The sequence below is a fragment of the Pelophylax lessonae genome (assembly GCF_965119305.1).
Source record: "Pelophylax lessonae genome assembly, chromosome: 5".
Taxonomy (NCBI): Eukaryota; Metazoa; Chordata; class Amphibia; order Anura; family Ranidae; genus Pelophylax; species Pelophylax lessonae.
Window position 1 is genome coordinate 559,195,786 of NC_138772.1, and position 72,089 is coordinate 559,267,874.

At 46.5% G+C, this 72,089-nt stretch overlaps 1 protein-coding gene across 1 annotated transcript; it reads left to right on the forward strand.

Moving 5' to 3' along the window:
• The first annotated feature begins 6,357 nt into the window (after positions 1-6,357).
• LOC309556612 (uncharacterized protein) lies at positions 6,358-55,188 on the forward strand. The gene is made up of 7 exons (XM_082259048.1): positions 6,358-6,479; positions 8,271-12,296; positions 25,674-25,759; positions 45,028-45,078; positions 48,424-48,550; positions 52,242-52,328; positions 52,403-55,188. The coding sequence occupies exons 1-7, from the start codon at positions 6,365-6,367 to the stop codon at positions 55,108-55,110; spliced, it is 7,200 nt and encodes a 2,399-aa protein (XP_082115174.1). The 5' UTR covers positions 6,358-6,364; the 3' UTR covers positions 55,111-55,188.
• Positions 55,189-72,089: the final 16,901 nt, after the last annotated feature.

The following is a 72,089-nucleotide window of genomic DNA, read 5'->3' on the forward strand; positions in this document are numbered from 1 at the left end:
GTAATAGTTGCAAAGGGTGGGCCAACTCAATATTGAACCCTACGGACTAAGACTGGGATGGCATTAAAGTTCATGTGTGTGTAAAGGCAGGTGTCCCAATACTTTTGGTAATATAGTAATATACAGTCAGGTCCATAAGTATTGGGACATCGACACAATTCTAATCTTTTTGGCTCTATACACCACCACAGTGGATTTAAAATGAAACAAACAAGATGTGCTTTAACTGCAGACTTTCAGCTTTAATTTGAGGGTATTTACATCCAAATCAGGTGAACGGTGTAGGAATTACAACAGTTTGTATATGTGCCTCCCACTTTTTAAGGGACCAAAAGTAAAGGGACAATTGGCTGCTCAGCTGTTCCATGACCAGGTGTGTGTTATTCCCTCATTATCCCATTTACAAGGAGCAGATAAAAGGTCCACAGTTCATTTCAAGTCTGCTATTTGCATTTGGAATCTGTTGCTGTCAACTCTCAATATGAGATCCAAAGAGCTGTCACTATCAGTGAAGCAAGCCATCATTAGGCTGAAAAAACAAAACAAACCCATTAGAGAGATGGCAAAAACATTAGGTGTGGCCAAATTAACTGTTTGGAACATCCTTAAAAAGAAAGAACGCACCGGTGAGCTCAGCAACACCAAAAGACCTGGAAGACCACGGAAAACAACTGTGGTGAATGACCGAGGAATTCTTTCCCTGGTGAAGAAAACACCCTTCACAACAGTTGGCCAGATCAAGATCACTCTCCAGGAGGTAGGTGTATGTGTGCCAGATCAAGATCACTCTCCAGGAGGTAGGTGTATGTGTGTCAGATCAGGAACACTCTCCAGGAGGTAGGTGTATGTGTGTCAGATCAAGATCACTCTCCAGGAGGTAGGTGTATGTGTGTTAGATGAAGAACACTCTCCAGGAGGTAGGTGTTTGTGTGTCAAAGTCAACAATCAAGAGAAGACTTCACCAGAGTGAATACAGAGGGTTCACCACAAGATGTAAACCATTGGTGAGCCTCAAAAACAGGAAGGCCAGATTAGAGTTTGCCAAACAACATCTAAAAAAGCCTTCACAGTTCTGGAACATCCTATGGACGGATGAGACCAAGATCAACTTGTACCAGAGTGATGGGAAGAGAAGAGTATGGAGAAGGAAAGGAACTGCTCATGATCCAAAGCATACCACCTCATCAGTGAAGCATGGCGGTGGTAGTGTCATGGCGTGGGCATGTATGGCTGCCAATGGAACTGGTTCTCTTGTATTTATTGATGATGTGACAAAAGCAGCAGGATGAATTCTGAAGTGTTTCGGGAATATTATCTGCTCATATTCAGCCAAATGCTTCAGAACTCATTGGACGGCGCTTCACAGTGCAGATGGACAATGACCCGAAGCATACTGCGAAAGCAACCAAAGAGTTTTTTAAGGGAAAGAAGTGGAATGTTATGCAATGGCCAAGTCAATCACCTGACCTGAATCCGATTGAGCATGCATTTCACTTGCTGAAGACAAAACTGAAGGGAAAATGCCCCAAGAACAAGCAGGAACTGAAGACAGTTGCAGTAGAGGCCTGGCAGAGCATCACCAGGGATGAAACCCAGCGTCTGGTGATGTCTATGTGTTCCAGACTTCAGGCTGCAAAGGATTTGCAACCAAGTATTAAGAAGTGAAAGTTTGATTTATGATTGTTAATCTGTCCCATTACTTTTGGTCCCTTAAAAAGTGGGAGGCACATATACAAACTGTTGTAATTCCTACACCGTTCACCTGATTTGGATGTAAATACCCTCAAATTAAAGCTGAAAGTCTACAGGTAAAGCACATCTTGTTTGTTTCATTTCAAATCCATTGTGGTGGTGTATAGAGCCAAAAAGATTAGAATTGTGTCCATGTCCCAATATTTATGGACCTGACTGTATTTCAAGTATTTCTTTTAATTTTGATGATTATGGCTTACAGCGAGTGACATCCCAAAATTCATCATTTCAGAATATTAGAATATTACATAAGACCAATAAAAATAAGGATTTGTAATACAGACATGTTGTCTTAGTGAAAAATCTGTCCATGTACAGTATAGGATGCACTCAATACTTGGTCGGGGCTCCTTTTGCATGAATTACTGCATCAATGCGGCGTGGCATGGAGGCGATCAGCCTGTGGCACTGCTGAGGTGTTATGGAAGCCCAGGTTGCTTTGATAGCGGCCTTCAACTCCTCTGCATTGTTGGGTCTGGTGTCTCTCATCTTCCTCTTCACAATACCTCACAGATTCTCTATGGGGTTTAGGTCAGGTGAGTTTTCTGGCCAATCATGCACAGTGATCCCATGATCATGTGACCAGGTATTGGTAATTTTGGCAATGTGGGCGGTGCCAAGTCCTGCTGGAAAATGAAATCAGCATCTCCATAAAGCTGGTCAGCAGAGGAAAGTATGAAGTGCTCTAGAATTCTCTGCTAGAGGCCTGCGCTGACTTTGGACTTGATGAAACAGCTGGATGGGGTCATAGAAGGTCCTTATCCCATCAGCAGGACCGGTATCTGCTCCTTTGTGCAAGGAGGAACAGGATGAGCACTGCCAGAGCCCTACAAAATGACCTCCAGCAGGACACTGGTGTGAATATCTCTGACCAAAGAATCAGAAAAAGACTTCATCAGGGTGGTTTGAAGGCCCGACGCCCTCTAGTGGGCTCTGTGCTCACTGCCCGTGGAGCTCGATTGGCGTTTGCCATTGAACACCAGAATTGTCAGCTCCACCATTGGCACCCTGTGCTCTTCACAGATGAGAGCAGGTTCACCCTGAGCACATGTGACAGACGTGAAGGGGTCTGGAGAAGCTGCGGAGAATGTTAGGGCGCCTGTAACATCATTCAGCATGACCGGTTTGGTGGTTGGTCAGTGATGTAGACCAAAACAAAAATAGTGCAATGCACCGATCTCCTGCGCTCTGAGAAGGTGATCTCCTGACCAACTCAAGCCACACACATGTGGCTACCAGAGACCTTCGCTTGGCTTTTCCTGGATGCTTCAGCCTTGCAGCTCCTACAAGACCAGGGCAGTCTGGGACCACTGCGAACAAGAAACAAACACAAGGGCGCACCGGCCTAGTGCATTATCCTCCACAAAGGTTTTATCAAATAAAAAGATAAAAACACTCACAAATGAGTTCATGGTATGTGCATATCCAAATAATAATAATAATACTCTGTATATTAACCACTTGCCGACCGCCGCACGACTATTTACGTCGGCGGTCAGCCCCTCACAGGCAGAGTGACGCAGGGCTACGTCGTTAGCCTGTGAGGGTCTAGGGAGCGAGCGCGCGCCGCCGGAAGCGGGCTCCCGCTCGGTCACGGACCCCCCCGCGCATGTGACCGGCGGACCCAATGTCCGCTGGTCACTCACGATCGTCGGGTGGAGAGGGAGAAAGGCAGGCGGCTAATGCAAACAAGCCGCCTGTCATTCTCCCCTGTGTAGGAATGGTGATCATACGGTTCTACTATGTAGGACCATTGATCACTGTTCCTATACCTCAAGCCACAGCCAATCACAGTTAGAAGCACGCCCCTAGGGACACACATAACCCCTCCCTCTCAAAAAAAAGTTAACCCCTTCACTGCCAGTGTCATTTTACAGTAACAGTGCATATGTATAGCACTGATTACTGCAGTAATGTCACTGGTAACCCCAAAAGTGTAAAAAAATGTCAGTCAAGGGTCCGATCTGTCCGCCGCAATGTCGCAGTCCCGCAAAAAAAATCGCAGATCGCCGCCATTACTCGTTAAAAAAAACAACAAAAATGACAGAAATCTTTCCCTTTGTTAGTAAACGCAATAACTTTTGCGCAAACCAATCAAAATACGCTTTTTGCAATTTTTTTTTTAACCAAACATATGGTAAAAAAAAAAAAAATTGGCCCAAAATGTTAAAACATTTTGATTTTTACTTTTTTTTTTTTAGGAATTTCATATAAAAAAAATGTGAAAAATATTGTTATTTTTGCAAAATTGTTGCTCTTTTTTTGTTTATAGCGCAAAAAGTAAAAATTGCACAGGTGATCAAATACCACCAAAAGAAAGCTCTGTTTGTGGGAAAAAAAGGACGTCAAATTCGTTTGGGTACAGCGCCGCACGACCGCGTAATTGTCCATTAAAGTCACGCAGTGCCGAATCGCAAAATAGGCCCTGGTCAGGAAGGGGGTAAAATCTTCCGGGGCTTTAGTGGTTAAGCAGGGGCTCAGACATGATCTGTAGGCTCTGAGGAAGAGGCTAAGCCTTGAAACGTGTAGCCCATTTCAAGCTTTTGAGGACGGTGCATCTTCTGTTTCTGATGCTGAGGACAATTTATTATTTCGATGTGCTCATACCATCAACTCGTTTGAGTATTGTCATCTTTTTAATTAATGAAACCTTTTTGGAGGATAATGCGCTAGGCCGGTGCGCCCCTTGTGTTTGTTTTTTTGATTGCGTGGGTCAGTGATGGTCTGGGGAGGCAAATCCATGGAGGGACGCACAGACCTCTACAGGCTAGACAATGGGACCCTGACTGCCATTATGTATAGGGATGAAATCCTTGGACTCATTGTCAGACTCTATGCTGGTGCAGTGGGTCCTGGGTTCCTCCTGGTGCACAACAATGCCCGGCCTCATGTGGTGAGAGTATGCAGCCAGATCCTGGAGGATGAAGGAATTGATATCATTGAATGGCCCCTGACCTAAATCCAATAGAACACCTCTGGGACATTATGTTTCGGCCTAACCGACGCTGCCAGGTTGCACCTCAGTCTATTCAGGAGCAGTGGCGGCTGGTTCTCAAAACATTTTTTGGGGGGGGGGGGGCGCAAACAGAAAAATCGAATAGGCATTGCTTTGCGGCAAAAAACGTGGCAAAAAATTGCGTGACTTTTTATGTCACAAAAGTGTGAAAGGGGCCTTCAGTAATCAAAGTTACCACAGCGTGCCCCCTTCAATGCAGAGTGACCACAGCGTGCCCCCTTCAATGCAGAGTGACCACAGCGTGCCCCCTTTCAATGCAGAGTGACCACAGCGTGCCCCCTTCAATTGCAGAGTGACCACAGCGTGCCCCTTCAATGCGGAGTGACCACAGCGTGCCCCCTTTCAATGCAGAGTGACCACAGCATGCCCCCTTTCAATGCAGAGTGACCACAGCGTGCCCCCTTTCAATGCAGAGTGACCACAGCGTGCCCCCTTTCAATGCAAAGTGACCACAGCGTGCCCCCTTCAATGCAGAGTGACCACAGCATGCCCCCTTCAATGCAGAGTGACCACAGCGTGCCCCCTTCAATGCAGAGTGACCACAGCATGCCCCCATTCAATGCAGAGTTAGCACAGTGTGCAGAGAGACCAGTCAGTGCACTTACCTGATGCAGCAGCGGCTTCTCCTCAGTCCTCCGCGTCTCCCGAGTCCTCCTCCTCCTCCTTGGCCAATCGAAAAAGTTCGCCTTTCGGCCAATCAGGAGACGGGTCATTGTCACACAATGGGTGGGGTCAGGGCACAGTGCTCTGCGCCACGGGTCCACCCTTTTCTGAAGCCTATTAGAGCCTCTGGCTCTAATCACGTGCTTCAGAAGAAAATAAAAACCCCATTGAACTCCATGCGTCCGGCGCCCCGCGTGCAGAGTAGAGGCCCGGATGCATCGATGGGGGGGCGGTGCCCCTGCGCCCCCCAACGCACCGGCCGCCACTGTTCAGGAGCTTAGTGATGTCCTGGTCCAGATCTGGGAGGAAATACCCCAGGACACCATCCATCGTCTCATTAGGAGCATCCCCCGACGTTGTCAGGCATCCATACAAGCACGTGGGGGCCGTACACACTACTGAGGACCATTCTGAGGTCCTGCAATGACATTTCACCAAAATGGACTCGCCTGCTGCATCATTTTTTCACTTTGATTTTCGGGGTGTCTTTAAATTCAGCCCTCTGTAGGGTGATAATTTTAATTTCCATCAAACAATGTGACATCCTTTCCTTCCTAACCCATTACCCAGTCCATACCAGTATAGACCCCAACACATTACCCAGTCCATACCAGTATAGATCCTAACACATTACCCAGTCCATACCAGTATAGATCCTAACACATTACCAGTCCATACCAGTATAGATCCTAATATATTACCCAGTCCATACCAGTATTCAAAGTGTTCCTTTCATGTTTTTAGTGGTGTATATCACTCTGTGTGTAATTTATATAAAATATTGGAGTTTCACTTTTTGATTTGAATTACTGAAATAAATTAACTTTTTGATAATTTTCTAATTTTATGAGATGCTCCTATCGGTTCTGAGTTTCCAAAGTGCCATTTCTGCTCCTCATTTCTTGTTGCCCTTTTCTCCAGCTCCCGGTGTCGATGGAGGAGGTGTCGGTGTATTTCACGGAGGAGGAATGGAGTCTTCTCCAGGATTGGCAGAGAGATCTCTATAAGGAGGTGATGCAGGAGAACCTGGACTCTGTGCTCCTATTGGGTGAGTGCGAAAACCTAGAGCTCCTCCCATTATGTAGGCGAGGAATGTTACCAGTTCTCTTCAGAAATTATAAGGTGGTGATGGTGGGGGAGGGGGGGGGATAGGAAAAGAGATGTGCACCATGGAAACATTTCTTTCCTTTCTGATTCGTTCATTAAGTTAGAAGTTAAAATGAATCATTTTAAGAATTTGTTTCGTAAATTAATCATTATTTTCAAATTTATTCGAAATTCCAATTTCAACATTCAAATTTCAGAATATGGCTACATTCGTTCTAGATTTTATTTTTTTATTCTATTCATTACTATTCTATTATTTTATTTTCCATTTTATTATATTCTGTTCTTTCTTTTCTGTGCTTTTTATTTTCTATTCTTGTCTATTTTATTCCTTTATTTCTATTCTATTCTTTTATTTTCTATTCTGTTTTATTCAATACCTCTACTTTCTATTATATTCTATTCCTTTATTTTCTTTTTTCTATTCTATTTTAATCTATTATGTTCTTTTATTCTATTCTTTTATTTTCTATTCTATTCTGTTTTATTCTTTTCCTCTACTTTATATTAAATTCCTTTAATTTTATTTTATTTATTTTTTTCTTATCTATTCTATTCCTTTATTTTCTAGTCTATTGTATTCTAGTCTATTCTATTCTTTTTTTTCTGTTCTATTCAGTTTTATTTTATTCTATTCCTTTTTTTATTCTATTCTTTTATTTTCTATTCCATTCTGTTTTTGATTCTGACCTATTCTTTTCCTTTATTTTCTATTCTATTGAATTCTATTGTATTCTGTTCAATTCCATTTTATTCTTTTATTTTCTTCTCTGTTCTTTTCTATTCTATTATTTTGCATTCTATTTTTATTCCTTTCTTTTCTAATACAGTCAATTCAAAATTTTGCATTTTAATTTTTTATTAAGATTTCCAAATAATAATAAAACATTGTGTGGTAGACAAAGCCAAGTACAAAAATAGTGCTGTCAGCATAGGTAGGGTGTGGACAATTACAACCATAATGTATAGGAGGAATGAAGGGGTCCAACCACGGACCCATAAAAAGTCAATAAGCAGGTATGAGAAACTTTATCAATGTGGGTCTATTTTCTTTTATTTTCTATTCTATTCCTTTATTTTCTATTGTATTATATTCTCTTTTATTCTATTCTGTTTTATTCTTCTCCTCTACTTTATATTATTTTATATTTCTTAATTTTCTTTTTTTTCTGATCTATTCTATTCCTCTATTTTCCATTCTTTTCCTTTATTTGCTAGTCTATTGTATTCTGTTCTATTCTTTTGTTTTCTGTTCTATTCTGTTTTATTCTATTCTGTTTTATTCTATTCCTTTTTTTATTTTGATTCTGACCTAGTCTTTTCCTTTATTTTCTATTCTATTGAATTCTATTGTATTCTGTTCAATTCCATTTTATTATTTTATTTTCCACTTCATTGTATTATATTCTGTTTTATTCTATTCTATGAGGTAGCCTAACTAGGAACCATCATCTTATTTCACTTTTATTCCTTACTTTATTTATTGCAAACACTTTCCATTTCAAACTCGCATTCATTTTAGAATTCGGACAATTTGTTTCGTTATAATTTATTTTGGATTTGTTGAAGTACGATTCTATTGCGATTCGAAAATTTGCGTAATTCCAAATCTCCAAATAACGAAAATTGTGTCTGAATTTCGATTTATAATGAAATGGATCGCACATGTCTAGTTAGGAACCCATAAAATTGTAGAAAAGAATTCTTTTTAACAAGTTTTTTTTTTTTTCAGAAGAACTCTGGGAGCCCCATATTAAAACTGAAGATATTGGTGTGGATGCAGAAGGTTCAGCAGTGAAGGTGGAAGAACAGACCCAATGGGACATTGCCCATTCGAGGAACTGGTGTGATAGGTACAAGAACTTCCACGGTATGCTGGACAAAATACACCACAAATGTTCTGACTGCCGAGAGGTTGTAGGAAGCTGGTCTCTTCTCATTGACCACAAACGAAGTCACCAGAGAGGTAACCCCAACACAAACCATAAGCCGTTTGATCCAATGATCCAACAAATAAAACATGAACAGGGGAGGCGCTATAATCTCCGCTTCAGCAAGAGGTGGTCTTCTTCTAAACTACATCCACGTCCAAGAAGGGCTTTGTCTACCAATGAAGATCCGCTAACATACCCAGAAAGAGGGGACAGGACTCCAGGTGGCAAAGCCCTCGCAAAATATAAAGAATTGGAAAATTTGGTTGGCACAAAAACTTTTGGCCATTTAGGAAACATGGCGGGAAATGGAAAACAGCTGTTAAAATGTTTTAGCTGTCCAAAAATATTCACGGACGTTAACCTTTTCATTGAGCACAAAAAGTCACACAAAGAAAACAAGAGCTTCACCTGCCCCGACTGCGGGAAAGGTTTCGTCAGAAAGTCCGTCCTGAAACTCCACCGAAGGACTCATACCGGGGAACGTCCCTTTGCCTGTTCCGAGTGTGGCAAACGCTTTAGTCAGAGGTTCAACCTCGTGATTCATCAGCGCATTCACTCTGGGGAAAAACCATACAAATGTTCCTCCTGTGATCGGAGTTTCCGCTACAAGCCGGCTCTTATGAGGCACGAGAGCAAATGTGTGAAGACCAATCACAGAACACGTCCAGGAGGAAAGTCTAAGAACTCGCAACAACCTCCTCCAACTATTCTTCATCCAGAAGCGAAGACCTTGGCCGGGAGACCACAGTCATCTTCCACCTCATCAAATGTTAAACCCTTTCCAGTATCCCTGACCACTGGTAGTCAAGGTACGGACACTTGCATCTTGCAGAGTTCATCATCTAAACCACCAATATCTTCAACAAGCCCTGTCTGTTCTCAGTTGGTTCCTAGAGGAAAATCATCTTCCAGACATCTCACTGGTCTTCAGTCTGGAAACAAACAATCCTCATTATCAAGCAAACCCATCTGTGAACAATCTGGTACTAAGCCTCAGTCTATGGCATCTTCCCCATCAAGCAGTAAACCACCATCTTCATCCAGTACTTCTATCAGTCATAAATCGAGAGATAAATCTTTGGCATTTGCACCATCTTATATGTGTTATTCTTCTGCTAATAAACACCTGTCTTCTCACGAAACAGGTCCTTCTTCAAATGCAGTGGTCATTCACCCGCCTAGTATAAAGCCTAGCTCAACTACACCCTCTTCTACTTATCCTTTAATAAAGATGGAGACTCAACCCAACTTGTCCTCAGAGTCGAGTCCCCCTTCAGGAGGAAAACCTCATTTGATTTCATCTTCTACAAATAATTACCAGTTGAACTTGAAATCTCCTTCGGTCTTGAAATCTCCTTCGGTCTTGAAATCTCCTTCGGTCTTGAAATCTCCTTCGGTCTTGAAATCTCCTTCGGTCTTGTTTCCTGCCATGCATCAGGCAATAGGTGGCAAACGTTCCTCCATTTCATCGCTTTCATTTAGCCAAGGCTTTAAATCTCCCACGGCTTCACTGCCACCTAAATATCACCCAATGTATTCAAAATATCATTCAATGTCATCATCTTCTAATTACATCACCAGAGGAACAAAGCCTATTGTGGCTACACCATGTTCTATGTCTTGTCAATTAATTAATACCACTATGTTATCGTCATGCAAACCTCCTCGATCGGCTTCCTCTAGTCCTTCAACCTCAGACTATAAAACCTCTTTTGTGAAAAACTCTTCATCTTCATCCTCATCCTCTTTAGCCTACCACACATCCTTTGCTAAACATTCCTCGCCTGAGCATCATAGATCTCACATGAAATCCACAACTTCTTTTAGCTCGCCAATGCATTCCTATCAGGCCAACTCTCCCTCTTCTTCATGTACAGTTCTGCATCAGAAGTCCGTAACTGGATGTCCTCCCCCAGTTCATCCCATTATCCATCATTCATCCAGTACTAAGCCCCATGCTACATCATCCTCGACAAAGGTTCCTTCACCTCATTCCTTGGCAGTAGATAATAAACCTTCATTTAGGCCACCATTGGCCTTGCCTTCCACCAGCTGTAGTCTGTCTGGTAATAAGTCTCCCTCACAGTCATCATCCTTTGTCTGTGATAAATCATTTCCCCATTTTCCAGCCTCCTTGCCCAAGAATTCTTCCATGGTTCCAACACTACAACGATCAGCGATGAGCGGCAAGTCAATGGTCAACGCGGCAAAAGTAATGAAACGGCCAGAAATGAATGAAGGTGGTCAGACAATGCAATCCCTTGAGAATCTGTTTGAATGCAGCCAGTGTGAGAGGTTTTTCACAGACCTAGGCCAGTTTACGGAGCACCAGAAGACCCACTTGGGACCTAAGAACACGTGCCCGGAATGTAACAAGATTTTCCATAGGAGGTCCACGCTCCTTCTCCACAAAAGAACTCACACAGGTGAAAAACCGTACACTTGTACCGAATGCGGCAAGAGTTTCAGCCAGCGTTTTAATCTAGTTGTTCATCAACGTATTCACACAGGTGAGCGACCTTATACCTGCAATGAGTGCAACAAAGCTTTCCGCTACAGAACAGGTCTTCTCCGTCATGAGACACATGCCCTTTGTGCGAGAAAACGACCTGCTGAAAATCGTCCCATCATACCACCACCAGCCTCTAGAGTAAAGAAATCTATCTGCTTGATAGATACTTCTCAAAGCTTAACGATGTCTAATGTATTATCCTCTTCTGGTTTATCCAAGGATGAAACTAGGAAAGTACCACCTTTAGAAGATAGTCAAGATAAAATTCCACCAACCTCAACATCTACATCCAAATCACAAACCCTGACTTGTGAGAACACCCCAACAAAGACATCAATGCCCCCCAATGTTACCCAAGGTAACATTCCACCAACATCTACATCCAAATCACAGACCCTGACTTGTGAGAACACCCCAACAAAGACATCAATGCCCCCCAATGTTACCCAAGGTAACATTCCACCAACATCTACATCCAAATCACAGACCCTGACTTGTGAGAACACCCCAACAAAGACATCAATGCCCCCCAATGTTACCCAAGGTAACATTCCACCAACATCTACATCCAAATCACAGACCCTGACTTGTGAGAACACACCAACAAAGATATCAATGCCCCCCAATGTTACCCAAGATAACATTCCACCAACACCACCAACATCTACATCCAAATCACAGACCTTGACTTTTGAGAACACTCCAACAAAGACGTCAATGCCTCCCCCAGAAGCACCTATGAAAACAAAATTACTGGTGAATAAAAATGAAAATGAGGTTTCTCGAGTGCCCTCTCCCCTTCCTCCTCCTTCTACCTCTCATATTCCATGTTCACCCCACCCTTTGAACGTTGTGCTATCAGACTCACCACCTCAAGCACCCCCAGACCAGAATATTGACCAAAACGCCAACAAACCAAAAACCAACGACAGTGATGAAAACAGCTCAGGTTGTAACGAGGCACCCAAACCAGATGCGGAAAAAATGCAGTTCAAGTGTGAACACTGTAAGAGAAGCTTTGATAATGTGGATAAATTCATGGAGCACCAGATCACGCACAGCACGGCACGGCACGTGTGCGCCGAGTGTGGAAAAGCCTTCAGCAAGACGTCGCAGCTGGTCCTTCACCGGCGCACTCACACGGGCGAGAAACCTTATTGCTGCCCCAAATGCAGCAAGCAGTTCAGCCAGAAATTTAATCTCGTCGTTCACCAGAGGATTCACACCGGTGAAAAACCCTACAAATGTTCAGAGTGCAAGAAAGAGTTCCGCTACCGCACCAGCCTCCTCAAACACCAGAAATACAGCCTGTGCTCCTGACCGCCAAGCCCCACACTACAAATGCCATTATAAAGACTTGCAGGGGGGAAGAGATTTCTCTGTAGAGCTCAAATGTCCAGAGATCCTCCTCCAGGCACTCAGGGATAATGACCAAACTCAATGCTAATTGTTGTACTGTAAATGTTGAGGGTCACTCAACCCAAACATGAGATTGTAGCTGGGCTGATTCACCTGCTGCTTTCTTTTACCTCCAATGGTGAGATCTGCCCTCTGGTGTATTCTACAATGAGAAAAAGAGCATCCAAGAGGTGCTGGGACTTTGATACGAGTTTAACCAAGGTAGTGAGAGGGCAAGAAACAGGTGAAGAGCCCACTGGTTTAGGTTAGGCTGCTCACAACAGGCAAGGCTACCCTATGGTGGATGCTCCAGCAGGTTACCAGGAAAAGACGTGCATTTATGGAAGAAACACCAGACCAAAAAATAGGAGTCCAAATTAATTTATTGATGTTGTGTCAAAAGACATCCAACGCATTTCGAACCCCTTCAGGGTTCGTCTTTTAACACAACATTAATACTGTATTTTCTGGCGTATAAGACTACTTTTGAACCTCAAAAAAATCCCCCAAAAATGGGGGGTCGTCTTATACACCGAGTATAATATCTCCAAGGTAACCCAAGTATAGGTATTACCGGTAGATGTAATCTCTCAAGACGCTGGCTGTGTGGGAATTCTGTACCGGTATACCGTATGCACCGTAGCTTCGGCTACATACAGCGTACCGCGCTGAGCCAATCAGGGAGTTGGCGGAGTAACATCAGCCCGCCTCTCTGAGTCTGCCAATCCGAGCAGGCTTTGCATTCAATAATAGAATACATCGCTCACTGTGATTGGCTCAGCACGGTATACTGTATGTAGCCGAAGCTTCGGTACATACGGTATACCGGTACAGGATTCCCGCAAAGCCAGCGTCTTGAGATTACATCTACCGGTAATACTTAGGGTACCTTGGAGATATTATGAGAGATTACATGTATTACAGTACTTGGGGTACCTTGGAGATCTATGAGAAATCTGATGTTTTTCAATGGTGTTGCCTTGCTTCGGAAGGGGGGTAGTCTTATACGGCGAGTATAGCCCAAAACCTATGTTTTAACTTGAAAATTAGGGGGGGTCGTCATATAAGCCCAGTCGTCTTATATGCCGGAAAATACGGTAAATTAATTTGGACTCTTATTTTTTGGTCTGGTGCTCCTTCCATATATGCACATCTGGTGTATTCTAGGCCAGGGATCTTCACACTTTCTATACAAAGGACCAGTTTACTGTCCTTTAGACTTTTGGGGGGCCAGACTGTGGTAGAAAAGGTCCCAACATCAGTGGGGAAAAAACAATGCCCTATCGTGGGTGTCATTAGGAGGAGTTGTGGCCCATCATTGGTGTCATCCCCTTCATTGGAGTCAGTGTGTGCGCATGGGGGGGGGGGGTTATGCACCATTGTTGGTATCAGTGGATAAAATAGTGACCCAAGGGTAAGATAAAAGTAAACAAAAGGGCCACATCTAGTCCCCAGGCCACAGTTTGGAGACCATTGTTATAGGCTCTGCACCCTATGGTCAGTGGGTGTGCATGGGGGAGGAATTATGCCCATTGTTAGTATCAGTGGATGAAATAGTGCCCTAAGGGAAGCACGTAAGCAAGGGGCCACATCTAGCCCCTGGGCCCCAGTTTGGAGACCAATGTTATAGACTCTGCACCCTATGGTCAGTGTGTGTGCATGGGGGAGGAATTATGCCCCATTGTTAGTATCAGTGGATGAAATAGTGTCCCAAGGGAAGCAAGTAAGCAAGGGGCCACATCTAGCCCCTGGGGAGACCACAGTTCTAAGTTCTACACCCTATGGTCAGTGTGTGTTCATGGGGGGGGGGGGGGGATTGTGTCCCATTGTTGATAGTAGATGAAATAGTGCCCCAAGGGAAGCAAGTAAGTAAAGGGCCCCACAGGCCCCAGTTTGGAGACCACTGTTCTAGGCTCTGCACCCTATGGAGTCTCACCGCACACTGCTACATTATTCATAGAGTATTATATATGAAAAATATAACCTAAAGAGGGAGACCCTTTGAAGAGTTGCGGCAGGTGGGCGGAGCTGGGGATCCAGGTGCAGAGATCTCACCATTGGAGTATCAGTGATGTGAAAAGGTGGCGATTCAACCCTCGGGAGTGAAATGTCAGTGTTGGAGGTTGTGGCCCTTTAAAAGGTTTCATTTGTTTTTGCTGCTTAGTTGGTGAATGATTCCTCCTTTCAGCCCTGACAATAAAAGCTGCATTTATTAGACACCTCTGCCTCTTCACTTCATCATAGACACACTCCTGTGAAGGACATGCATGTTCTAGCAACCAATATGCTGCAAAAGAGAAGGATTGTAGGTGTGGCTTATTTAATGACCAAGTTAAGCCCGTCCCTTGCGTGACTTCCAAAACTATGCACCTCCATCAACTGCTGTAAGTTATCTGGGCATCTCTGGACGCTTTAACTGGTCCTCCTATATGGCACTAGTCCTCCTGTAGGGGGCCTGGGCCCCATCAGTTCAACGGGGGGGGGGGGGGGCTGGGCTGGTCTTTTGGTACAGGTACTTTCCCCTCACTGTAGCACAGCTGGCTTCTCCTCCTCTCCCTCCAGTCAACAGTCAGCTGCTGCAGGTGGAGCCACAGGGGGATCGGATTCAGGGAATGGGGCCCCCTCCTCTGCTCTGATCACTCCTTCTCCAGTCCAGGATCAGCTTCATCCACAGCTTTGATCCCTCTGTCCCCCTCTGCTTTTACGATGCTTCAGTTTGTGAATGAACAGGGAACCTCTGTATAGAGTGCATCCTGTTCATTACTTCTGTAGCAGCTGAGGCTGCAGACAAAGGATTGGGGATTTGTGTCCTCAATCACTTTCTCTGTCTCAAAAGCTGCCACGGGGGATCGTTTTTCAGGGAATAGGCCCCCCTCTACGGCTCAGATCACCCTCTCCCCAGTCCAGAATCCCCTTTATCTACAGCTTTGATCCCCTATCCCCCCTCCATGTTTACTATGCTTTAGTTTGTGAATGAACAGGGAGCCTCTGTATAGAGTGCATCCTGTTCATTACTTCTGTAGCAGCTGAGGCTGCAGAGAAAGGATTGGGGATTTGTGTCCTCAATCACTTTCTCTGTCTCAAAAGCTGCTACGGGGGATAGTTTTTCAGGGAATAGGCCCCCCTCCACCGCTCATATCACCCTCTCCCCAGTCCAGAATCCCCTTTATCTACAGCTTTGATCCCCCTATCCCCCCTCCATGTTTACTATGCTTTAGTTTGTGAATGAACAGGGAGCCTCTGTATAGAGTGCATTTTGTTAATTTTGTAGCAGCTGAGGCTGCAGAGAAGGGATTGGGGATTTGTGTCCTTAATCACTTACCCTGCCTGAAAAGTGAGAAATAATGGATCCGTTTGGACCTGTGATATTTAAATCCCCATCCCAGGCTCCTATATAATGTAAAACCATGTAAATGAGTTGTTGATCCGGGGGTTGGGGTCACATACCTGCACCCACATATCCACCTGGGCTGGGGGGGGGGGGCTATCAGGTAGGCTGTATGGGGCCCCATGATTTCTAACAGTCCTGCTCAATAAGTCCACCAAAACCTGGCACCCCCAGTTCCCTTTCTGTAGGTATCAATGTCTCCGTAAATCCAACTTTCTCCTTATATCTGTTGTATCCCAAGCTCCCATACCCTAACCTCCTAGCACTAGGAAGAAATAGGTGAAACTGTTACAACAAATTAATGCAGAGAGTATATTTCTAATTTCTCATTCTGGAAACCACCTGAACAGAATAAAGTCTAATCACAAACTCCATATGGAAGTCTTTCTCAACTTTTACTCCAGAGGGAACCCTAATGTTTTTCAGGTCTTGGGAAACACCTGAAATATTACATCTACAGTGCATGGCACATTACCATGATAACTAAATTGAAAAAAAGTTTTTAGCAGTTTGAGGTAGCTTCTTAGTTAAGAAAGGCCACTCTAAGGGCTTATTTAAACCCATGCACCAATTCCATGGCAATGCATCTGCCCAAAACTATAAAGACCATTGAAAATAAAGGTGCATAGGTTTGAATACAGCCTAAAGGTTCCCATATGAGGAAATAATAAATTGCTATGAGGTTCAGGCAAGAAACAATGTCTTCCTATAATCTCAAGAACTACAGCGAACAAGCCAAAATCTCACCACCCAATGTTCCTTCTCTACGTTATCTGTATCATGCTCACCTGTAAGGTCAGCTTTCCTACAACCTAACCTCCTAGAGCACTGCTATGGTTACAGCTGACCTTGCTTTGTGCAACCATCTTCTATGGGGCACAGTGGAGACACTTGTATGATTCTCTGATTTTAAGTGTCCCCCTCCCCTCAAACTACCTCACCCTCTGAAAAATTTGCAGCATGCTTAATGGGAATTATGTAAAAATATGCTATGGATTTGGGCAGACCAGGAGGACAATGTGACTTTTGTAAATATTAGATGCATTGGCAATGAATGGCAAGCCAGATTTGCCATAATAATATGTAGCACAAGGGGCCATGGTATTGTGTGAATCCAGCTCCAACAGTGACAGGGGCCATAGAAGATAAGTTATTGGTATCGTGTGGATCCAGCCCCAACAGTGACAGGGGTCATAGAAGATAAGTTATTGGTATCGTGTGGATCCAGCCCCAACAGTGACAGGGGTCATAGAAGATAAGGCCATGGTATTGTGTGGATCCAGCCCTGACAGTCTCCGGCGGCCATGGAAGATAAGGCCATAGTATGGTATGGATCCAGGCCTGACAATGAAAGGGGGGCCATACAAATGAAGGCCATGATATAGTATGGTTCAGATTTAGTCCAGACAGTGACTTCGGGCCATAGAAGATAAGGCCATGGTATGGCGTGGACCTAGCTCTGACAGTGACAGAGGTCATAGAAGATAAGGCCATGGTATTGTGTGGCTTCAACCATGAGAGTGACAAAAGAGCCATAGAAGATAAGGCCATGGTTTGGTTTAGATACAGCCCTGACAGTGACCGGGGGCCACAGAAGATAAGACCATGGTATGGCGTGGACCCAGCTCTGACAGTGACAGGGGGACATAGCAGCTAAAACCATGGTAGAATGTGGATCCAAACCTGACAGTGACAGGGGGCCATAAATGATAAGGCCTTGGTATGGTGTGGATACAGCCCTGACAGTGGCTGAGGTAATAGAAGATAAGGCTGTGGTATGGCGTGGATCAAGCCATGACAGTTACAGAGGGCCACAGAAGATAAGGTTATGGTATGGCATGGACCCGGTCCTGATAGCGACAGGACCATAGAAGATAAGACAATGGTATGGCATGGACCCAGCTCTGACAGTGACAGGGCCATGGAAGATAAGGCCATGGTATGGTGTGGACCGAGCCCTCAAAGTGACAGAGGGCAATAGAAGATAAGGCCATTTGATGGCGTGAAATCAGCCCTGACAATCTCCATAGGCCATAGGAGATATGACCATAGAATGATGTGGATTCAACCCTGACAATTTCTGGGGGCCATAGAAGATCGGGCCATGGTATGATGTGGATCCAGCCCTGAGAGTGACAGAGGACCATAGAAGATAAGGCCATGGTATGGTGTAGATCCAGCTCTGAGAGTGGAAGCAGTCATACAAGATAAGGCCATGGTATAGTGTTGATCAAACCCTGGCAGTGACCGGATGCCAGAGAAGATAAGGCCATAGTATGGTGTGATCCCAGCCCTGACAGTCTCTGAGGGCCATAGAAGATAAGGCCATGGTATGGTGTTGATCAAACCCTGGCAGTGACAGGATGCCATAGAAGATAAGGCCATGGTATGATGTGATCCCAGCCCTGACAGTCTCCAGGGGCCATAGAAGACAAGACCTGGGTATGGTATGAAATTAGCACTGACAGTCTCCAGGTGCAGTAGAAGATAAGACCATGGTATGGTGTGGATCCAACGCTGACAGTGCGAGAGGCCATAGAAGGTAAGGCCATGGCAGCGTGTAGATCCAGTCCGGACAGTGACAGGGACCATAGAGGATAAGGCCATGGGATGGCATGCATCTAGGCCCTGATACTGACAGGGGCCATAGAAAATAAGGCCATGGTATGGATTAGATCCAGCCCTGACAGTGACAGGGGGACAAAGAAGATAAGGGCATAGTATGGTGTGGATCCAGCGATGACAGTGCGAGAGGCCATAGAAGGTAAGGCCATGGCAGCGTGTAGATCCAGTCCGGACAGTGAAAGGGACCATAGAGGATAAGGCCATGGCATATTGTGGATGCAGCCCTGACGGTATCCAGGAGCCATTGTAGATAAGACTATGGTATGCTGTGGATCCAGCCTTGATAATGAAAGAGGGACATAGATGATAAGGCCATGATATGGTGTGGATCCAGCCCTGACAGTGACAGGGACTATAGATGATAAGGCCATGGTTTGGTGTGGATCCAGCCCCAACAGTGACAGGAGTCATAGAAGATAAGGCCATGGTATTGTGTGGATCCAGCCTTGACAGTCTCTGGGGGCCATGGAAGATAAGGCCATAGTATGGTGTGGATCCAGCCCTGACAGTGACAGGGGGGACAAAGTAGATAAGCCTATGGTATGCTGTGGATCCAGCCCTGACAGTGACAGAGGGACATAGAAGATAAGGCCATGGTATGCTGTGGATCCAGCCCTGATAATGAAAGAGGGACATAGAAGATAAGGCCATAGTATGGTGTGGATCCAGGCCTGACAATGAAGGGGGCCATAGAAATTAAGGCCATGATATAATATGGTTTAGGTTTAGACAGTGACCGGGGGCCATAGTGGATAAGGCCATGGTATGATGTGGATCCAGCCCTGACAGTGACAGGGGGCCATAAAAGATAAGGCCTTTTTATGATGTGGATCCAGCTTCTGACAGTGGCTGGGGCCATAGAAGATAAGGCTTTGGTATGGTGTGGATCAAGCCGTGACAGTGACAGAGGGCCACAGAAGATAAGGCCATGGTATGGCATTGACCTGGTCCTGATAGTGATAGGACCATAGAAGATAACACAATGGTATGGTGTGGACCCAGCCCTGATAGTGATAAAGGTTCATAGAAGATAAGACCATGGTATGGCATGGACCCAGCTCTGACAGTGACAGGGCCATGGAAGATAGGACATTGTATGGCGTGAACCCGGCTCTGACAGTGGCAGAGGGCCAAATAAGATAAGGCTGTGGTATGGTGTGGACTGAGCCCTGACAGTGACAGAGGGCCATAGGAGATAAGGCCATGGTATGGTGTAGACCCAGCACTGATAGTGACAAGGCAAAAGAAGATAAGGCCATTTGATGGCATGGATTCAGCCCTGAAAATCTCCATGGGCCACAGGAGATATGACCATGGAATGATGTGGATTCAACCCCGACAATATCTGGGGGCAATAGAAGATAAGGTCATGGTATGGTGTGGATCCAGCCCTGATAGTGACAGAGGGCCATAGAAGATAAGGCCATTGGATGGTGTAGATCCAGCTCTGAGAGTGGCAGTGGTCATACAAGATAAGGCCATGGTATAGTGTTGATCAAACCCTGGCAGTAACAGGATGCCATAGAAGATAAGGCCATGGTATGGTGTGGATCCAGCCCTGACAGTGACAGGGACCATAGATGATAAGGCCATGGTATGGTGTAGATCCAGCCCTGACAGTGACAGGGGGACAAAGTAGATAAGGCTATGGTATGCTGTGGATCCAGCCCTGACAGTGACAGAGGGACATAGAAGATAAGGCCATGGTATGCTGTGGATACAGCCCTGATAATGAAAGAGGGACATAGAAGATAAGGCCATGGTATTGTGTAGATCCAGCCCTGACAGTGACAGGGGGGACAAAGTAGATAAGGCTATGGTATGCTGTGGATCCAGCCCTGACAGTGACAGGGACCATAGATGATAAGGCCATGTTATAGTGTAGATCCAGCCCTGACAGTGACAGGGGGGACAAAGTAAATAAGGCTATGGTATGCTGTGGATCCAGCCCTGACAGTGACAGGGACCATAGAAAATAAGGCTATGGTATGATGTGGATCCAGCCCTGACAGTCTCCGGGCGCCATTGACGATAAAGCCATGGTATGATGTGGATCCAGCCCTGACAGTCACAGAGGGACATAGAAGATAAGGCCATGGTATGGCGAGGATCCAGCCCTAATAGTAACAGAGGGACATAGAAGATAAGGCATGCTGTGGATCAAGCGCTGACAGTGACAGAGGGACATGGAAGGTAAGGTCATGGTATGGTGTGGATCCAACCTTGAAAGTAACAGAAACCATGTGCAGCACTGCCCCCCAGGGGCTACTGAATATTAACTCTGCAGGCTTCCCTGGTTACCAACTGTGACGGTACTCACTGTCACTTGGAGTGAAAGACCGATATTTAATGGACACTGAGAATATGGTTTGGATTGCTTCAAATGGGTTCTGTGTTTACACTTATGATAATGTGTATTGTACTTCAATGTCAGAGACAGGCTCTCCCTATTGTCTGTGTATGAAGGTGTGATGTGTATTCTGTAGTCTGTCCCATTGTTAATGAACTCACATATTGTTTCTGTCCCTGTGGCTAGATAATTAGTTCAGGTTAATTCTATTTCTGTATACAATTTCATCTGCATATGATAATGTAATCAGGCAACCCCTGACCTGATGGGGTAATTTGATCAGGAGGGGGATGTCCATGCTATGTATAAACTGTGTGAGAATGTTCAATAGAAGAGAAGGTTCAAGAACTTATACAAGCTAAGTTGTCAGCTAGCTTTGTATGGGAGCGGCTGGAATATTTGATATTTCTGTTTAAGACTGGGAGGAAGCGGTATACTGACGGAAGCCCACAAGCACAGTGTGGGTCGCGGTTCCCTTACATTGGTGGCAAGCGTTGGGATGCTTCCTGCAGTCTGGGACATCCAAACCTCCACTGGGATCCAACGTCTGGATAGCAGAAGAAGAGAGGTACAGATATCAGCCGCCACAGAAGAGGAATTCGGAAGGAGGTTGTGAGAGATGCGGATACAGCACAGGGGACCAGTGTCAGAGAAGGTCCCTTTGTGTGGACTCAGCTCTGACAGTCTCCGGAGGCCAAAGAAGATTAGGCTATGGTATGGTGTGGACCCAGCTCTGACAGTCTCGGGGGCCATAGAAGATAACACCATGGTATGGTGGGGATCCAGCTCTGACAGTCTCTGGGAGCCATAGAAGATAAGGTCATGGTATGGCATGGATCCAGCTCTTACAGTCCCTGGGGACCACAGAAGATAAGACCATGGTATGGTGTGGATCCAGCTCTTACAGTCCCTGGGGAACAAAGAAGATAAGACCATGGTATGGTGTGGACCTAGCTCTGACAGTCTTCGGGGGCCATAGAAGATAAGACCATGGTGTGGTGTGGACCCAGCTCTTACAGTCTCCAGGGGCCATAGAAAATAAGGCCATGGTATGGTGTGGACCCAGCTCTGACAGTCTCCGGGGGCCATAGAAGATAAGACCATGGTATGGTGTGGAGCCAGGTCTGACAGTCTCTGGGGGCCATAGAAGATAAGACCATGGTATGATGTGGATCCAGCTCTGACAGTCTCCGGGAGCCAAAGAAAATTAGGTTATGGAAGATAAGGGCATAGTATGATGTGGAATCAGCCCTGACAGTGACAAGGACCATAGAAGTTAAGAAAATGTTATGGTGTGAACCTAGCTCTGACAGTCTCCAGGAGCCATAGAAGATAAGACCATGGTATGGTAAGGACCCAGCTCTCATAGTCTCTGGGGGCCATAGAAGGTAAGACCATGGTTTTAGGTGGACCCAGCTCTGACAGTCTCCGGGAGCCATAGAAGATAAGGCCATGGCATGGTTTGGATCCAGATCTTACAGTCCCTGGGGACCATAGAAGATAAGACCATGGTATGGTGTGGACCTAGCTCTGACAGCCTCCGGGGCCATACAAGATAAGACCATGGTATGGTGGGGACCCAGCTCTTACAGTCTTCGGGGGCCATAGAAGATAAGATCATGGTATGGTGTGGACCAGCTCTGACAGTCTCCAGGGGCCATAGAAGATAAGACCATGGTATGATGTGGATCCAGCTCTGACAGTCTCTGGGAGCCATAGAAGATAAGGCCATGGTATGGTGTGGATCCAGCTCTTACAATCCCTGGGGACCATAGAAGATAAGACCATGATATGGTGTGGATCCAGCTCTTACAGTCCCTGGGGACCATAGAAGATAAGGCCATGGTATGGTGTGGACCTAGCTCTGACAGTCTCCGGGGGCCATAGAAGATAAGACCATGGTATGGTGTGGACCCAGCTCTTACAGTCTCCGGGGGCCATAGAAGATAAGACCATGGTATGGTGTGGACCCAGCTCTTACAGTCTCCAGGGGCCATAGAAGATAAGGCCATGGTATGGTGTGGATCCAGCTCTGGCAGTCTTCAGAGGCCAAAGAAGATTAGGCTATGGTAGGGTGTGGACCCAGCTATGACAGTCTCCAGGGGCCATGGAAGATAAGGCCATAGTATGGTGTTGACCCAGCTCTGACAGTCTCTGGGGGCCATAGAAGATAAGATCATGGTTTTGTGTGGACTCAGCTCTGACAATCTCCGGAGGCCAAATAAGATTAGGCTATGGTATGGTGTGGATCCAGCTCTGACAGTCTCGGGGGCCATAGAAGATAACACCATGGTATGGTGGGGATCCAGCTCTGACAGTCTCTGGGAGCCATAGAAGATAAGGTCATGGTATGGCGTGGATCCAGCTCTTACAGTCCCTGGGGACCACAGAAGATAAGACCAGGGTATGGTGTGGATCCAGCTCTTACAGTCCCTGGGGAACAAAGAAGATAAGACCTTGGTATGGTGTGGACCTAGCTCTGACAGTCATCGGGGGCCATAGAAGATAAGACCATGGTGTGGTGTGGACCCAGCTCTTACAGTCTCCAGGGGCCATAGAAAATAAGGTCATGGTATGGTGTGGATCCAGCTCTTACAGTCCCTGGGGACCCTGAAAGATAAGACCATGGTATTTTGTGGACTCAGCTCTGACAGTCTCCGGAGGCCAAAGAAGATTAGGCTATGGTATGGTGTGGACCCAGCTCTGACAGTGTCCGGGGGCCATAGAAGATAAGACCATGGTTTTGTGTGGACCCAGCTCTGACAGTCTCCAGGAGCCATAGAAGATAAGACCATGGTATGGTTTGGATCCAGCTCTGACAGTTCCTAGGGGGCTATAGAAGATAAGACCATGGTATGATGTGGACCCAGCTCTGACAGTCTCTGGGGGCCAAAGAAGATAAGACCATGGTATGGTGTGGACCCAGCTCTTACAGTCTCCGGAGGCCAAAGAAAATTAGGCTATTCGAAGATAAGGGCATAGTATGATGTGGAATCAGCCCTGACAGTGACATAGAAGATAAGACTATGGTATGGTATGGATCCAGCTCTGACAGTTCCTAGGGGGCCATAGAAGATAAGACCATGGTTTTGTGTGGACCCAGCTCTGACAGTCTCCGGGGGCCATAGAAGATAAGGCCATGGTATGGTGTGGAACCAGCTCTCATAGTCTCTGGGGGCCATAGAAGATAAGGCCATGGTATGGTGTGGAACCAGCTCTCATAGTCTCTGGGGGCCATAGAAGATAAGACCATGGTATGGTGTGGACCCAGCTCTGACAGTCTCCGGGGGCCATAGAAGATAAGGCCATGGTATGGTGTGGAACCAGCTCTCATAGTCTCTGGGGGCCATAGAAGATAAGACCATGGTATGGTGTGGACCCAGCTCTTACAGTCTCCGCTGGCCAAAGAAGATTAGGCTATGGTATGGTGTGGATCCAGCTCTGACAGTCTCGGGGGCCATAGAAGATAACACCATGGTATGGTGGGGATCCAGCTCTGACAGTCTCTGGGAGCCATAGAAGATAAGGTCATGGTATGGCGTGGATCCAGCTCTTACAGTCCCTGGGGACCACAGAAGATAAGACCAGGGTATGGTGTGGATCCAGCTCTTACAGTCCCTGGGGAACAAGGAAGATAAGACCTTGGTATGGTGTGGACCTAGCTCTGACAGTCATCGGGGGCCATAGAAGATAAGACCATGGTGTGGTGTGGACCCAGCTCTTACAGTCTCCAGGGGCCATAGAAAATAAGGTCATGGTATGGTGTGGATCCAGCTCTTACAGTCCCTGGGGACCCTGAAAGATAAGACCATGGTATTTTGTGGACTCAGCTCTGACAGTCTCCGGAGGCCAAAGAAGATTAGGCTATGGTATGGTGTGGACCCAGCTCTGACAGTGTCCGGGGGCCATAGAAGATAAGACCATGGTTTTGTGTGGACCCAGCTCTGACAGTCTCCAGGAGCCATAGAAGATAAGACCATGGTATGGTTTGGATCCAGCTCTGACAGTTCCTAGGGGGCTATAGAAGATAAGACCATGGTATGATGTGGACCCAGCTCTGACAGTCTCTGGGGGCCAAAGAAGATAAGACCATGGTATGGTGTGGACCCAGCTCTCATAGTCTCTGGGGGCCATAGAAGATAAGACCATGGTATAGTATGGATCCAGCTCTGACAGTTCCTAGGGGGCTATAGAAGATAAGACCATGGTATGATGTGGACCCAGCTCTTACAGTCTCCGGAGGCCAAAGAAAATTAGGCTATTCGAAGATAAGGGCATAGTATGATGTGGAATCAGCCCTGACAGTGACATAGAAGATAAGACTATGGTATGGTATGGATCCAGCTCTGACAGTTCCTAGGGGGCCATAGAAGATAAGACCATGGTATGGTGTGGATCCAGCTCTTACAGTCCCTGGGGACCATAGAAGATAAGACCATGGTATGGTGTGGATCCAGCTCTGACAGTTCCTAGGGGGCCATAGAAGATAAGACCATGGTATGGTGGGGACCCAGCTCTTACAGTCTCCGGGGGCCATAGAAGATAAGGCCATGGTATGGTGTGGAACCAGCTCTCATAGTCTCTGGGGGCCGTAGAAGATAAGACCATGGTATGGTGTGGACCCAGCTCTTACAGTCTCCGGTGGCCAAAGAAAATTAGGTTATGGAAGATAAGGGCATAGTATGATGTGGAATCAGCCCTGACAGTGACAAGGACCATAGAAGTTATGACAATGGTATGGTGTGAACCTAGCTCTGACAGTCTCCTAAGCCATAGAAGATAAGACCGTGGTATGGTGAGGACCTAGCTCTCATAGCCTATGGGGGCCATAGAAGGTGAGACCATGGTATTGTGTGGATCCAGCTCTCATAGTCTGCGGGGGCCATAGAAGATAAGACCATGGTATTGTGTGAACCCAGCTCTTACAGTGTCCAGGGGCCATAGAAGAGAAGGACATGTTATGGTGTGGATCCAGCTCTTACAGTCTCTGGGGACCATAGAAGATAAGATTATGGTATGGTGTGGACCCAACTGTGACAGTCACACAATTCAGAAATGCCATTGGAAGGACACACAGAATACGGGAAACTCTTCACTCTGTTACATAAATAAATGCAAAGGTAACAACATCCGGCCAACAACCATTCCATGTAGAACACATGATTTTATGGCATTCATGCTTCAGCAATAAACTGAAACCTTTATGACCCAGAAAGGCATTTCCTCCCTCTTCTCCTATTCAGTCATATCTCAATTACTAACGTATACCAGGAGAAACCTGCACCAGAGCTTCTCAATCTTGTGCCTTAGGGTCACCATAGACTTTACAATCTGAGCATGCAATCTCTGTACAAACAGCTTCACATAAAAAAACAAACAAACTGTAATATGAGTAACCTACCTGAACTGTCCAATCATTTAAAATATATTTATTCAGGCAGGCCCTGGCACATGCTTGTTGGTAGAACTAAAGCAGATTGTACAACCAGATTGTACCATGAGTGATGAATTTCCGAATCACAATAGTAACGAGTTTCAATTAATCTGAAATAAATTATAACAAAACGAATTATCCGAATTAGAAAATGAATTTAAATTAAAAAAATGAATTGGGATTTGAAAATGAATTTGAAATTAGAAATGAAAACATATTACAATAAATACAGTAAGATATAAAAGTAAAATAAGATGATGATTTCTGCTTAGGCTGCTTTAGAATAGAATCAAATAACATAAATCAGAATATAATACAACAGAATAAAAAAGAATAGAATATAATTAATTAGAAAAGAATATAATAGAATAAAATTAATTATAATAGAATACAATAGAAAATAAAATAAAAGAATAGAATAGAATGGAAAAAAAAGAATAGAATAGAATAAAATAGAATTAATATAGCAGTCTACCAAAATTCCAAATTTCAAAGTTCGAATTAATTTGAAAATAACGAATATTTGAAAAAAATCTGAATATATGAAATTATTTCCGAAAATGGATCATTCTAACATAACAAATATGACGAAACAAAATGATTAACTTAACGAAAGAAACCAAAACCAAACACATTTTTCCTTTGTGCACATCTCTAGCAATGACATCATTGCTGTGCTGTACATAGACTGTGCAGAGAGTGGAGTTGTGGGAGGGGTCCAGCAGGCTCCACCCACTACAGGCTGCCTGCAGAAAACTACAACGGGAGGGGCGAAGACAAGACCAGTCCCCCTGCACAAGGGAAGAGAGCAGTAGTAAGCAGTCTTTACTACAGGAAGTCTCACACTGGATTACTGCACAGATCAGGAAGAAATACACAAGTCACACCAAGATCCAAGAAGAAGACACATGACTGATGGATTTAGACAATATGTGTTTAAATGGGGGAGGCATGGTCTCCATGGTGGAAGAAGAAAGAAAGTAGCTTTTTTTCTGACCGGTGCTCCATTTAGAAGTTTTATTCTTATTTTTATGGGTAAAAAGAGCAACAAACCAAAGGGTAGCACCATCACTGCAGACAACCAAGGCACCCATGTGGAACAGTTGATGTGGCACCATGCTGAACCCAAGCCACTGCGCTCTGATACTACTGGCATAGCTCTTCTGCGTTGTTCATCCGCAATGTCTTTCTCCAAGCTGACAAGACAATCACCCACAAAATCTAAACTGCTTTAAGCTCTCTCCAAGGTCAGAGATATCCTCCATTAAAGGGGAGGCCCTTATCCTCAAGAGGGTGGAAGATACTGAGGATTGTCTTGATGCTAACCCAAAGGCAACCTCAGATCATTAATACAAGGGCCATCACACATTGATCACATTGGTGGTGGTCTACAAGGCTGAGGAGCAGGAGGACCACACATGCATCACATGGATGGTGGGCTACAGGATTGAAGACCAGGAGGACCACAGTAGGTGAAAAAAATCTGAGGATCTGGGGCTTACCTGTGGCCACCCAGGATGTGGATATGCCAGATAAATTACAGGGTATATTCAAGGCCGGGCACTACCAGACTTCAACAAGCAATTTATGGCTTAAGTGTTATTAAAATGAATTGATTGGTCTTTTTATTTATCTCAAAATCTTAATGCTCCATTGGAAAGTTCTCTTTGTGTTTCATTACTATCTGCTATAATGTGGGTTCCACATGATTCAAGGTTATAATTACCTGCTAATATGGTTTCCTTAAACGTTTGCTTTTGTGGACACTGTTCTAGATATGACTTAGGACTCGAGTCTTGAGGAGAACCGCCATGACTCTGGTCATTCCCTCTTCCTTCCTGGGTTACCCCTTCCCAGTCTTTGTCCTATGTTGGAGTATTTAGTCTTTCCTTTTGTCTACATCTTTATTCTGTACTTATGTCTTTATTTCAACCCATCAATCATTGATTATTACAGTCGTATGGTGCAGGCAAAGAGCCATATCTCCCATAGGGTGCTGACTAGATCTAGGAAGGATGGGGATCTGGCCCCACCAGACTTCCAAGAGTAATGTATGGCCTCAGTGTTATTTAAATTCATTGATTGGTCTTTTAATGATCTCAAAACTCATGGGCTCCTTTGGGAAGTTTTTTTGTGCTCTATTACTCTCTGCTAGTACATGAGTACCACATCATACCATATTATTATCATCTGCTAGCTCCCCACTTATGTGGTCCACTCTCTAAGAGTCCATTCACACTAGTACGACTTGTCAGGCGACTTGGTCAGCCTGACAAGTCGTGCACCGTCGCAGTCCATTGTGTAGTACAGGAACGGTTCTAATAGGAGCGACACAAGTCGCTCCGACTTAGAAAAAGGGTCCTGTACTACTTCGGGGCAACCAGGAGCGACTTGCATAGACATTCATTCTGTAAAGCCCGTGCAAGTAGTGCCGAAGTCGCGCTGCACGTGACTTCACAGGTCGCCCCCGAAGTCGTGCCGCTTCAGTGTGAATGCGGTCTAAAACTTATTGCACAAGGGGTATCTTTGGCCTTACAAAGTCCTATCTCATTAGCATTAATAATTATTTTGCACCAGGTGCACTACCTCGTTCCCTGGAATGTGTTCATTGGTCGGATCTGTTCTAGATATTATGACTTGAGTCATTGCTGGAGCAGAGCGACGCCCCCAGCTGCCAGGGGAAAAACTCTTCCGGTGAGGGCGGGAGTTAGGCTAAGGGTAAGAAAAGACAGATTCTGGTGGCCAGGACACAATTATTATAAGGACAGAGAGGGCAATCTTTCACAAAGACTGTAAGCGCCGAACTGTATGTTGTTTGACGGGCGCACAGGTTTGTCACATCACGGATCAGGTGGACAGATTTTTGGGTGGGCCTGGGGAGGACATTAGAGGAAGATGGAGAGTCCTAAATATTTATTTCAGAGACTTAGGAGCTAAACTGAGGAGTAGGACCTCCAAGGTAGTATTCTCAGAAATATCACCGGTACCTCAAGCCCCGCCAGAGAGGCAGCGGGAGATTAGGGAAATTAACAAGTAGCTGAGGAGCTGGTGTAGAAAGGAGGGGTTTGGGTTCCTGGAGAACTGGGCCGGCTCTTTAACAGAGACGGACTGCACCAAAATGGGGAGGGTGCAGCTCTGCTGGGAGAGAAGATGGTCGAAAAGTTAGAGGGGCTTTTAAACTAGATGATGGCGGGGAGGGTCCAGATGTAGAGTTAGACAGCGTGGAACAAGTTTCAGTGGGTAATACTGGGGGCATTAGCTGTAGGGTGACTAGAATATCAAAAGTCAAGGTAAGTAAGTTGGCAAGTCCAAATTGCAGCCTTATAACAACTAACAAGGAAATAGTATGTGACCAGACACAATTACGAGGCTTGTATACCAATGTTAGAAGTCTGGCTAACAAGATGGGGGAACTGGAGCTGCTAATGTACAAGGAGGATTTTGATTTTGTGAAAATTTCAGAGACTTGGTTGACAGCTCCCATGATTGGCTGGCAACCATTCAGGGGTATTCCCTATATGGCAGTGATAGGGAGGGTAAAAAAAGGGGAAGGGTATGCCAGTATATCAAGAATGATGTGCAAGTGAACATGAGGGACGACATCTTTAATGGAGCTAGGGAGGAGGTGGAATCCTTATGGGTAGAGCTCCAAAGGGAGAAAACTAATGGAAAAGTAATACTGGGCGTATGCTATAGACCCCCTAACCAGGGGGAGGAATGGGAGGTGGACCTCCTATCACTGCTTAGAATGGCGGGAAGAATAAGAAATGTCAATATAATGGTGGATTTTAATTATCCAGATATAGACTGGGCAGAAGGAACTGCGCATTCGTCTTAGGCTCGCCATTTCCTAAATGTCTTGCAGGACAATTTCATGGGTCAGTTGGTGAACGCACCAACAAGAGATAATGCAGTACTAAACCTACTGATTACTAAAAATACAGACATGATCACCGATAAATATGGGGCAATTTAGGAAACAGCAACCACAGGTCAATTAGTTTCAGTATAAATCACAACAATACGAAACACAAGGGTAATACAAGGACACTGAATTTTAAAAGAGCCAATACCCCTAAACTACGCTCTATGCTAGATGACATTAAATGGGATAGAATCCTAGGAACAAAGAGGAAAAATAGGAGTTAAAAACATACTAAATAAAAGGTATTGGCCAGTGAATTCCAACGAGAAATACGTTTAAAAGAGCTAAATAAATCCTAGGTGGCTTAACATCAATGTAAAAATGCATATAAAAGCAAAATCAAAGGCCTTCAAAAAATATAAGGCTGATAGGTCATTGTCAGCATTCCAACATTACAAAGAATGCAATAAGAAATGTAAGAGTGCAATCAAGGTGGCTAAGATAGAACACGAAAGGCACATAGTGGAGGAGAGTAAAAAATAAAACAAGAAATTCTTTAAGTATATAAAAAAGTAAGAAAGTGAGGCCAGAGATGATGAGAATACAATGTATAGAGATGAGGAGGATACAATGTATAGAGATGAGGAGGATGCAATGTATAGAGAGGAGGAGGATGCAATGTATGGAGATGATGAAGATGCAATGTATAGAGATGATGAGGATACAATGTATGGAGATGAGGAGAATACAATGTATAGAGATGATGAAGCTACAATGTATGGAGATGAGGAAACAATGTATGGAAATGATGAGGATACAATGTATGGAGATGATGAGGATACAATGTATAGAGAGGAGGAGGATGCAATGTATGGAGATGATGAAGATACAATGTATAGAGATGATGAAGCTACAATGTATGGAGATGAGGAAACAATGTATGGAGATGATGAGGATACAATGTATGGAGATGAGGAAACAATGTATGGAGATGATGAGGATACAATGTATGGAGATGATGAGGATACAATGTATGGAAATGATGAGGATACAATGTATGGAGATGAGGAAACAATGTATGGAGATGATGAGGATACAATGTATGGAGATGATGAAGATACAATGTATGGAGATGATGAGGATACAATGTATGGAGATGATGAGGATACAATGTATGGAGATGAGGAAACAATGTATGGAGATGATGAGGATACAATGTATGGAGATGAGGAAACAATGTATGGAGATGATGAGGATACAATGTATGGAGATGATGAAGATACAATGTATGGAGATGATGAGGATACAATGTATGGAGATGAGGAGAATACAATGTATAGAGATGATGAAGCTACAATGTATGGAGATGAGGAAACAATGTATGGAGATGATGAGGATACAATGTATGGAGATGAGGAAACAATGTATGGAGATGATGAGGATACAATGTATGGAGATGATGAGGATACAATGTATAGAGAGGAGGAGGATGCAATGTATGGAGATGATGAAGATACAATGTATAGAGATGATGAAGCTACAATGTATGGAGATGAGGAAACAATGTATGGAGATGATGAGGATACAATGTATGGAGATGAGGAAACAATGTATGGAGATGATGAGGATACAATGTATGGAGATGATGAGGATACAATGTATGGAAATGATGAGGATACAATGTATGGAGATGAGGAAACAATGTATGGAGATGATGAGGATACAATGTATGGAGATGATGAAGATACAATGTATGGAGATGATGAGGATACAATGTATGGAGATGATGAGGATACAATGTATGGAGATGAGGAAACAATGTATGGAGATGATGAGGATACAATGTATGGAGATGAGGAAACAATGTATGGAGATGATGAGGATACAATGTATGGAGATGATGAAGATACAATGTATGGAGATGATGAGGATACAATGTATGGAGATGAGGAGAATACAATGTATAGAGATGATGAAGCTACAATGTATGGAGATGAGGAAACAATGTATGGAGATGATGAGGATACAATGTATGGAGATGAGGAAACAATGTATGGAGATGATGAGGATACAATGTATGGAGATGATGAGGATACAATGTATAGAGATGATGAGGATAAAATGTATGGAGATGATGAGGATACAATGTATGGAGATGAGGAAACAATGTATGGAGATGATGAGGATACAATGTATGGAGATGATGAGGATACAATGTATGGAAATGATGAGGATACAATGTATAGAGATGATGAGGATAAAATGTATGGAGATGATGAGGATAAAATGTATGGAGATGAGGAATATACGATGTATAGGGATGAGTAGGATACAATGTATAGGGTGTGACGGTATGCGAGGTGAGATAGTAGATAATCGCTATATTTCACCTCGCATACGTTCTGTGGTGAGAGACTGAACCGGAATCCGGCCCGGGTTTTTCCAGCCTCTGTGACAGGCTAGGTTCCGGTCCAGAGATTGTGAGTTACCTGAGTCCATGCTCAGGTGGACTTTAAATTAACAGGAAAAGAGCACAGAAATGCTCTGGCCTGCCTGAGACTCAGAAGGGGATCTGAGAGAGGAGCTCTGTGTGGACTTTCAAAAGAACAGGTTTGCTTTACTATGTGTTTTTGTGGGTGATGGAGACCAGCCCCACACTGTATAGTGAGGATAACCGTTGTTTAGTTTAGCGCCGGACGGCAAGGATTTATTTTATTGTTTTGTTGTTTTTGTATCTTTGCAAACCTCTGCTGAAATAAAGCTGGCAATCCACCAGACTTTAAAGAAACTACCTGCGTGCTGGCCTTAAGTTCCTGTGAAAGGTGATCCCTGTGAGCTAATCTCCCACACGTGGTGGACTCAGCGGGCATTTTCTAAAGATGGAGGAAATGCTAAAGGCCCTGCTACAGGCCAATGCAGCTCAGCGAGAAACAAACCGCCAAATCGCAGAGGCCGCTAGAGCACAACAGGAGGCTACTGCAGCACAACTGGCAGCACAACAGGAGGCTACTGCAGCACAACTGGCAGCACAACAGGAGGCTACTGCAGCACAACTGGCAGCACAACAGGCAGCCCAGCAGGAGATGAACCGCCAAATCGCAGAGGCCGCTAGAGCACAACAGGAGGTTGCTACAGCACAACAGGCAGCACAACAGGAGGTTGCTGCAGCACAACAGGCAGCCCAGCAGGAGATGAACCGGCAGTTTGCAGAGGCTCTGCTAGAGTTAAAGAAAGAAGTTGCATCTCCTGTGCCAGCTGAACCAAAATTGGTACATGCCTTGTACCACCTGCAAAAGATGACACCGGCTGATGATGTGGAAGCATACCTGGCGACTTTTGAGAGAGTCGCTGTCCGTGAAGGTTGGCCAAACGAACAGTGGGCGGGTCTGTTAGCCCCATTTCTGACAGGAGAATCGCAAAAAGCGTATTTTGACCTGGACCCAGATAAGGCCCAGGACTATGAGACTCTGAAAGTGGAGATACTCGCGCGCTTGGGTGTCACCATGGCAGTCCGGGCCCAGCGCGTGCATCAGTGGACCTATTCCAGCAGCAAGCCACCCCGTTCTCAAATGTTTGACCTGGTCCACCTCACCAAAAAGTGGTTGCAACCAGAGACCTTGACGGGCCCCCAGATCGTGGAGCGTGTGGTAATGGACCAGTACCTGCACGCGCTCCCTGCTGCTCTGAGGAAGTGGGTCGGACAGGGGGACCCCAAAACTGCAACCGAGTTGGTGGACCTAGTGGAGAGGTACAGTGCTACGGAGGACTTGGTGAACCCGTCTACGCCCCACTTCAGTGTGTCTAGGGGTGCAAGATCGCCCAGCGGTTCGGGTAAGACTGTTCCAGGGTTCAGGTGCATGGGGAAACTAGATAAGACTGTTGTTACCGCTAATGAGACTGTTGGTCCTAGGCCTGGAGACTGGCCAAAGAAGCCAGGAAGGTCTTTGGAACCACTAAGAGGACTGGGGATAGAGCACATACAGTGTTTCCGCTGCCATGCATTTGGGCATATTGCTGCAAACTGTCCTATAAATGATAAACCTATGCAATGCGATTTTGCTTATAGGAAAAGACGCATATCTTTGTTTGCACAGGTCGCATATACTGCATCATGTCAGAGTCGCATTGAAAAACAAATGTGTGTTATTGCAGTGGATGGAAAGCCGCTCACAGCCCTGCTAGACTCTGGAAGTGTAGTAACCCTAGTCAGAAGTGATTGTGTAAATCCCACAAAATTACTCCCCAGCACTATTGGGGTCATTTGCATCCATGGGGACACTCGGGACTACCAGACAGCAGTGGTTGAGGTTGATACCCCTTGGTGCAGTGTGCAGTGTGACCCATTCAGTGGGGGTGGTGCCTTCGCTACTTCATGAAGCTTTAGTGGGGAGCGATTTCCCCCATTTTTGGAGGTTGTGGGAGAACAAGGGGAGGCTGGTGGAGAGAGCTCCCCCTGCTCCGGAAGCACAGGAACTCTCACCAGACCCTTTTTGCCAAAGGGAAGGAAACCCTGTTGGGGGAATCGAGGGAGCTGGAGATCCTCTTCCTTTCCCTGTAATGGCTGGGGAGCCGGAGGACCTGGAAGCTAGCTCCCAGCCAGAGGGTAATGAACAGGAGGACATTTCTGGACCTGACAATGAGAGTAGCCAGAATGTGGTACCCGACTTAGAAGTCAGGAGAGAGGATTTCTGTACCGAGCAATTACGAGATGTCACCCTCCTTAGAGCCAGAGAAAACGCTAAGATGGTGGATGGGGAACCAGTAGATCCTCACTGGGCGGTGTCTTTTCCCTACATGGCCATTAAAAACAATTTACTGTATCAGGTGATAAAACGGGGAGAGGATGAGGTTGAACAGCTGCTGGTTCCCAAACCCTTCCGTCGGTTGGTCCTAGACCTGGCCCATGGTCATGTAATGGGGGGACATCTCGGTATCGAAAAGACCAGGGAGAGAATCACCCAGAGATTTTTCTGGCCCGGGTTGCATGCAGATGTCAGGGGGTACTGTGAATCATGCCCTGAGTGCCAAATGTCAGCACCATCGCCCCATTTTCGCAGTCCTCTGGTCCCTCTACCAATCATTGAGGTTCCTTTTGAGAGGATCGGCATGGACCTGGTGGGGCCGGTAGTGAAGTCTGCCCGGGGTCACCAGCATATTCTGGTAATCCTGGACTATGCGACACGCTATCCTGAGGCCATACCCTTGCGTAACACTTCCGCTAAGGCTATCGCCAAGGAGTTAGTCCAGGTGTTTAGTCGAGTGGGAATCCCAAAAGAGGTCTTAACCGATCAGGGCACCCCATTTATGTCCAGGGTTACCAAGGAACTGTGTAGATTATATAAAATCTCCCATCTCCGTACCTCTGTCTACCACCCCCAAATGGATGGTTTGGTCGAAAGATTTAATAAAACCTTGAAAAGTATGCTAAAAAAGGTGGTTGACAAAGATGGGAGAAATTGGAATTTTTTGCTCCCATATCTTATGTTTTCCATACGAGAGGTTCCGCAAGCATCCACAGGCTATTCTCCCTTTGAGCTCTTGTATGGTAGACATCCCAGGGGGCTGCTGGATGTTGCCAAAGAAACATGGGAAGGTGAGGCCACCCCATATAGAAGCGTCATAGAGCATATCTCCCTGATGCAAGATAGAATCGCTGCTGTCCTGCCACTGGTACGAGAACATATGGAGCGAGCGCAGGAGGCCCAGAGGAGGGTCTATGATCGGGGTGCCAGAGTCCGTACTTTCAGCCCCAAGGACAGAGTGTTGGTACTGGTTCCCACGGTTGAAAGTAAGTTTCTAGCCAAGTGGCAGGGTCCCTTTGAAATTATCGAGAGAATAGGAGAGGTCAACTACAAAGTCTACCAACCAGGGAAAAGGAAACCACAACGAATTTATCATGTGAATCTCTTAAAGCCCTGGAAGGACAGAGAGACTTTATTGGCTGCATCTCCGGCCCCAGCAGACCGGGTGCCGGTGACACCTGACGTCCCCATAACAGATTCCCTGTCGGTGGCACAACAAAATGATGTTAGGGTTTGTGTACAAAAATAGAGACTTTTTCTCCCCCTTACCTGGACTGACCAATGTGATCCAGCATGATATAGTGACAGAACCAGGGGTTCGCGTAAATTTAAAGCCGTATAGAATCCCAGAGGCCAGGTGAGAGGCAGTCGCAAAGGAAATAAAAAATATGTTAGAGTTGGATGTAATAGAAGAGTCCCACAGTGAGTGGTCGAGTCCCATAGTATTGGTCCCAAAACCTGATGGCACTATCAGGTTTTGTAACGATTTTAGGAAACTCAACAGTGTATCCAAGTTCGATGCATACCCGATGCCTCGGGTCGACGAACTCGTGGACAGGTTGGGACAGGCCTGCTACATAACAACCCTAGATCTAACGAAAGGCTATTGGCAAATACCCCTAACTGAATCAGCCAAAGAGAAGACTGCCTTTTCCACTCCTGAGGGCTCGTTTCAATACAAGCGGATGCCTTTCGGTCTGCATGGGGCCCCTGCATCCTTCCAGAGAATGATGGACAAAACTTTGAGACTACATCGCTCATACGCAGCTGCTTATTTGGACGATGTGGTCATCCATAGCCTAGATTGGGACTCGCATCTGCCCTGAGTACAAGCAGTGGTAGATTCCCTTATGGAAGCAGGTCTCACGGCCAACCCAAAAAAGTGTGCCATAGGCCTGGAGGAGGCCAAATACCTTGGGTATGTTATTGGTCGGGGACTGGTCAAGCCTCAGACCAATAAGATTGAGGCAATTCAAAAGTGGCCCCAACCGGTAAACAAAAAACAAGTTCGGGCCTTCCTAGGCATTACGGGGTATTACCGGCGATTTATACCTAACTTTGCCACCATTCCCACCCCTCTGACTGACCTAACGAAGGGTAGAGGGTCGGTCATGGTCAAATGGAATCCTGAAGCGGAGGAGGCGTTTCAGAGGTTAAAGCAGGCCCTTTGTGGACTGCCGGCGCTGGTGACTCCGGACTTCACAAAGGAGTTTGTGGTACAGACTGACGCCTCAGAGGTGGGCCTAGGTGCTGTACTAGCCCAGAACAGAGGTGGTGAGGAGCACCCGGTTGTATACCTGAGCCGAAAGCTAAACAAGCATGAAAAAACGATGCTATTGTTGAGAAGGAATGTCTTGCTGTTAAGTGGGCTTTGGACTCCCTGAAGTATTACTTGTTGGGGAGGTCGTTTAAGTTGGTCACTGACCATGCTCCCCTAAAGTGGATGTGTGACAACAGGGAGAAAAATGGCCGCGTGACAAGATGGTTCCTGGCTCTACAGCCGTTCAAATTTACAGTAGAGCATAGGCCGGGCAAGCTCCAAAACAATGCGGATGCCCTCTCCCGCATGCACTGTATGATTGGGTCTATTGCTCAATCGCCGGCGCTTGAGCAGAGGGGGAGGATATGTGACGGTATGCGAGGTGAGATAGTAGATAATCGCTATATTTCACCTCGCATACGTTCTGTGGTGAGAGACTGAACCGGAATCCGGCCCGGGTTTTTCCAGCCTCTGTGACAGGCTAGGTTCCGGTCCAGAGATTGTGAGTTACCTGAGTCCATGCTCAGGTGGACTTTAAATTAACAGGAAAAGAGCACAGAAATGCTCTGGCCTGCCTGAGTCTCAGGAGGGAATCTGAGAGAGGAGCTCTGTGTGGACTTTCAAAAGAACAGGTTTGCTTTACTATGTGTTTTTGTGGGTGATGGGGACCAGCCCCACACTGTATAGTGAGGAAAACCGTTGTTTAGTTTAGCGCCGGACGGCAAGGATTTATTTTATTGTTTTGTTGTTTTTGTATCTTTGCAAACCTCTGCTGAAATAAAGCTGGCAATCCACCAGACTTTAAAGAAACTACCTGCGTGCTGGCCTTAAGTTCCTGTGAAAGGTGATCCCTGTGAGCTAATCTCCCACAAGGGAAAATGAGGATACAATGTATAGAGATGAGGATACAATGTATAGAGATGAGGATACAATGTATAGAGATGAGGATACAATGTATAGAGATGAGGATACAATGTATGGAGATGAGGAGGATACAATGTATAGGGATGATGCAATGTATAGAGATGAGGACAATACAATGTATGGAGATGATGAGGATACAATGTATGGAGGTGATGAGGATAAAATGTATGGAGATGGGGAATTTCATATAAAAAATGTGAAAAATATTGTTATTTTTTCAAAATTGACGCTCCTTTTTTTGTTTATAGCGCATGATCAAAAAATCGCACAGGTGATCAAATACCACCAAAAGAAAGCTCTGTTTGTTGGAAAAAAAGGATGTCAAATCGTCAAATTTGTTTAGGTACAGCGTCGCATGACCGCGCAATTGTCCGTTAAAGTCACACAGTGCCGAATCGCAAAATAGGGCCAGGTCAGGAAGGGGGTAAAATTTCCGGGGCTTAAGTGGTTAAAGTAAAACTATAAAAATGAAAAATTCCTTCAAATATCGTGCCTGGGGGGTCCCCTGAATGTGCCTGTAAAGTAGTGCATCTGTACAATGTATGTAGCCTGCTGCAGCTATACTGACATTTCTAAAGCAAAAAATGTCATATACAAATATACATACATACCGTAACCCCTTGCAGTTACTCTTGCTGGGTGCAGGAATGGGCCCTGCTGCTAAAAAATCCATACAAATATGAAATCGCATGTACTTGTCATACAAGTGCCAAGAATTGGGCTTTTGGTGTTGCTGGTGCCTGAACACTGTCACCAAGGCCTCGCAGTTACTCTTGCTTGGTGCAGGAATGGGACCTGCTGGTAAGAATTCCATGCAAATTTGAAATTGCATGTGCTATAAAAGTGCCAAAAAATTGGGCCTTTGTGGTAGGTGGTGCCTGAACACCGTAACCCCTCACAGTTAGCAGGGCACAGGGACAGGGCCTGCTGTTAAAAGTGACATACGACATTTAAATTGTATGCACCTGTCATACAAGTGCTGAAAAATTAGGCCTTGGGAGTTGGTAGGGACCTAAACCAAAAACATTGTTGGAAGCTAGCAAAATCAAGGTAGAGGAATAGGATAGGCAGCATATGCAGTCTTCAAGTGATGGCAGACCCCTAGCAAATCCAATCTGTTACATCAGCACCAGGGGCCTGATAGCTCTTGTTGATCCAGGACTGGTTCATTTTGATGAAAGTCAGCTGATCAACAGAGTCTGTGGACAGACGCACTCTTTTGTCCGTCACAAAACCTCCAGCGGCACTGAACGTCCATTCAGAAAGCACGATGGAAGCAGGACAGGCCAGTAGCTCCATTGCATATTGAGCAAGTTCTGGCTAGTGGTCCATCCTCAAGACCCAGTAAGCCAGTGGAAGGGCAGCTGGAAAGGTCTCCAAGTCTGCTCTTGAGCCTAGATAATCATGCACCATATGATGGAGAAGCTGGCGATTGTTGCTTAAACCTAACAGCCCTGGGTGCTGCTGAGGACTAAAGAACTGTTAACGGGCATCGGTCAGCCAGCCGCCTTCTGCACCGCTCCTCCTTTGGCTGAACGATGCCTCAGAAACACGTCCGGAGAATGATGACCTCCCAGTATCTGGAAAGGCGGTACACAATTTTTTTTTCAAGGCTTCCTCAAGATGTCTCATCCTCTGCTCCCTGTGCAAAGGCAGGATGAGGTCTGAAACTTTACCCTTGTAACGTGGATCGAGAAGGGTTGCCAACCAGTAATTATCCCTCTACTTGATAGCACGAATCCTCGGGTCCTTTTGCAGGCTTTGCAGAATCAGGGAGCCCATGCAACATAAGTTGGAGGAGGCATGAGCTTCTGAGTCCTCTGGGTCACTAAGGATGACCTTATCAGCAGGAGCAACCTCTTCCCAACCATGTACAACTCCTGGGGTTTCTGGGGAATCCAAACCATCCCTTGAAGACTGCTGTATCCTATCCTCTTCCTCTAAATGCATGCTGCCGAAATGCTCCTCCTCCTCCTTCTGTGTGTTTTGCGCCCCTGCAGGGATGATATCTGCATAAAGGGGGCCTTGTGAGGAAAGAAAGTCCTCCTCTTCCTGCCGCTGTTCTGCCTCAAGTGCCCTGTCCATGATTCCACGCAGTGTGTGCTACAGCAGGTAGACTAGTGGGATAGTGTCACCATCCGAGTGGCCTCCTCAAATGCTGACAGGACGATGTATGCATCCTTAATCAAAAGCCACTGGCGTGGTGAAAAAAAGCCAAGCTCCCCTGACCCTGACCCTGTCCTTGCGCCATACTCACACAGGTACTCATTGATGGCCCTCTGCTGCGTGTGCAGCAGCTGCAGCATTGCCAACATTGAGTTCCACCTGGTGGGCATGTCACAAATGAGGCGGTTGGCGGGCAGGTTGAATTCCCATTGAATGTCAGATAAGCGAGCACTGGCATTGAACGAACGGCGGAAATGGCCACAGACTGTAATGTTCCGGTACCTATGGTACCCTTGTTCCTATATTTCTCCTCTCTTTGCGTCCCATCTTGTATATACAAAGGACGCATACACCTTTAAGACCGGATGACATCACTGCCGAGCGCCGCTATGAGCGGCTATTTCAATCGCCGGTTTGCTCTCACTCATCGCTCGTTCAAACCCACATGTTCATCGCACCTACGCCTGAGAAGTCGGAGCTGCTGACATACCTTCCTTGCTGAACTAAAGCCGGAAACCTTGCTGGTGATCCGTATCCCGCTACGGGATCACCCCTCTCCAATGGACATTGTTATTCCTAACCTATCTAAGTGATAAGTACCCCGCAGGGGATTCTTACTAACCAATCTCCTACTGTCATCTACTGCAATTACCAAGACTATCTGTATCTATCTATTCACTATCATCTGCATAAGACTGTTAGCTCTTGGGACTACCTTGAACTATCCTTGCACTAGGTTACTCTGTCTAAAGTATACTCCATCTGTGTCCTCTAACCATCTGCACTATACTTGACATCAGAACCTATCTGCTTACCATCACGTGCAAATCTCCTATACTACTTCTAGTGCTCACCATACAATAGCCTGTCTCTCATCTATATATCCTCATATACTCTATCCCTCCATTAAACATCTATTAATATATATATATAGTATATAACAGGCTGTACACGGTGATGAAGTCCTGAGAGTTAGATATGTTGTTCAACAGATTCTCTACAAGGCTACTGAAGCCCCGTACACACACGCAGATCGTCTTCATACAAACGTCTGCGGACGAAAGATCTGCCGATTGTATGCGTGTTAGTATGGTGCCTCCGACAGATGTCTGCACACAATCTGCGGACAAGAGTCTTTCTTGCAAACATGAAAATTTTTGTCTGCAGACACCAGAACGGACAATTGTTTGCCTGTCAGTACATAAATCAGCCGACAGACCGCAGATTTGCAAGACTGGGCATGCTCAGAAAATAAAAAACACAGGGAAAGTTAACCATTACATGACATCACTTCTGCAGTCAGCTGAAGTCTGCAGACAAAATTCTTGTGCTGTCCTTGTGCTGTCTTTGCACTTTTCAACAGACACCGACATCCCGGGGAGAAAAGATGAACATTTGTATGACGACGATCTGCGTGTGTGTACGGGGCTTGAGTGTAATAATTCTGCAGCTGTAAATCCATCCACAAACAAAAACGCATGAACGTTACACAGACTTTCCTGGCCTGCCTCAGGAGATCTTGGAAGCCCGGGTATCTGCTCAAGAAACACTGCACCACCAGATTCAGAACATGTGCCAAGCATGGAACATGTGTCAAGTGTCCCTGTCGGAGGGCGGAGAGAAGGTTGGTGCCATTATCGCATACAACCATTTCTGGCTCAAGCTGTCGTGGTGTCAACCATCTCTGAGCCTACCCTTGCCGAGCTGACAGAATCTTTGCACCGGTGTGACTCCTATCCCCTAGACAGACCAACTGAAGCACAGCATGGCATCTTTTAGCCTGACTGCTTGCGTAGTCCCTTGAACGCTTAGGGAACACTGCTGCTGCAGAGGATAATTGCGCAGAAGAGGACATGGAGGAAGAGGAGGAGGAGGTGCACCAGCTTTTTGGAGGCGTGGTGGCAAAACAAGCTGCAAGACCAAGCTCTGTCCTGCATCCTTCCCAGCTGCCAGCAGAGTTACCCAGTGCGCCATGAAAGAAATGTAACGTCCCTGTCCATGCCTGCTGGACTAAGAGTCAGCAGTAATGTGCACCTTCCTGCTGACCGCTTTGTCCAACGAGGCCAAAACACTACCTTCCACATGACGGTAGAGAGCCGGAATGTCCTTACGCGAAAAGTAATGCCTTTTTGGGACCTGCCACTGTGGTGCAGCACATTCCACATATTCGCGAAAGGGAGATGAGTCTACAAGCTGCAAAGGCAGCAACTGTAATGCTAGAAATTTGGCCAAGCTAGCATTAAGACGCTGAGCATGTGGATGGCTGGGACAGTATTTCTTTCTATGGTTCAAATACTGGGTTAGTGAAATGTGCCTGCTGCTTAAATCAAGCGGTGGTATACTGCTAGCAGATTGGGTGCAAGTCTCTGTGCCATCATCCCTCTCAATGCTGGTATTTGAGAAGACATGAGGTATAGAAGGGTTAGAGATCGCAGATGGGGAACAAGGTGATGTATGCTTGTTTTGATCTGGTGCCTCTTTCAGGTGCTGTTGCCAACGGACTGCATGGCAGGTCATCATATGCCTTGTCAAGCATGTGGTGCCCAAGCGGCTGGTGTTCTGGCCACGCTTGATCCGCTTTAGACAGATGCTGCAAACAGCAACGCTGCGGTCTACTGCACAGGTGCTGAAAAAAGCCCCCACTAATGAACTTTTTGGAGTCCTGTGCTGTGATGCAATAGGTTGGCTACTGCTAGGCCGGCCCATGGAGCACATCCTGCCTCGTTGCAGTTGTGCATCCTCCTCATCCTCATCCTCCCCCCTCCTTCTCTATCCTGTCAGGCACCCAAGTACGGTCAGTGACCTCATCATCCCCTCCCTCCTCGTCACTGGAGCAAACTTGGCAATATGCTTCAGCTGTGGCAACATGACTGCTGGTTTCTTGTCTGTCGTTGCCACCCCCTCTCTCTAGGCTCACGTTATTCCCTTCATCAACCTGGGAAACAACATCACAGCTGTCAAATTGCTGCACATCCTCCAGGAGCATGTCACTGACACTATGATCGAATAGTTCAGGTGACTCCTCCGTGCATGATGGTGGGGCGACTGAAGGAGTAGCTGTGGAGAAGGAGCCTGTGGAACGGGCCGCTTTGGCAGCTGCGGTGGAAGGCAAACTACTGGGAGCGTGGGTGTCAGAGGAAGAGGAGGATGAGGATGGCTTATTGATCCACTCCACCAACTCTTCCACAGCTTGTGGATGAATAGCATGGGCAGCACTGGAAATAAAGGACGGGAGTGCCCCGCCTGCAGAGGATGCATGTCGAATGTGACCACCACTTTTCACAATGGACACAGAGGCTGCTTGCCCTCTTTTCGTGGCCTGTGAGCGTCGGCCTCTCCTTGTCAGCCTTTCGGACATTATGTTGATACAGATCAATATAGGGTATACGCAACTGACCAATAGATACTCAATGACCGAATATGATGTAATTGATAGCCCTATAGATGAGCTGTGGTGGTTATAGATGTACGCAAGTGACCGATTATCAATACTCTCACTGATATCTGATGCAATCTATAATCCTATAGATGGATGATCTGTCATCCCTTTAGAAAGATCCGCAACTGAGCAAAGGTTACTGTGGCTGATATCTGTAGTGATCTCTATTCCCACAGGTATGTGACCCCCTATAGATAAAACCACAAATGAGCGCTAAGGTTACTGTGGCTGATCTCTGCAGTGATGTCTATAAAGATCTTAGAATGTTGCAGAAACTGACCGATGAACAATACTGGTACTGGTATCTGATGTAAAGAAATGAATCTATCCCTCACACAGGAACCTTGACCCTCCCTATACTGTCTGATATGATGTAAAGAAATCAATCTATCCCTACCTCACCCAGGAACCCCGCCCTCCCTATACTGCTACAAATGTCTCTCTGCACTGTCTGACTCCAAAAAAACTACTCTCTCCCTGCCTGAATCGCATGCCTGTCCCTGTCTGATCACCGCACAATCACACTACACGCTGCGGCTGCGCAAGCAGCCCTTTGTGGAATGTGGGGCGTGTACTTGGCCCCTGAGCCATGATTGTATAAATGCAGCCTGCCTTTAGTCCAATCAGGACAGAGATCATTTGATTGGCCAAAGCATGAGGTCAGGGTGCATGCTTTGGCCAATCACATAATGCACTGCACGCGCGGCGTGCGTGCAGTGCATTATGGGAAACTCGAATTTCCCGCGAAGAAGCACATTTGTTAGTCATTCGACGAACGAGCAAATGACCGATTTTCGAGTCGAACTTAGGCTCGACTCAAACTCGAAGCTCATCCCTAATAGAGATAAGGAAGATACAATATATAGAGATGATGAGGATACAATGTATGGAGATGATGAGGATACAATGTATGGAGATGATGAGGATACAATGTATAGAGATGATGAGGATACAATGTATGGAGATGATGAGGATACAATGTATGGAGATGATGAGGATACAATGTATAGAGATGATGAGGATACAATGTATGGAGATGATGAGGATACAATGTATGGGGATGATGAGGATACAATGTATGGAAATTCCTCCCTAATAAGAGATATAATGTAATCATTATTATTCTCAATCACAAGTCTATATTGCCGTCCTCCTCGGTGGCACGGTACACATTGATCAGATCCTGGGGTCAGATCTCACATTACAGCCACAAAGGATTCTGGGAGTTGTAGTTGTGACGTAGAGGGAGGGGTCATGTGACTGGTGTGGAGGCAGCAGTAGGATATATAGGAGAGAGATGTCACCCAGAGCCCCACTGCCTCTGTCAGCGATATTATTGGACGTTTCCACTCACCGACTCCCAGATCTCTCCGGGATCTCGGCTCTCTGTAGGGATCTGAGTCCTGCGAAGGGTTAATGATGTCTGCGAGAGCTCGGTGGTCGGTGAGTATTCGGGATTAACCCTTCGGAATCTCATGTATGGCGTCACATGGCGTCTTTAAACGTTTGACCAACAGTTGAGTGCGACAACCCAGAACAACCAATCAGGTTGCAGCTTTGGCAGATTGACCGCTTGCCATGTGTGTATCGTCCTATGCATACCATACAACCGGATTGTTCAATGTGTGAGCCGTAATCGGCCGACATCAGAAGACGTGAGACATAGAATATTAGGAGACGACTGGGTGAGACAGAACGAATGTCACAGAATTATACCGATTGTATTTTGTGTGTGCGATTCTACAGAGTCTGTGTGTGTGTATGACCATACACTATTCAATCGCATTGGACAATCTTATAACAGTAACTCTATGGCTCACCATTCATTTTACAATCTTGCCATACAATCTCTGTACAATCAATTTCACTTTTACCAAAACAATGTAATATGGGGACTTCCCTAATGTATCCAATCAGGCCGGCCCTTGCACTTTATAGTTGGTAGATCTAAAGGAGATTGTACAATCAGATTGTGGTGAGCCTGTTAAGAGGACAAATCTAAGCAATGTATTCAATCTGTATCCAATCTGTATCCCTGTGCCACATAGTTAATGGTAACCCTAAGGCTCACCCAGTGGTGTACCCAGAGCACTTGGCACCCGGGGCAGATCCTATATCTGGCACCCCCCCCCCCCTCCAAAAAAAATGTAAAAAGTAAAAACACCCACAACAATTTGTAATGCTTTCAAGAATATTTATAGCACATATTTCACAGCCCCCCATTACAGTGCCCCCCCCCCCCCTGCAGACTGCAGACATGGTACAGGGGATGGTAAGAGACTGCAGACCTAGTATAGGGGATGGTAAGAGACTGCAGACCTAGTACAGGAGATGGTCAGAGACTGCAGACATGATACAGGAGATGGTCAGAGACTGCAGACATGATACAAGAGATGGTCAGAGACTGCAGACATGATACAAGAGATGGTCAGAGACTGCAGACATGATACAAGAGATGGTCAGAGACTGCAGACATGATACAAGAGATGGTCAGAGACTGCAGACATGGTACAGGAGATGGTCAGAGACTGCAGACATAGTATAGGGGATGGTAAGAGACTGCAGACCTAGTACAGGAGATGGTCAGAGACTGCAGACATGATACAAGAGATGGTCAGAGACTGCAGACATGATACAAGAGATGGTCAGAGACTGCAGACATGGTACAGGTGATGGTCAGAGACTGCAGACATAGTACAGGAGATGATCAGAGACTGCAGACATGATACAGGAGATGGTCCGAGACTGCAGACATGATACAGGAGATGGTCTGAGACTGCAGACATGATACAGGAGTTGGTCAGAGACTGCAGACATGGTACAGGAGATGGTAAGAGACTGCAGACATAGTACAGGAGATGGTCAGAGACTGCAGACATAGTACAGGAGATGGTCAGAGACTGCAGACATAGTACAGGAGATGGTCAGAGACTGCAGACATAGTACAGGAGATGGTAAGAGACTGCAGACATAGTACAGGAGATGGTCAGAGACTGCAGACATAGTACAGGAGATGGTCAGAGACTGCAGACATAGTACAGGAGATGGTAAGAGACTGCAGACATAGTACAGGAGATGGTCAGAGACTGCAGACATAGTACAGGAGATGGTCAGAGACTGCAGACATTGTACAGGAGATGGTCAGAGACTGCAGACATGATACAGGAGATGGTAAGAGACTGCAGACATGTCCCCTCCTTCGTTGGAATTTTGGAAGGGGCTGGTAAACGCTGTCTTACCTTTATATAAGGCTACATATGTGTCCCGGGGTTGTCTCCGAAAATTTGAGAAGGTGTGGAAGGCTTGGGTGGAATCTACAGAGACAGTGGGATAGTTATGTCTAGGTAACGACTCCACCATGGTTGTCTATTAGGCCCATTCTTTCCCTAGTTCTTTTCTGTTCAGTCTGGGAATGACTCCATTATTTTTACCTTTTTAATTTTATGTTCTGATTCAGCTGTAATGTGCTGTATTTGTATCCTGCACCTCTGTGGCTGGAGGGGCGGCCTGGGGTGGGCTGTTCTGCTCCAGTCGCTCCCGGGCCCTATTACTCAGTTCTGTTGGATGCGCTGCCCAGGGGTTGGGGGGTGGGGTGGGTTATGATGGGTTGTTGTGCCGTCCCGCCTGTAACAGGGACTGGTAACTGTTGTCTGTATTTTTCTTGTTGCAATAATCAATAAAAAGAATTAAAAAAAAAAAAAAAAAAAGAGACTGCAGACATAGTACAGGAGGTGGTCAGAGACTGCAGACATGATAGAAGATAGAAGAGCACTAGGGGGGCCGGAGAGCGCAGAGAGCACTGGAGAGAATTAAAGGAGGGGGGGGGGTTTGGACAGCATTGCAGGGGTGTTGGAAAGTGGGGGGGGGGCAGGGAAAACCAGAGGGATGGAGAGCACGGGGGGAGGGGGACTGGAGACCCCCGGGGGGAACTGGAAAGCACTGGGGGGGGGGGGGGGAACTGGAGAGCATGGGGAGGTAAAGGGGATCACTGAGGGGGGGAAGGGCAGGGTGCACAGGGGGTTGGAGAGCACTGGCGGAGCCAGAGAGCATGGGGGGGGGGCTGAAAAGCACTGTGGGGAGCTGAAGAGGACTGGGAGGAGGGAGGGGCTAAGGAGCACTGGGGAGGGGGGCTGCAGAGCACGGGGGGGGCTGGACAGCACTGGGGGGGGGCGCTGGATAGCACTGGGGGGCCAGCAAAAGACGTTGGATAGGAGGGGCGGTGGGGCAGCTGCATAAAGAGGAATTGATCTTTCCATATTCCTCCTGCGCCTGCTGAATGCCTGCAGGAGGGAGAGGAGGAGAATCAAGCATTCTGATTGGATAGTACAGGTTGGTCCTCATAGGTTTGGTAGATTAAAGTTGATGGATGACCATACAATCTGATTGTACAATCTCCATTAGATCTACCAACAACTATGTAGTACATGGGTCCTGTCTGATCTGATACAAAGTGAATGGATTGCTTTGGTTTGTCATCACGTAAAATATTTTCGGTAAATCTAAAGCAGATTGTACCATTTCTGTACTGGGACTTGTAGTTCTATGGCTGCGGGTGAGATTTTGGTTGGAAGAATTCCCAGTTGAGTTAAATCCAAAACAAGCTGTGCCGCCTAGACCGGATCTCCCATTAAGTCCTGTAGGCTTGTGCCTATAGACTGCAGAACGGAAGGGGCAGCTTCTCCCAGCATAGTCATTGGACACACATTGATTTTCCACCATCAGTAGAAATACCGTCCTATCTCACATGACCTCACAAGCATGTTCTCAGAGTTGTTTTCTGGCCTGCAGGTCCCCATTACCTTCGATGAGGTGGCGGTGTATTTCCTGGAGGAGGAATGGCGCCATCTAGAGGAGTGGCAAAGAGAGCTGTACCAGGAGGTGATGAGGGACAATCTGGAGGCCGTCCTATCACTGGGTATGTATGGATTATACCGGATTTATATTTCATACAGGATTTTTTTGTTTTCCTGACCACAACATAGAACATAAATCTGTAAAAACTCCCCAAACAGTCCTTTTAATTACCCCCCCCCCCCCCGAGAAACCTGTACAGGGTGGCCACCAGGACCAGTACCATGTATAGGGGGATGGCTAGGCTAGGTACCATGTGCAGGGTGGCCACCAGGACCAGTACCATGTATGGGGGGGTGGCTAGGCTGGGTACCATGTATAGGGAAATTGCCAGGCCAAGTACCATAAACAAGGTGCCCACCAGGACCAGTACAATGTATGGGGGGGATGGCCAGATTGGGTACCATATACAGGGTGGCCGCCAGGACCAGTACAATGTATAGGGAGGTGACCAGGTGCCATGTACAGGGTGGCCGCCAGGACCAGTACCATGTATGGGGGGGTGGCTAGGCTGGGTACCATGTATAGGGAAATTGCCAGGCCAAGTACCATAAACAAGGTGCCCACCAGGACCAGTACAATGTATGGGGGGATGGCCAGATTGGGTACCATATACAGGGTGGCCGCCAGGACCAGTACAATGTATAGGGAGGTGACCAGGTGCCATGTACAGGGTGGCCGCCAGGACTAGTACCATGTATGGGGGGGATGGCTAGGTTGGGTACCATATACAGGGGGGACCCCAGGATCAGTGCTATGTATGGGGGGTGGCCAGGTTGGGTTCCATATGCAGGGTGGCCGCCAGGACCAGTACCATGTATAGGGAGATGACAAGGTCAGGTGCCATATACAGGGTGGCTGCCAGGACCAGTACCCTGTTTGGGGGGATGACCAGTTTGGGTACCATATACAGGGTGGCCACCAGAACCAGTACCATGTATAGGGAGATGACCAGGTGCCATGTACAGGGTGGCCACCAGGATCAGTACCATGTTTGGGGGGATGGCCAGGTTGGGTACCATATACAGGGTGGCCACAAGGACCAGCACCATGTATGGGGGGGATGGCCAGGTTGGGTACCATATACAGGGGGACCCCAGGATCAGTACCATGTATGGGGAGGTGGCCAGGTTGGGTTTCATATGCAGGGTGGACGCCAGGACCAGTACCATGTATGGGGGAATAGCCAGGTTGGGTACCATATGCAGGATAGACGCCAGGACCAGTACCATGTATGGGGGGATGGCCAGGTCGGGTATCATATTCAGGGTGGTCGCTAGGACCAGTACCATGTATGGGGGAATGGCCAGGTCGGGTATAATATTCAGGGTGGTCGCTAGGACCAGTACCATAAATGGGTGGATAGCCAGGTCAGGTACCATATACAGGGTGGCCTCCAGGACCAGTACTATGTATGGGGGGGATGGCCAGGTTGGATATCATATACAGCATGGGGGCTCAACCTGTGGCTCTCTAGCTGTTGCGGAACTACAAGTTCCATCATGCCTCTGCTTTTGAGAGTCATGCTTGTAACTGTCAGCCTTTGCAATGTCTCCTGGGACCTGTAGTTCCGCAACAGCTGGAGGGCTACAGGCTGAGCACCCAGGACCAGTACCATATATAAGGGAAAGCCAGGTTAGGAACCTTATACAGGATGGCCTCCAGGACCAGTACCACGTATAGGGAGATGACCAGGTCGGGTACCATATGCAGGGTGGCCGCCAGGACCAGTACCATGTATGGGGGGAGGGCCATGTCGGGTATCATGTACAGGGTGGAGCCAGGACCAGTACCATGTATGGGGGGGCATTGCCAAGCCGGGAAACATATACAGAACATGGTAGCTGCCAGGGCCAGTACCATGAATGGGGGGATGGCCAAGCTGGGTACCATATACAGGGTGGCCACCAGGACCAGTACCATGTATCGGGGGATGGCCAGGTCGAGTACCATATACAGGGTGGTCCCCAGAACCAGTACCATGTATGGGGGGATTTAGGGTTCCCACCACTACCATGTATGGGAGGATGGCCAGGTCGAGTGCCATGTACAGGGTACCCACCAGGACCAGTGCCATGTATGCAGTGATGGCTAGGTCAAGTACCTTATACAGGGCTGCTGCCAGGACCAGTACAATGTACGTGGGAATAGCCAGGTCAGGTACCATATACAGGGTGCCTCCTACGACCAGTACCATGCACAGGGTGCCTGCCGGTACTGGTACAATACAGTGTTCCTACCATCACGACCGAATCAGGCAAAGGGTGTCCAGTCAATAGGTGACACTAAGTAAGATGCCCACCAGAATCAGGGCAGTGAAAAGTGAAGTTCCTTCAGACTCAGGCACTATATGAGTCACCCAACAGGCCAGTGAGTAGGTATCCACTGGGCTATGCTCTCACTTCTCCTCGGGTGTTCACAGGATGACAGGACTCTCCTCTTACAGTCTGGGCTCTGCTCTCTCCTCAACCCCCCTTGGAGATGTGGACCCAGAACTGCCAGTACTCCACAGCACCAAAAAACAGGCTGCCCATAGCGCTGAATGGTCACAACTCACCACCATAGCTATCTATGGGGTTCCTCCAAAGCTTCTCCCATTTCCATATTCCATATATGATTCTAATGAATCCCTTTAACTAAATGGTAAAGGGGTTCTCTAGCCAAAATGTTTTGTCCTGTCTGGGAGTGACAGCTATTGTCTTGGTGATAGCTGTCATTGGGACTAATAGAAGGGTGAATCCTCCTAGTGGGGTCACTGACAGAGGTTCCAACTAGTGATCGACCAATATCGTTTTTTCATTGCCGATACTGATATTTTGGTCAGTGCATATCGGAATCGGCCAATATTTTTGTACATTTAAAAAACATTTTTTTTGCTTTAGAGGTACTCTTGTGGAGGGATCTGGGGGTCTAAAAGACCCCAAACCCCTCCTCTGCACTTAAAAGCATTCAAAAACGCCAAGTTTGACTGTCTTTTTTTTCTATCTGGCGCCTCACAGTACCCGGAAGTGATGTCACTTCCGGGTACTGTCATGACATCACTTCTGGGTTTTTGCATGGAGACCTGATCAGAGTCAAATGCGGCTTTGATTGGGTCTTCAGCGGCCGGCAGACTGGTTGCCCGGGTCTCCCAGTGGGACCAGAGACCCGGGCGAGCCGCGGAAGGTGGTAGGAGGGGGGGGGGGGGAAGTCCCCTCCTGCTCCTTGAAATGACAGCCAAGCGGCTCCTCAGCCGCATCGGTTGTCATTACAAGACAGTCGACCGTCGGCTAGCTGCAGGCATCACTCCGGTACAGCACTTTCCCGAAATATTGGCAATATCGGTCACCTTGGTGGGCGATTCTGATATATATCGGGGGAAAGTGCATATCGGCCCTCGATATATCGGCTTTGCCGATAATCAGTCGATTTCTAGTTCCAACCCTTCCACACTCCATCCAAAACCAAAAAAAGAGGCCTGGAACAGGGGGGTCCTTGGCTTGGAGGAGAAGACCAAGCCTGAAGGGCTGGGCATATTACTTAAAGTCTGCAGGAGATCATCGAGATCCCAGCTCAGGGCCCGCCTCATTTCCTGGCTGGATTACATTCATCATCATCCAACTTGCCTAGGAACATCCACTCCTCCAAACAGACACCCACCCATCAAGGCATTTTGATATTTGCATAACTCCTCCAAGCCTGGTGTAATGTGTTAAAGCTATACATGCTTGAATATCGTGCTGTGGCTCACTAAAAATGACATATTTTTTTCACAGGATACGAGTATCACCAACCCCCTCCCCCACCGAGGGTCTTCACGGAAGATGATAAATGGATAGTTCGATATTCTGAAGACCCTTTGGGTAAGTGAAGCTATGTCCTCAGGCCTTCAGTCTACCCACAAAGGAACAAGTGATTTAAATATTTGTTGTTTCAGGGGCAGATGAAGAGAAGGGGTCACCCATTGCGGTTCAGAGGACATTCCAGAATTATTCTCCTGGTTCTTCAGGACATCTAACAAATGGAGTCACCCAGCGTGAGAACCAGAAACCTCCATCTGCTAAGAAACTTCACCGGTGTTTGGAGTGTAAGATGATCTTTGGTAGCTGGTCCTTACTTGCTTCACATAGACGGACCCATGACCAGGAGAAGGCCAAACATGCCAATACAAGACAAGCCATAAAACCAGAAGATTCCCAGAAGCAGGCCCGGGACCACAGAAAAGTCCCAAGTCCAAGTAAAACTGACACGGTAAAACCAGTTACCTCCCAGTCTGTTGCTCCTGGTGGAAAGGTCTTCAAGTGCAATAACTGCGACAAAACCTTTATCAACAGGTCGGTCCTCTCTCTGCACCAGAGGACCCACACTGGGGAGAAGATCTTTAAGTGCCTTGAATGTGGGAGGAGCTTCACTAAAAGGGCACAACTGGTGGTGCACAGAAAATGCCACATCGAGGACAGGCCATACAAGTGTACACTGTGTGAGAAAAGTTACAACCAACGCTCAAAGTTGGTGGAACACCACAGGACTCACACGGGAGAGAAACCATTTCAGTGCTCAGTGTGCGGGAAAGGCTTCACCAAGAGGTCCCACCTTAAGGAACACCTGCGTATCCATAACGGCGATAAACCCTATAAATGCGACCAGTGCGACAAGACTTTCCACTATCCATCCAACCTGGTGGAGCACAAGAGGACTCATTCTGGGGACAGGCCATTCCAGTGCACTGAGTGCGAGAAGAGCTTCATTAAAATGTCCAAACTTATTGTCCACCTCCGCGTCCACACCGGGGAACGACCATACAAGTGTTCTGAGTGCGGCAAAAGCTTTAGCCAGCAGTCTAATCTGGTCGGCCACCAACGGACACATACCAGACAAAAGCCTTTCAAATGTGGTGAATGTGATAAGAGTTTTAGCCACCATTATGCTCTTGTGGTCCACCAAAGATCTCATTCAGGGGAAAAACCCTACAGATGCACTTTATGTGATAAAGCCTTCAGCCAGAACTCCAACCTTAAACTTCATATGAAGGTTCATGAGCCACTAAGGGACCAAGACAGGCGTCAGAAGGCCAGGCACAAGCCACAGCCTTCAGATATTTCTAATGTATGCATGAACAGCAATCAGCAACCTCAACCATCCAGTGACCTTGATGAATGCAAGAAGAAGAATCATGAACCTTTAAGTGTCCGTAATGCTTACAAAATGACTTCTTCTGAGAAAGAACATAATATCCCTAAAATATGCAAATCCCAACATGAAATACAAACAAGGAATGGCCTTGACTTGTTCAAGAATAAACTTTGTGAGCCTAAGCCAAAGAAAGGACCTGACATTTGCAAGAAGCCCCATCGTGAACCACAAGAGGTGGACACGCATGGAACACACAAGAAGACATCTAATGAACCACATTCACCCAATAGTCTTTCTGTTTGCAGGAAAACTTGTCACAAGTCACAACCACATAATGACATAGACCTATGCAAGAAGACTTCCCCTGAACCCCAACCAATGAACAGCCCCAATGTATTCAAGAAGACCCATCGTGAACCACAAGAGGTGGACACGCAGGGAACACACAAGAAGACATCTAATGAACCACATTCACCCAATAGTCTTTCTGTTTGCAGGAAAACTTGTCACAAGTCACAACCACATAATGACATAGACCTATGCAAGAAGACTTCCCCTGAGTCCCAACCAATGAACAGCCCTAATGTATTCAAGAAGACCCATCGTGAACCACAAGAGGTGGACACACAGGGAACACACAAGAAGACATCTAATGAACCACATTCACCCAATAGTCTTTCTGTTTGCAGGAAAACTTGTCACAAGTCACAACCACATAATGACATAGACCTATGCAAGAAGACTTCCCCTGAGCCCCAACCAATGAGCAGCCCTAATGTATTCAAGAAGACCCATCAAGCACCACAACAAATGAACCATCATGACCTCTCAAGGAGGACAACCTATGATGAGTCGCAACCACAAAACTGCACTGACATAAAGGAGAAGACCTTCCAAAAAGAGCAGCTAGACCTCCAAACCTCCTGCTCTGATGATGCCACTAAAGGACCTGAGAGTGGAGCGGAACCTGTACCGACTCGGACAGCCGACACCGAGAATAAACCAGATGTCACCGAGGACTTAGAAGATGCGTATCTTCCATGGTCCCCCTTGAGTCAGTACCTGGCGGCTGTGTGGCCCCCAGAGAAGCAGTACAGCTGCAGCGAGTGTGATAAAACTTTCCTGGAGAAATCCAAGTTGGTCGTCCACCTTCGCACGCACACCGGGGAGCGCCCCTTCAAATGCTCACAGTGCGGCAAGTCTTTCATCCAATGGTCCCGCTTAACAGAGCACCGCAAAACCCACACCGACGAGAAGCCTTATGTGTGCAGCGAATGCGGCAAAAGCTTTATTAAACGCTCCAAGTTGACGATCCACCAGAGAATTCACAGCGGGGAACGCCCTTACGCCTGCCCTGAGTGCGGAAAACGGTTCAGCCAGCAGTGCAACATGGCGGTCCACCAACGCATCCATACTGGGGAAATGCCCTTTAAGTGTACAGAATGCGATCGGTTCTTCAGGTACCAGACCGCGCTCAACAGACATAGGCGGAGCCACTCGTTTGAGACGTAGCCCCGCCCCTGATGTCGGAAATGTATAGGTCAAAGAAAATAAATCATTTTAAATCTACAAATAAATAGAAAACCATTACCCAATTGTGTCGCTGTATGTGCACATAGTAAAGATTGTGGGAATTTGTCTTATTGGTTAAAACGAAATTCTCCGGAGTGGGAATGTAAAGTGGTCGCAATATAATAAATTTATATATATTTGCAACAAAAAATGGGGGGGGGGGGGCACGGGGTGGAGGGTTTACATCTACAGACTTGAATAAGGATTGTAGTGCAATGTGCAACAATCCTTAGCCACCAGTTTACTGAAGTCTCAGCAGTACAAGATGAATTCTGGTTGGTTGATATGAGCATTACTCTTGCAGTTTGAGAGGGACAAAAAAAAAAACCCTTTGATTTGTTGAACGGAACATCATACTTTGGGGTTTGAACCATGAAACGCGTTCGACATATCAACAGGGTTTTGTTCCTTCTCAAACAACAAGCTGAATATCCTCCCGATCAGGGCCGGTGCTTCCACTAGGCAAACTAGGCGGCCGCCTAGGGCACACTGCCACCTAGGGCGCAGCCATGGCCAGTGCTACATTCCTCTCCTGTCACCTCCTCATCCCCTGTGGATGTCACCTCTAGAGAGGGGGCACTTTGTATATGAAGAGGTGTGTACAGTTAAAGGGGGGCAGTGTGTATATGAAGGGGGGTGTAGGGGTAAAGGGGGGCAGTGTGTATATGAAGGGGGTGTAGGGTGTATAGGAAGGGGGGTGTAGGGTTAAAGGGGGCCGTGTGTATATGGGGGTGTAGGGTTAAAGGGGGGGCAGTGTGTATATGAAGGGGGTGCAGGGTTAAAGGGGGGCAGTGAGTATATGAAGAGGAGTGTAGGGTTGAGGGGGGCAGTGTGTACATGAAGGGGAGTGTAGGGTTGAGGGGGGCAGTGTGTATATGAAGCGGGGTGCAGGGTTAAAGGAGGGCAGTGTGTCCAGGAAGGGGGGTGTAGGATTAAAGGGGGCAGTGTGTATATGGGGGTGTAGGGTTAAAGGGGGGCAGTGTGTATATGAAGGGGGGTGCAGGGTTGAAGGGGGGCAGGGAGTATATGAAGGGGAGTGTAAGGTTGAGGGGGGCAGTGTGTATATGAAGGGGAGTGTAGGGTTAAAGGGGGCCGTGTGTATATGGGGGTGTAGGGTTAAAGGGGGGCAGTGTGTATATGAAGGGGGGTGCAGGGTTAAAGGGGGGCAGTGAGTATATGAAGGGGAGTGTAGGGTTGAGGGGGGCAGTGTGTATATGAAGCGGGGTGTAGGGTTGAGGGGGGCAGTGTGTATATGAAGGGGGTGTAGGGTTGAGGGGGGCAGTGTGTATATGAAGGGGGGTGTAGGGTTAAAGGGGGGCAGTGTGTCCAGGAAGGGGGGTGTAGGATTAAAGGGGGCAGTGTATACAGAAAGGGGAGTGTAGAGTTAAAAGGGAAGGTCATTATGTACAGGAAGGGGGCAATGTGTACAGTTTTTTTTTTTTTTTGTTGGCGGGGGGGTGCAAGTAGCTGGTCTTGCCTAGGGTGCAAAATAGTCTAGCACCGGGCCTGCTCCCGATGGCCCCTCCTAAGGACCTAGGACATGAACCCCCTGAGTCATTGAGAGCGACCTGGCCTACAGGAATATCCTCCACTCAGGTACTAAGAAGTTTGAGTGTCCTACCCAACAGGGACACCGCAACCTCACCAAAGGTAAGTCATTATTTTGAGTACTTCTACCTAAATCGCTATTATTGTAACCATTAGCTCTACATATGTACATATTACACTATGAGGGGGGAGATTCCACCCCCTTTCTCTCCCTCAGGAGGAAAAATGAATGGAAGCATTAGGAGGGATTTTGGAGGTACCAGGCAAGAATACACATATAAACAGTGATTAAAAAACAGTACAATTTATTAATATATCCTCATTAAAAGTCATTAACATTTAATAATATAATAACAATACATTCTCTGACATGGTGTGCCTCGCTGGGCAAAAAAATAGTAGTTGGAGCAAATGTGGGTAATTCTGGATTTACGCATTTCGCCCAAAGCTAGGGGCTTCCTCAGGATCCCAGATATGCTCAGCTGTCTGTAATCAGACGTGAGGAGACGGTGTGAGGCAGTGGATCAGCTGTTCTACTTCACGAGACAGTGGGAATCCTGGCTATACTTCTGTCACATACCTGATCCGAGGCCGAAATGCAGAGAGGGCTCCCCTTGTGGCTGAGTGCGGCACACCCCTGGGGTTGAGACAGAGGGTGTAGCGTCCACAGAAGCACTGGTTGCCCGCATGGTCCTGATGGTAGACAGGCGGTCTCTAGCAGAGTGCTGGGCAGGAATACACCGGACAGTCCAAGGAGGAACCAGGAACAACCAGGCAGTAGGTGTAAGACCGGCCGGGGGTCAAACACAGGGCTCGGCAGGAAGCTGCAACAGGTGCAAGCCAAAGGTGTAGCAGGAAGGCCCGAAACAGACAAGTCCGTGGGAAAGCCGAGATCAGGTACTGGAGGGCAGGTAGACAGGAAGCAAATCCGTGAGCCAAGCCGAGATCAGATAACGGGAGAGCCAAACTGGAGCAGGGATGGTCAGACTAAGGCGAGGGTCAAAGCCAGGAGAGAGAGCAGACAGGTCAGGAACAAGCCGGGTCAAACTGGAATCCAGGAAGTAGCAGTGCTTAGGAAACGGGAGGAGCTGAAGACAATCCAGCAATTGGATGGGCTGAGCAGAGTCCTTTTATAGGCCAGTGAATTCGTCTATGGCCTGAGTCCATTGCGGCCATTGGAAGTACTGGCGAAGTTGCCAGTTGCAGCACAACCATTTCACTGACAATGAGTCTATGGCCTGAGTCCATTGCGGCCATTGGAAGTACTGGCGGAGTTGCCAGTTGCAGCATGGCCATTTCTCTGACAACTTCCTTCTGAGGACTGTTGGGTCAAATAAGCAGTGAGAGAGGGTCGGTTTATTTTGGGATTTGCTGACCCTGCTCTACTCATATAGCTGATATAGGAAACGGCTCCTTGGAAGCCTATTCATCTACTACATATACTCCTCTTTTGTTTCTGATTTCTTCAGGGTAAAGAAGTATGGTATATCTCTTTGTATACTTACAGAGTTTCCACAGGCTGGCTGATTCATGCGCAGCAACGGATGACATTGATTTTATATTTCGTCCATGGTGGTTTCCACGTGAGCCAGCTACAGTTTTTGGCTGTCCTCACCTGCTGGACTCTCTGGTATTTTTTGCCTACAATTAAAGTGGTGTTAATTCGTATCTGGCATCCTGAGGAAGCCCCTAGCTTTGGGCGAAACGCGTATATCCGGAGCCCCTAGCTTTGGGCGAAACGCGTCGATCCGGAATTACCCACATGTGCTCCAACTACTATTTTTTGCGAGGCACACCATGTCAGAGAATGTATTGTTATTGTATTAATAAATGTTAATGACTTTTAATGAGGATATATTAATAAATTGTACTGTTTTTTTTATCACTGTTTATATGTGTATTCTTGCCTGGTACCTCCAAAATCCCTCTTAGTGCTTCCATCCCTTTTTCCTCCCGAGGGAGAGAAAGGGGGTGGAATCTCCCCCCTTTTTTCTACTTTACTGTTTGAGGGATAGGGCCCTGGCATGTATTTATGATTGCTGTCTGATCTGGTGTCAAAACAGAATCTCTCCCCATTTTCTTTCCCCATTACACTATAAGGGCCCCCCCCGCCTTTCCTTTTGATTTTTTGGTTGTTCTCTGGGGCCATTATCTTTCTTCCTCAGCTGTACCCAATTTAAATTATGAGGTCCACCACCACGTGACTACTATATGGGTATTACTCTTTTTTGGTGGATACCCCGGGTTGTTCCCTCGGTCTTTATCTTACTCCCTTAGCGGTATCCCATTTGAGCCCTGAGGACCACCACTACGTGACCCCTATATGGACATTACTCTGCACCTTTAACTTCCTGTCCATGATTGACAGCAGCAAAGTGAAACACAGAAAACATGGGGGAGCCTAGAAAGGTTGGCATCCCAGCATCCATCACATCTTTGAGAGTGACTCAGAGATATAGCGGGTATAGAAAAAATCATCCCCCTTTAAAATAATCACATTTTGTTGCTTTGCAGCCTGAAATGAAGACAGACACGGATTTTGTTTTATCCAGCTGTATTTACTCAGTGCAACTTATAACATCCAAGTGAAAGATAGAACACCAACATGTCAGAAAAAAATCACAGAATCACTGAGTTGGAAAAAGGATCCCCCCCCCCCCTTGTGTCAATATTTTGTTGTACCCCCCTTTTACTGTAATTCCAGCCTTTAATCACATTTGATGGTGAGCATTTGTGGATTGCAGTCTTCAGTCATTCTACAGATTTTCAATGGGATTTAAGTTTGGGCTCTGACTAGGCCATGCAAGGACATTCCCCGCCTTCTCCTCCAACCACTGTATGCTCATTGGTGAATATTCTCAGCCTTCTCCAACCACTGTGTGCCCGCCTTCTCCAACCACTGTGTGCTCATTGGTAGACATTCCCCACTTTCTCCTCCAACCACTGTGTGCTCATTGGTGGACATTCCCAGCCTTCTCCAACCACTGTTTGCCCACCTTCTCCTCCAACCACTGTGTGCTCGTTGGTGGATATTCCCCGCCTTCTCCTCCAACCACTGTGTGCGCATTGGTGGACATTCTCAGCCTTCTCCAACCACTGTATGCCCGCCTTCTCCTCCAACCACTGTGTGCTCATTGGTAGACATTCCCCACTTTCTCCTCCAACCACTGTGTGCTCATTGGTGGACATTCTCAGCCTTCTCCAACCACTGTGTGCCCACCTTCTCCTCCAACCACTGTGTGCTCGTTGGTGGACATTCCCCGCCTTCTCCTCCAACCACTGTGTGCTCGTTGGTGGACATTCCCCGCCTTCTCCTCCTACCACTGTGTGCTCGTTGGTGGACATTCCCCGCCTTCTCCTCCAACCACTGTGTGCTCATTGGTGGACATTCCCAGCCTTCTCCAACCACTGTTTGCCCACCTTCTCCTCCAACCACTGTGTGCTCGTTGGTGGATATTCCCCGCCTTCTCCTCCAACCACTGTGTGCGCATTGGTGGACATTCTCAGCCTTCTCCAACCACTGTATGCCCGCCTTCTCCTCCAACCACTGTGTGCTCATTGGTAGACATTCCCCACTTTCTCCTCCAACCACTGTGTGCTCATTGGTGGACATTCTCAGCCTTCTCCAACCACTGTGTGCCCACCTTCTCCTCCAACCACTGTGTGCTCGTTGGTGGACATTCCCCGCCTTCTCCTCCAACCACTGTGTGCTCGTTGGTGGACATTCCCCGCCTTCTCCTCCTACCACTGTGTGCTCGTTGGTGGACATTCCCCGCCTTCTCCTCCAACCACTGTGTGCTCGTTGGTGGACATTCCCCGCCTTCTCCTCCAACCACTGTTCTTGTTGGTGGACATTCCCCGCCTTCTCCTCCAACCACTGTGTGCTCATTGGTGGACATTCCCCGCCTTCTCCTCCAACCACTGTTCTTGTTGGTGGACATTCCCCGCCTTCTCCTCTAACCACTGCATACTCATTAATGGACATTCCCCACCTTCTCCTCCAACCATCGTGTGCTCATTGGTGGACATTCCCAGCCTTCTCTTCCAACCACCGTGTACTCATTGGTGGACATGCGGGTATAATAAGTCCAATTATTGGTGTTAGTAGGATATTATAAGACCCATCGGTGTGTCAGTGGGATATAATAAGCCCTATTGTTGGTGTCAGTGGGATGTCGTGTAAATTCCATGGTTGTGTCAGTAGCATATAATAAGCCCTATTGTCGGTGTCATTGGGATATCCTGTAAGTTCCACTGTTGGTGTCAGTAGGATATAATAAGTCCCATCTTGGTGTCAGTGGGATATACAGTTGTGCTCATAAGTTTACATACCCTGGCAGAATTTATGATTTCTTGGCCATTTTTCCGAGAATATGAATGATAACACAAAAACCTTTCTTTCACTCATGGTCATGTAGCAGAATTCCCAGCTGTTTAGCTGGATATGGGTCCTCCAGGGTTACTACTAGCAACAGCAGCACAATTAGGCATATTCTCCAAGTGTGAGCACTGAGACAAGAATCAGTCCGGTATCTTTGGTTTTTTTGGTTTATTGAGAACTTGGATGGGAGAAGGGATGAGTGGGATACTCTTCTGGCTCAACTATGCACAATATTAGGGGGACAACTGAAAAAACGCCTGCTGACGCTGACTGAATGCCGGTCAACGCCGGTTGGCGCTAATGAACGCTGACTTGTGGTCTGTTAGCACTGAACTGACTCCTGTGACTTTCCTGTGGCACAAAGTCCTTGTAGAAGCTCCCTTAACACTTTCCTTTGAGGTAGCTACTTGTACATCTGCTGCAACGCTTAACACTTCAGGGCCCCCACCCTCTTTACACACACACTTCTCTTCAGGGCTTAGACTCTGGCACCCCCTTTCTAAGCTTCCTCCTGGTTAGCTAACTCCTGGATCCCTCTGACCTTCTGGAGTGGTCCCCTATCCTAGGCAGACCCCTGGGCAGTTTACAGTACTCACAACACTGCTTTCCTGGAAACTTATGCCCCAGCAGCTCCACTCGGTCCACAGCACACTGGATCCCACTCTGCAGCTCAGCTCAACCTTCTGTCCTCTAGGCTGACCGCCAAGGACACCTTTCCTGACGCTGACAAGAGGAGAGACAGCCGTCACCCTCCTCCTGGGACTCTACATCCCCCAAAAAGATGCCTTGTCATGTGCTCCCCTCAGACTTATATCCCCTCCCAGGATGCACTGTGGCAGATTCTGCCTTCTGAGATAGATACAAGCCCTGGTGTGCTATTGGCCAGGTTTCCTCCACTGTCCAATAAGAGCACTCATTGGACACAATGGGGAGACTCCCCAAGCTCAACAGGCAAACCTGGAAACACATGACAGCCTAGCTGAACAATTAGGCCCCCCTGATAAGCAGACAGGGCCTCCCTTATGGTTTTCCTAGCACCTACCTAGGAGGGTAAGCCCCCGTTCACACTAAGGCGACCTGTGAGGCGACCTGGTCGCCTCACAGGTCGCCGCAGGTCGCCTTCCATAGGGAAGCTGCGGACCCGTTCTAATAGGAGCGACACAAGTCGCTCCGACTTAGAAAAAGGGTCCGGAGCTTCTTTGGGGCGACCCGGAGGCGACCGCCATAGACTTCAATGTTATGAAGTCCGTGGCGGCCTCTCCGAGGTCGCGGCGCGCTGCTCGCACCGCGACCTCGGAGGTCGCCCCTCTAAGTCGGATCGCCCCTATGTGAACGGGGCCTTATACAGTTAGTTTTTGGCTGAAGCCATTTATTATCAAACAACTGTGTTTTACTCTTTTTAAATCATAATGACAACAAAAACTACCCAAATGACCCTGGTCAAAAGTTTACATACCCCAGTTCTTAATACCGTGTATTGCCATCAATGACAGCTTGAAATGTTTTGTGGTCTTTGTGGATGAGGCTCTTTAGCAGATGGTAAAGCCGCCCATTCTTCCTGGCAAAAAGCCTCCAGCTCCTGGAAATTCTTGGGCTGTCTTGCATGAACGGCACGTCTGAGATCTCCCCAGAGTGGCTCAATGATATTGAGGTCAGGAGACTGAGATGGCCACTCCAGAACCTTCACTTTATGTTGCTGTAGCCAATGACCGTGGACTTGGCCTTGTGTTTAGGATCATTGCCATGTTGGAATGTCCAAGTACGTCCCATGCGCAGCTTCCGGGCTGATGAATGCAAATTTTCCTCCAGTACTTTTTGATAACATACTGCATTCATCTTACCATCAATTCTGACCAAATTTCCTGTGCCTTTTGTAGCTCACACATCTGGAAAACATCAGCGATCCACCGCCGTGTTTCACAGTAGGGATGGTGGACCTTTCATCAAAGGCCTTGTTGACTCCTCTCCAAATGTAGCGTTTATGGTTGTGGCCAAAAAGCTCAATTTTGGTCTCATCACTCCAAATGACTTTGTGGCAGAAGGTTTGAGGCATGTCTCTATGCTGTTTGATGTATTGTAAGCGGGATACTTTGTGGCAGAAGGTTTGAGGCCTGTCTCTGCGCTGTTTGATGTATTGTAAACGGGATACTTTGTGGCAGAAGGTTTGAGGCCTGTCTCTGCGCTGTTTGATGTATTGTAAGCGGGATACTTTGTGGCAGAAGGTTTGAGGCCTGTCTCTGCGCTGTTTGGTGTATTGTAAGCGGGATACTTTGTGGCAGAGGTGGGGGACTTGAGTCAGACTTAAGTCACCAGTTTGAGGACTTGAGACTTGCTTGACTAAAATGAATAAAAGACTCGACTTGACTTTGACTTGGTATTCATGACTTGAGACTTGACTTTGACTTGAGACATATGACTCAAAATAACTTTACTTTTTTAAGTTATTAAATATTTTCATTTTCTCAAGATGTGTTAAAACAAAATGAATGCCTGTTATGTTTCTGACACCACAGTCACTTAAAACACCTCAGTGTGTTCTGATTTTTAGGACACTGGATATTTAAACACTTTAAGACCGGAGGATTTTCCTGCTTAATGACCAGGCCACTTTTTTCAACTTGGCACTGCGTGACTTTAATGGACAATTGCGCGGTTGTGCAACGCTGTACCCAAACGAAATTTACATCCTTTTTTTCCCACAAACAGAGCTTTCTTTTGGTGGTATTTGATCACCTCTGCGCTTTTCATTTTTTTTTGCGATTTTAATAAAAAAAGCGAAAACATTTACAATTAAAATTTACATTTTCTACTTTGACAGTTAAAAAATATCCAATATATTCAATGTTTGTCATATATTTAGGTCAAAATCTATTTAACTACATGTCTCTGACAAAAAAATTCTCAATGTGCCTAAGACTGGAAGGTTTTACCCCCATGTTGACCGGGCCATATTTTGTGATTCGGCACTGCGTTACTTTAACGGACAGTTGCGCGGTTGTTCAACGCTGTACCCAAATGAATTTTACATCCTTTTTTTCCCCAAAAGTAGAGCTTTCTTTTGGTAGTATTTGATCACCTGTGCGATTTTTAATTAATAATTTAACATTGCGGCGGACGGATCGGACCCAGTGGTGGCTGGTGCTCAAAATCTTTTGGGGGGGGCGCAAACAGAAAAATGTAATAGGTATTGCTTTGCGGCAAAAAACGCAGTAAAAAATTGCGTGACTTTGAGGTCGCAAAAGTGTGAAAGGGGCCTTCAGTAATTAAGGTATAGTGTGCCCCCTTTCAATGCAGAGAGACCAGCGTGCCCCCTTCAATGCAGTGACCAGCGTACATGCCCCCTTCAATGCAGTGACCAGCGTACATGCCCCCTTTCAATGCAGTGACCAGCGTACATGCCCCCTTCAATGCAGTGACCAGCGTACATGCCCCCTTCAATGCAGTGACCAGCATACATGCCCCCTTTCAATGCAGAGAGAGACCAGCGTACAGGCCCCCTTCAATGCAGTGACCAGCGTACAAGCCCCCTTCAATGCAGTGTCCAGCATACATGCCCCCTTCAATGCAGTGACCAGCGTACATGCCCCCTTTCAATGCAGTGACCAGCGTACATGCCCCCTTCAATGCAGTGACCAGCGTACATGCCCCCTTCAATGTAGTGACCAGCGTACATGCCCCCTTCAATGCAGTGACCAGCGTACATGCCCCCTTCAATGTAGTGACCAGCGTACATGCCCCCTTCAATGCAGTGACCAGCGTACATTCCCCCTTTCAATGCAGTGACCAGCGTACATGCCCCCTTTCAATGCAGTGACCAGCGTACATGCCCCCTTCAATGCAGTGACCAGCATACATGCCCCCTTCAATGCAGTGACCAGCGTACAAGCCCCCTTTCAATGCAGTGACCAGCGTACATGCCCCCTTCAATGCAGTGAGCAGCGTACATGCCCCCTTCAATGCAGTGACCAGCGTACAAGCCCCCTTCAATGCAGTGACCAGCGTACATGCCCCCTTCAATGTAGTGACCAGCGTACATGCCCCCTTTCAATGCAGTGACCAGCGTACATGCCCCCTTCAATGCAGTGACCAGCGTACATGCCCCCTTCAATGCAGTGACCAGCGTACATGCCCCCTTTCAATGCAGTGACCAGCGTACATGCCCCCTTCAATGCAGTGACCAGCGTACATGCCCCCTTCAATGCAGTGACCAGCGTACATGCCCCCTTCAATGCAGTGACCAGTGTACATGCCCCCTTTCAATGCAGTGACCAGCGTACATGCCCCCTTCAATGTAGTGACCAGCATACATGCCCCCTTTCAATGCAGTGACCAGCGTACATGCCCCCTTTCAATGCAGTGACCAGCGTACATGCCCCCTTCAATGCAGTGACCAGCGTACATGCCCCCTTCAATGTAGTGACCAGCGTACATGCCCCCTTCAATGTAGTGACCAGCGTACATGCCCCCTTTCAATGTAGTGACCAGCATACATGCCCCCTTTCAATGTAGTGACCAGTATACATGCCCCCTTTCAATGCAGTTACCAGTGTACATGCCCCCTTCAACTTACGACTAAGCACTCCAATGTGTGAAACATGTCAACTGTAACCTACCCTGCGCTATTGTCCTATGTTTTAAGAATAAAGGGCGTTTTATTGGATTACAACAGCGGGGAGCAACCAGTTTATTCTCATTTCTATGTCACTGCAGTAGCGAGCCGGGGCCAGCACCTGTGAGTAATCCATTACATACCACACCTGAGCGGTATCCTGTTTTTTCTGTACTTCACATGCACAGTGAAACGTTTCCTTAACTATACCTTGCAACTGCCACTATAACTGCTTGTATACTGATGGGGCTGCCCAATCTGGCCAAAAACAAAGATCACCATATGTCTACGGCTGTCCTTCAGACTACACTGGCTGAAAGACCTAAGGAGAAAATAATAACAAATAATTGCTTAATAGCGAATGTTTCTTCTGGGGTAAGCAGAGGCCAGGAAATGTCAAATGACATATGAAGACAATCGGATCACGTTTTCCACATTTAGTGGTGCTCTGTTATTTATTGGCAGCTTACATTATAAAGAAGAATGAAGGAAGAACAGCCTGAGGAAATGTTGTCAATGTATTACAGCAAACACAAAAATGGTTTGTCTGCATTCTCCATTTGCACCACTAGATGGCCTAAATACCAAAATCATAGACTAGTTTCCTTTTTTTTTTTTCTAGAGTCCTGAAGCCAGCAGAGCGCTATTTAAAATGAACTCTGAGCAGGCATAAAGTACACAAATTGATGCAGTTTTTTTAATCATTAACAAATAATTAAATAAATATTTTTTAATATAAGCAGCGTACCTGAGTTTGACCTGACATCAGCCCCTTGTAATTCTGCTACAGTGGAGCTCATACTGGGAGAGGGAAAGCTAGAAGTGGGAACCAATCAGGTGGAGTATGATGGCGGATAGCGATAGCCACTCTCCATTATAAATGTGTCCCTTATTGTTCCATGCTAGATGCATCAAGCTACAACTCACATCATTCAAGAAGAATTCAGAGTGAAGCACAGTGTTAGAGAATACCAAATCAAATGCATCTACATATTAAAAAGAATCACTAATTCTGTGGCCATGTGAGTACAAACACAAAAGAAATCCAGCGCCATAGTTAGCACTAATTACGAGTCAGCACTTCCCCTGAGACACTTACCCGGTGACGGCTAAGCTCCCGGCGGCGGCTTCTCCCCTCCTCGCGACTCCGACGTCCATCCTCTTCTGCTCGGCTGCCGGCGGCGGCTTCTCCCCTCCTCGCGACTCCTCTTCTGCGGCGGCGGGAAGCTGACCGGGCGGTGACGGTGAGTGACTGATGCACGCACCGGCACCGCCCCCAACGAGGTCAGCATGGATGTCCTGAATCATGATTGGTCCAGGCTGGAGTCTGGACCAATCATGATCCAAGACATCACAAAAGGGGGATGGTGTAGCGCAGTGCTCTGCGCTACAGTTACGTCCCAGAAGGCCGCCAATCGGCGCCTCTGCGGGTGGAAAACCCCACCCACCCATAGGCACCAATGAGGCGGGCGCCAAAAGGGGGGTGGTGTAGCGCAGTGCTATGCACTACAGTTACGCCCCAGAAGGCCGTCAATCGGCGCCACTGCGGGTGGAAAACCCCACCCCCCCATAGGCACCAATGAGGCGGGCGCCCCTTGTGGGCAAAATTTTTTTTTTAATCTTTTTTTTTTCTTTTTCTTTTGGGGGGGGGGGGGGCTGCGCCCCCTATCGGCCGGCTGCCACTGATCAGACCCCTAACTGACATTTTTGAAACTTTTGGGGTGACATTACTACAGTAATCAGTGATAAAAATATGCACTGTTACTGTAATAATGACACTGGCAGGGAAGGGGTTAACACTGTTGGTGATCAAGGGGTTAAATGTATGCCTCATGCTTACTGACGTGTGTGGGGGGAGGGGATTGTGTGACACAGTCACAGATCGCAGGTTCAGCTATGCTGAATCCTGTGATCTGTCACTGTCTGTCACAGAGAAGATCCACCCCGACGATCAGGGAAGAGAGACGGTGATCCCCATCTCTCCTCCCCTGGCCCGAATCCCGCTGTGTCTAAACACAGCAGGAGCGAGCCTCCGAGACAGCAGGGAATCCAGCGACATAGGACTACGTAGCAACGTGAGCAGTCCTAAAGTGGTTAACAATGGAAATACTTAGCATGTTTTTAGTGACTATATTTTGGCTATTACCAAATTGAGCCCTTCAATACCTCTTCCTGATTTTTTACCACACCATTGATCTTGCGCCTTGGCTGTGATTGTGGAAGCCGCTTTCTCGGTTCCCATGGGGGACTCAATTCCGGGCGATTCCATCACCTGACTGACATTCCATACTCATGTGTAAGCTTCAGTTTCTTGCGCTAATTTTACAAAACATTCCTTTATTTGATGCAATATCACATTTATATGTGTATATATTTTTAGATGCCATTACCATGCCTGCTCCTGAGGAAGTGAAAAATGTAATTCACGAAACGCGTCGAGCTTATAAGGCAAACAATTTACTCACAGGTTTCATCTGGCATACACGAATGTTTTGTAGTACCTTTTTGAATGTTGATTCATGTTGTCATAGTTTTTACCAAACCTTATATATACATATCCCTTTTACCCTCATTGTACTGTATTTATATATCATTGTCAACTGCCATCTATACAATATTAAAACACATGATGTTAATTGATTCTATACTTGTTTTGTGCTCACCAGCCCAGGTATATGCAATATCATTTATAACACCATGTGCCCAGTGGCCACATCTCATACAAAGTCCCAAACATTTTTTTTGATTTAAAAAGAGTAAACACAGTTGCAGTGTTGGGGTCGTTACTCAAAAAATGTAACTAGTTACTTCTGTAAATTGTAACGAGATTACTTTACTAGTTACTGCATTTGAAAAGTAACTTCACTACTTATTACTTTACTTTCCTCTTTCTTAATTGACCGTGTAGAAGAAGATACATGACACTCTTTCTGCATAGAGTTTATTGTATAAACACAGGCTTTGGGAAACATGAGAACAAAACCTGAAAAAACAGAATAAAACATAAAGTGCAACAAAAAGTCATAAACTTCATCCCTCTCTATTCTTCCAAATAACGATTGTATCGCACGGCTTGGGTAACGCAGGAAAGCGCATTCGTATAGCCTAGTAAAGTAGTGTAGTTACCTCCTATAGCCTAGTAAAGTAGTGTAGTTACCTCCTATAGCCTAGTAAAGTAGTGTAGTTACCAATATTAGTATTGTAACTAGTTACGTTACTTCGTTACCAAAAAAAGTAATTTAGTTACTTTGTAACTAGTTACCCCCAACACTGCACAGTTGATTGATAATAAATGGCTTCAGCCAAACACTAACCATGAGTGAAAGAAAAGTTTGTGTGTTATCATTCATATTCTCAGAAAAATGGCCAAGAAATCATAAATTCTGCCAGGGTATGTAAACTTATGAGCACAACTGTAATAAGTCCCATCTTGGTGTCAGTGGAAAATACAGTAACTCCCATTGTTGGTGTCAGTTGGATATATAAAGTCCCATCCTGGTGTCAGTGAGATCTGGGTCAGATTAGGCCCATTTCTTGCCTTTATTCAGCCCTTAGGGCACTATTCCATCCACTGACACCAACAATGGGACACAATTTCTTCCACTGACACCTACGATGTTCTATTAGATACAGGGAAGAAGCAGCGGCTAAAGCATAACATACTCAGCTTCTTTCTCAAATACTGAAAAGCACGCCATCCCTGCTTGGAATCCGGTGGTGTTATCAATAAAGTTTACTTTAAACATGAGAGAGAGCCCCCAACTATAGTGCTCAAGCCCCAGAGGAGCCACTTGGTCTAAGGCCACAACTCTGTGAACAGCTTTATCCCCTCTGACTTACCTGGTTGAGGGGTTGCTGCAAATACATAGATTGGCACAAATACCAGTATCTTGCTCACAGGTTTGGTAAGGTATCAAGAAATAGTTACATAGTTACATAGTTAGTGAGGTTAAAAAAAGACATCAGTCCATCCAGTTCAACCTATGATGTGTGTGTGTTTGCTGTTAACCGTACATTGTATACCCCTGTATGTTGTACATTGTATACCCCCTGTATGTTGTACATTGTATACCCCTGTATGTTGTGGTCTTTAAGGTGCCCATCTAATAGTTTTTTGAAACTATCAATGCTCCCTGCTGATATGACTGCTTGCGGAAGAGAATTCCACATCCTTACTGCTCTTACAGTAAAGAACCCTCTGCGTATTTTAAGGTTAAACCGCCTTTCCTCTAGTTTTAGTGAGTGGCTAGTTATGCTAGGGTTTCCAGTACAGTATTTGTACATTGATATCATATCCCCCCTAATCTCTTCTCCAGAGAGAATACGTTCAATGCTTGTAGTCTTTCCTCATAGCTGATGTCATCCATTCCCCTAATTATTTTTGTTGCCCTTCTCTGGACTTTCTCCAGTTCCAGCACATCCTTCCTGAGGACCGGTGCCCAGAACTGGACGGAATACTCCAGATGTGGCCGGACCAGAGTCTTGTATAGCGGGAGAATAATCTCTTTATTATTTCTGGAGTGAATCCCCTTTTTTATACATCCCAGTGTTCTTTTGGCTTTGCTTGCAGCGGCTTGGCATTGCATGCCACTGCCAAGCCTGTTGTCTACCAGTACCCCCAGGTCCTTTTCCATCCTAGACTCACCCAGAGGTTTCCCCCCTAGTGAGTAGCTTGCTTTCTGGTGTCTGTCCCCCAAGTGCATTACTTTACATTTTTCAACATTAAACCTCATCTGCCATGTAGTTGCCCACCCCATAATTTTGTTCAGGTCCGCTTGTAAGGTTTCCACATCCTGCCCAGAAGATATTGGCATGCTTAGTTTAGTATCATCTGCAAATACTGAGATTTTACTCGATATCCCCTCCTCTAGATCATTTATGAATAAATTAAACAGGATTGGCCCCAGGACAGAACCCTGGGGGACCCCACTTTCCACACCCGCCCAATCCGAGTAAGTACTCCCCATTAATCATCACCCTCTGGACTCTCCCCTGGAGCCAGTTCTCTATCCAGGTACTCACCTTATGGTCCATACCTACCTTCCTTAGTTTGTACAGTAAGCGTTTGTGGGGAACGGTGTCAAAGGCCTTTGCAAAGTCCAGATACACCACATCCACAGGCTTACCTTTATCTAGGTGGCAGCTCACTTCATCGTAGAAGGTTAATAGATTGGTTTGGCACGAACGATTTTTCATGAATCCATGCTGATTACTACTAATAATACCGTTTTCATTACTAAAGTCATGTATGTGGTCCCTTAACATCCCCTCCAAAATCTTGCAGACTACTGATGTTAGGCTGACCGGCCTATAGTTACCCGGGATATATCTCGGCCCCTTTTTAAATATTGGTACCACGTTGGATTTTTTCCAATCAGCTGGCACCATACCCGTCTGTAAACTATCCCTAAAGATCAAGAATAATGGTCTGGCAATCACCTGACTGAGCTCCTTAAGAACCCTGGGGTGCAAGCCATTCGGTCCCGGTGATTTATTTATGTTAAGTTTCTCTAATTTAGTTCTAAGTCTGCCTTCTGTTAGCCATGGCGGTATTTCCTGAGGTGTGTTGTTTAGTTTGGCCTTACAAGCTGGGTTAGTTAATACTTTTGTGAAGACTGAAGAGAAGAAATTATTTAACACTTCCGCCTTTTCCCTGTCCTCTGTGGCCAAAACTCCATTATCGTCTTTTATGGGGCCAATGTGTTCTGGCCTCGCTTTCTTACTGTTTATATACTTAAAGATTTTTTTGGGGTTCTTTTTACTCTCCTCCGCTATATGTCTCTCATGTTCTATTTTAGCCGCCCTGATTTCATCTATACATTTCTTATTACACTCTTTGTAATGCTTGAATGCTGCCAATGACCCCTCAGTCTTGTATTTTTTGAAGGCCTTTTCTTTAGCATTAATATGCATTTTTATGTTGTAGTTTAGCCACCCAGGGTTTAGTTTTGCTCTTTTAAATGTATTTCCCTTTTGAATGCACTGGCCAATCCCTTTGTTTAGTATGCTCTTGAAGCACTCCCATTTTTCCTCCGTGTTCTTTGTTCCCAGGGTTTTATCCCATTTGATATTTTCTAGCAGAGAGCGCAGTTTTGGGAAATTGGCTCTTTTGAAATTCAGTGTCCTTATATTACCCTTGTGTTTCCTATTACTATGATAAATACTGAAACTAATTGACCTATGGTCACTGTTTCCTAAGTTGCCCCGTATTTCTATATCCGTGAGCAGGTCTGTATTGTTGGTAATCAGTAGGTCAAGTACAGCATTGTTTCTTGTCGGTGCATTCAGCATCTGACCCATGAAATTGTCCTGCATAACATTTAGGAACTGCCGAGCCTTGGCTGAGTGTGCGGTTCCTTCTGCCCAGTCTATATCTGGATA

Coding starts and splice junctions, on each gene's coding strand:
- LOC309556612 (XM_082259048.1), top strand. CDS start 6,365: ATGGAGGAGGTGTCGGTGTATTTCACGGAGGAGGAATGGAGTCTTCTC. Junction 6,480..8,270: donor GGACTCTGTGCTCCTATTGG/GTGAGTGCGAAA, acceptor TTTTTTTTTCAG/AAGAACTCTGGGAGCCCCAT. Junction 52,329..52,402: donor ATATTCTGAAGACCCTTTGG/GTAAGTGAAGCT, acceptor TTGTTGTTTCAG/GGGCAGATGAAGAGAAGGGG.